The sequence below is a fragment of the Artibeus jamaicensis genome, unplaced genomic scaffold, assembly GCF_021234435.1.
Source record: "Artibeus jamaicensis isolate MK-2021 breed Jamaican fruit bat unplaced genomic scaffold, CSHL_Jam_final contig_2259, whole genome shotgun sequence".
In the NCBI taxonomy this organism is placed as follows: Eukaryota; Metazoa; Chordata; class Mammalia; order Chiroptera; family Phyllostomidae; genus Artibeus; species Artibeus jamaicensis.
In genome coordinates, this window is record NW_026521468.1 from 209463 (window position 1) to 279467 (window position 70005).

General features: G+C 43.1%; 5 protein-coding genes and 1 pseudogene across 6 annotated transcripts; all 6 read right to left on the bottom strand.

Moving 5' to 3' along the window:
• Positions 1–6266: 6266 nt before the first annotated feature.
• KRT25 (keratin 25) lies at positions 6267–12827 on the bottom strand. Its single transcript, XM_037129735.2, has 8 exons — positions 12399–12827; positions 11976–12058; positions 11428–11584; positions 9069–9230; positions 8859–8984; positions 8292–8509; positions 7868–7935; positions 6267–7040 (listed from the first exon to the last, which is right to left on the bottom strand). The coding sequence occupies exons 1-8, from the start codon at positions 12825–12827 to the stop codon at positions 6931–6933; spliced, it is 1353 nt and encodes a 450-aa protein (XP_036985630.2). The 3' UTR covers positions 6267–6930.
• A 2493-nt stretch (positions 12828–15320) lies between these two features.
• On the bottom strand, positions 15321–20560 carry LOC119037561 (keratin, type I cytoskeletal 26-like). Its single transcript, XM_053659108.1, is given in 8 exon segments — positions 15321–15549; positions 16448–16515; positions 17765–17982; positions 18539–18664; positions 18746–18907; positions 19033–19189; positions 19595–19677; positions 20120–20560. Coding segments are annotated over 8 exon segments (1425 nt in total). The 3' UTR covers positions 15321–15379.
• A 3849-nt stretch (positions 20561–24409) lies between these two features.
• LOC119037562 (keratin, type I cytoskeletal 27) lies at positions 24410–29388 on the bottom strand. Its single transcript, XM_037129792.2, has 8 exons — positions 28942–29388; positions 28122–28204; positions 27413–27569; positions 26980–27141; positions 26777–26902; positions 24974–25191; positions 24699–24748; positions 24410–24552 (listed from the first exon to the last, which is right to left on the bottom strand). Exons 1-8 carry the CDS (start codon positions 29383–29385, stop codon positions 24410–24412), a joined length of 1383 nt encoding a protein of 460 aa, XP_036985687.2. The 5' UTR covers positions 29386–29388.
• Positions 29389–33027: 3639 nt separating this feature from the next.
• LOC119037563 (60S ribosomal protein L21-like) lies at positions 33028–33753 on the bottom strand (annotated as a pseudogene).
• Positions 33754–35104: 1351 nt separating this feature from the next.
• Positions 35105–44134, bottom strand: KRT28 (keratin 28). The gene is made up of 8 exons (XM_053661063.1): positions 43562–44134; positions 43030–43112; positions 41811–41967; positions 39323–39484; positions 39103–39228; positions 36208–36425; positions 35514–35569; positions 35105–35247 (listed from the first exon to the last, which is right to left on the bottom strand). The coding sequence occupies exons 1-8, from the start codon at positions 44009–44011 to the stop codon at positions 35105–35107; spliced, it is 1395 nt and encodes a 464-aa protein (XP_053517038.1). The 5' UTR covers positions 44012–44134.
• A 4364-nt stretch (positions 44135–48498) lies between these two features.
• On the bottom strand, positions 48499–53024 carry KRT10 (keratin 10). 2 transcript variants are annotated; one of them, XM_037129739.2, is made up of 8 exons: positions 52234–53014; positions 51329–51411; positions 50803–50959; positions 50547–50708; positions 50332–50457; positions 49823–50040; positions 49130–49473; positions 48499–48857 (listed from the first exon to the last, which is right to left on the bottom strand). In XM_037129739.2, exons 1-8 carry the CDS (start codon positions 52864–52866, stop codon positions 48751–48753), a joined length of 1830 nt encoding a protein of 609 aa, XP_036985634.2. In that variant the 5' UTR covers positions 52867–53014; the 3' UTR covers positions 48499–48750. The 2 variants fall into 2 exon arrangements, with proteins under 2 accessions (XP_036985634.2, XP_036985635.2); XM_037129740.2 differs by having other exon boundaries at positions 48769–48857; positions 49150–49473; positions 52234–53024.
• Positions 53025–70005: the final 16981 nt, after the last annotated feature.

Here is a 70005-nt window from a genome sequence, read left to right on the forward strand (position 1 = left end):
TATTTCTACTTTACACTTGCTAATAAGTCAACTTTGATCAATTATTAATTAATCTTGCAAAAAACACTGCTAGATCTTGGGAATAAAACTGAAAGGTCACATTCCCTGATCTTAAAGAACCTGTGTATAATTTTTGTTGTATTTTCTATGATCACAGCAAGTTTTCTCTTCTGTAATTTTTACAATGTTGAGATAGTACCAGAAAAATGATGTATTTTTTTTCCTACTGAAAAACAATAGAGGTTTCTTATTGTCCAATGGTTGACCTCGCTGCAGACTCCTGGTTGCCTACGGCTGGTTTATCATCTCCTAGTGCTTAGCTGCCCTAGTTAGAGACCCAGTTTCCGTGTAACCGTGATCCTAGCGTCTCACTCTGCCGCCCGACTGCGTACTGCACACACCTCCTGTCACGGACTCGCAGCCGGTCCTGCCACCCAGGGGCAGAAACTCAGATGCTCTCCCCAGGTTTGTGCAGCTGCCCCGCTGCTATTGTCTGGACCCCGTTGGCCGTCTGCTTCCGAAGGCTTGTGCCCCCTACGAAGGGCCCGACCGCCCAAATTCCTTTCCGCCACGAAGCTGTCGGGACCAATGTGGGAGATGCAGGAGAAGAGAACATCTCTGTCGCTGCTGTTCGATGCTCCAAGTTGTTTTGGAGCGCGAATGTCACATGCGGGGTGTCTGTTCTATGTGACATTTGATATAAGCACCAGGGACAGTGTGTTGGTAGTTATGCAGGATTTCAGCTGAGCTACATGTAGTTGAAATGGGCTATTGTGGAATTTTATAATTATTTAGAACATTTTGTAGGAAAATGCATTCAAGTTCCAAAAGGTCGGCATGGCACGGTGCCTAAAGATGCCTGGAGCCATAGTTTTGCAATCTTAGCTCCCAAGCTATTACCAGCTGTGTGACATGGAGAAAGTTATTGAACATTTTTGTGCCTTGGTTTCCTCATCTGTAAAATGGAGACACTACTTCCTATTTCACAGGGTCATCATAGGATTAAACAAGTTATGTTTCTGAAGGACCAGGAGCAGTATTTGGCATATAGCAAGTATGAAACATGTTAGTTCAATAGAACAATTTTACAAAGACGTCTCGGAATACATCCACTCCCCTTTATCCAAATGGAAAACAAAGAAATCTCACTTCTTATTTACTGCTGACTTTTCTTCTCCCAAGGTAAAATGTTTAGCATACACACGTGTACAAGACTGGTGTCAACATCCTCAGGCCAAGTTGCACATTACCAAGTTACCCAGACAGGAGAGAGTAATGTTACTATAATGTTATAAATGACAGGTTCCCATGCACGGGTGTTACATGAAGACGAGACACCTCAGCAGAGAACCAGTGCATTAGGGCGAGAAGCCTCATCACAGACAGGATGTGTCCAATATGTTAGCTTTTCTTGGAAAGATCTTTAAATCTGGAATGATTTAAGTGATCGTAAGGATACTCTTGCTGTTCAGAGGTCCAAAGTCCGCATTAGGTGTGTCACTGCCTCTTCCAGCCTCCAGACGCCACCTGCACGCCCTGGCGGTGGCCCCTTCTCCTCCTTCAGAACCTCAAATCTCTCTCTGGCTCTGTCCCCTGCACCCCCTTCTGAACCGAAGACCAGTTTGTTTTTAATGACAAATTGATGTAATCGGTCAATAAGCCCTTGCCTTTCTAAAAATAGTTCTGGGATTTTAATCACTAGAAGCAGTTATCTAAAAAATAGAAAGCAAAGCATAGTAATGCATTATTTTTATTTTAAAATCCCAAGCCCACGACACTATGACCTGCGGGAAGGAGGCTGAGGACGGCGGGTCTCTTGGTTGACTCATCCGTTCTTCGATGACCGGATGATATTTGCTGTATTCTGGGCCTAAACCGAGTCTGTATTGACTTTGATTTTCAAATCAGTGTCTCGTTTATTCTGTATCCTGGTAACTGGGGTTCCAGATGGTAGGCTTTTCATGCAGAAAAAGCCCACCGTTGTGAATACCAGATTTCACATCATCTAGGAGAGTTCATCACCATGGAAACCTATATTTATATCTACCCTCGGCCTCTAATCTGCATCATGTCATTTTTCAAAAATTTGTTCTCATGCTTCATCGGATTCAAGACTTTTTGCTCCTTTAAATAACACATCCTTTTTTTGTTGTTTAATTCCTTCTGCTATTCATGCTTCTTGCATTCCTGCGTCACTTCTGTAGTCTTTAACCACACTCGTGCACATCAGTGTGATCAAATAATTACTAGAGTTGTGAGGGGCAGTCAGAAAATTTTACAAAGAAGGAAACTGAAGCTCAGAAGTTATGCTTTTCTTTAAAAAAAGATTTTATTTATCTTTAGAGGAGAAGAAAAGGAGAGAGGGAGAGAAATATCAGTGTATGGTTGCCTCTTGTGCGTCCCCTGCTGGGAACTGACCTGCAACCCAGGCATGTGCCCTGACTGGGAATTGAACCACGATTGTTTGGTTCTCAGACCAGTGCTCGATTCACTGAGCTACACCAGCCAGGGCTGCTGTACTTTAAATAATACATTTCATTGCTGTGAGGACCAGGGTTAGACCCTGAGTCTCCTGATCCCCCCACACACACACACACTCATTTCACCACACAAGAGTAAGTTCACTGTTGACACAGTCTTCCCACTGTGGGCCCCTGAGGGGCATCCCAGGCCCAAGGGGGTCACAGCTGAAGAGATGAGGGTGATGAGTAAAAAGCACAGATCTTCTAGTTTTTAGAATCCCTCACACAGGAAACTCAGCGCTCCCCCTTAAATGTGGTCCCTTGGTAGCAGTTTACGAATTATTATAGGATATTTCACATTTTGTACTATTTAATTTCTTTGGGAAAGAAAACCTCCTTGCACAACACGCAAGCATGACAGACTGTGTGGCAAATTTTTAAAAATTAAAGTTTTAATGATAGTATTGTCTTATTGCTTACTGTAATCCCACTGCCTTTGCTTTCAGATGGTTCAAGCTTGGTGAAAGTTATGAATAGGCAAACTTCCCATGAAATCTACCCATTGTCCCATGACTCTCCAGCAGACACACTGATCTCATTAACCTGGAAGTATTCGGCCTCTGTTTCAGCCACTTTCTTTTTTAATGAAGTGAATTTCATTTACCTTCTGTTCATTTAGCATTGATCAGTGGCATAAAATTAAAGATTTTAAATTTACATGAAAGAGAAGTTTACATCTATTAATTTCTATGTTTGTCCATGTTTTAAAAACATTTTATATAAAATCAGTTTTCATGGGATAAGTTACCAGGGATGGAGTGTTTTGAAATCCTCTCCAAACTCCTAAGGTCGTATGTTGGGTGGGAAGACCACTGGGCTGGCGGTTTGCAGACTGACAGGTGCTAATTGTCAAAAAAGGACTGTAAGACAGAACTCCCTCTGAAGATGGGCTTCACCGTGAGCTACACTTGACTGCGGAGCCTGGACATCAGGGTGTGTGGCGGTCCTGAGTGTGGAGTGCTCATGCACCCTCAGGTCTCGTTCTAAGAGACGAATGTGCAGAAGCAGAGCTCTCTCCCGTCTTGGGGCCCTGCCGTGAGATCCCTTGCCCGCTGCAGGGCTAACTCATTAGGTTGATGCACAGACCCGACCAGGGATGTCAAACTCATTTCCACCAGGGGCCACATCAGCCTGGAGGTTGCTTTCAAAGGTCATTTTGGGACTGTATAAATGTAACTACTCCTTAACAGTTAAGCGAGAGCTCAGTGCTGCTGCCGGGTAGAAACAAGGTGCCGGGCTGGGTAACGCAAGGTGGAGGGCTGGATTTGGCCCATGGGGCTTGTGTTTGCTACCTGTGCCCTATACGTTCCAAAGAAAGGGCCAGCCCTTGCCCAGCTCCTGGAGATCACCCACGAGCCTTGGAACATCCTGGCTGATAAGAGTGTAACCAGAAATATAAAGGTATCAGGGTGGCATTAACATTTATATGCTAATTTAATTTTTATAATTCTTTGGAGATGCAGAGACTTCATGCCCATGGCGTGATTTATGACCTGCTGTATCAGTTTGACCTCTGAAGGGTCTGGAGACTGAGAAACGAAGGTGAGTCACATGGGTGCCCCATGCCGGTGTGAGCGACCCCCAGTAAAAACCCTGGACACCAAGGTTTGCCTCCCTGGTTGACAATACTTCCTGTGTGTCTTCACACATAACTTCTGGGATGAATACGTGCTATTTAGTACGACTTTACTGCGCAAAAACAGTGGAGTCGTACTAAATAGTGCTTGGTGGCTTCTGTACTCAGCCCCTTTTGTCTTTGGCGATTTTAATCTAACCGTTCCTGGTAATAGACCATAGCTGTGAGTATAACCTAAGGACGGCCTGGGGCCCCCAGTCCACCTCTGCAGATGACAACTTCCAAATACAGTAGCATCGCGAGGCCTGGGAGGATCGATGGCCCGCTGAAAAGCATCAGATTATAGTGCAGAAGGCTAGTGCCCAAGGTTCTGCATGCGGTTTTATAGGTAGGGATTAAAGAATCATAAAAATTAAATCAGTATATAAATGTCAAGGCTACCCTAGACAATTTTGTTTATATTTGAAAGCGACTCAATCCTGTAGATAATTAAAAAATTATAGCTGTGTCCACTCCAGGTATAAATATACCCCTGTTTTCATCAAGCAGGTAGAAGACCCTGCTGAACCAAGGCAGTCCTGCTCCTCCTCCTTTTCTGGAAATCATGCAGCTACGTCTTGCCTCACTCACTAGTTCAAGCACAGTCACCCCCTGAGCAGGGACGTGATGGCCAGGCTGGCACCGAGTCCCCGCGTGCCTGTGCGCATCAGAGGGTGGGATCAGGAGCTGTGCTCTCCATTTTCTTTGTAGACTTGCCATTTCGGCAACACCTTCATTGGAATTAGGTCATTTTGCTCCTGAGTGCTTTTTGGTTTGCTGATTTATTCAGTTCGTCGCCTAAGGCTCATGGTAAAGTAGGGGAAATTATCATCCACCTTTTGAAGGATTGATAAGATGATCTCTCTCATTCTGAGTACTAGGCGTGACTCTGGCTCAGCCTCTCTATCCCTTGGGCCTCAGTGACGTGATGGGGAAACTTGGCCTGGACTCGATTGTCTCTATGCCTCCCATGCCTTTCAAATTCTGCGATATCATGATTTTAATTTTTATAATTTTTATTGAATGTATTGGGGTGACACTGGTTAACAAAACCATAAAAGTTTCAATTGTACAACTCTAATTTTTACATTTTTATTTCTTCATCATACCAGCGACATTTACTGAGGACTTAGTAAGAACCAGGCACTTTTCAAAGTACATAGGCTGGATATTTAATCCTCACAATAACTTCCTGGAGTAGATATTATTATATTCTCCATTTTACAGGTAGGGAAATCAGGTAAGAACAGTTAGATAACTTGCCCAAGAACATACAGCCAGAAAGAGGTAGAAATTATTTTGAGTCCTGGCAGTTCACGGCCCAATCCCTGAATCACTCACTCTTCAATGCTTCCTTCTCTAACAAATTAGGTTAGAGAATCAATTTGTCTTTGTTAGTTTGATTATTATTTTTCAAAGGTTTATTTTTTATTCTCATTTGAGAGCGAGGTGAAGGCAAGGAGAGAGAGAAACCTCGATCATTTGCCATATGCCCTGACTGGGATCAAACCCACAACCCAGGCATGTGCCCCAACCAGGAATCAAACCCATGACATTTTGGTTTATGGGACAGTGCTCCAACCAACTGAGCCACACTGGCCAAGGCTGTTAGTTTGATTTTTAATGAGACGAGCCCAAGGCAGATGTCTAAGGTTGCAACCTGGCTGCTGGCTAAGGTTGCATTAGAAATAGACAGTGAAAGTAATTCAAGGATAATCATAGTGCCCTTAACAAACCCCAATTATCTTTTCTGCTTGATATTTTCAGATGGAGCTTGAAATCAAATTTTCACAGATGGATTGTAATATGGGAAATCCATCCACAGAGGACCGAGGGTCAACTAAGTCTCTAGAGGTAATGTTTGATCTGAGGAAATTATGTTTTAGTTCATTTAATTTTTTCCCGTTATTAGAGATGAATCCATTAGTGATGAGAGTTATAAACATCAGGTGCACTTTGTAATACAAGTGAGTGACTCCATTAATAGAACTTGAATTCTAAAACAGAATTTTTGTTTTAAGTCCCTTATTTTGGGAATATTGTTTAAATATATTTTCAAAAGGGAAATGATATTTAAAAATTAATCATTATAAATATCAAGTATTAATAAGTTGGCATCTACTGAGTGCTTAGTCAATAAGTATACTTCACAGTCATTTGCTTAATCTTTATAATAACCATTTGAGAGAAGTATTCTTACAATCCCCATTTTACACATGAACCTGAAATGTATACATTTATCTACTATGAAGGGAGAATAGACTTGTTATTAAGTCAGAGTATGGCAAGTCAGGGATTCAAGTGAAAGTATTTTTATTCATTCTGTATTTGTCTCATTTTGAATTTTTGGGAAAACCTCTTGAAAATTTAGATGGAAATCTCTTAAAAATTTTAAAGCTTTCATATAAATTAAAAGCTGTTGGGTGTTCAGTTACCTGTACCACAGACACAAACATTTTAAGTGTAAGACGACACCATCAGTGATAACTTGCTGAAGAAAGAAAGTTTATTGAGCACAAAGAATTGACTTTCTATAAGGTAATTATTTTCTATAAGGTAATCAAAGAATTATTTTCTACAAGGTAGTCAAATAAGCCGTCACATTTGTATGTGACATTCTTCCAGGTGAATGGGGAGATACCACTATTGATAGCTAGAGATTATATTTCAGTAACAGAAAGATGAAGAGACGGATTCTGTGTTAGACTTGCTCATTTTCTCAGGACAGATCGATGACGCCATGCCTGCTCTTCTTGGAAAGTGTTCAGCATCCACTAGCTCTTGTGTCTCAGACTAATTGCTTTGGGACTTTTCTTCCAGGGAGTGCAGCCTGGTGCTCAGTATTTTGCTGCGTTGGTCTACCTCCTCGAGAACTTTCTTAACCACTATGGGTTTGGCTGGATCTAAAAATTAAAGTTTAAAGGGAGGTTTTAGATACCTGACAAAAGATGACTAAGGTCTCAATAGCTAAAATGTGGAAGCAACAAGTATCCATTAATGATGAATAGATACAAAATATGGTATAAACATACAAGGGAATATGATTAAGCTCTAAAAAGAAAGGACATTCTGACACATGCCTTCTTGAGGACATTATGCTAAGTGAAATAACCCAGTCACAGAAAGACAGATGCTAAATGGTTCCACTTATAGGAGCTACGCAGAGTAGGGAAATTCACACAGAAAGCAGAGTGGTGGTTGCCAGGGGTGGGGAGCAGGGAACGGGGAATGGTTGTTTAACGGATGCAGGGTTTCAGTGTTTGAAGATGAAGAGAGTTCTAGGGATGGATGGTTGGGATGGTTGCACAAGAATGTGAGGGCACATAAAGCCTCCGAACTGTATGCACAAAAATGGTTAAGATGGTAAGTTTTATGTTCTGCACATTTTACCATAATGAACTTTTTAAAAAAATGGTAAGAAATTATATCAATTACGGGGACAATAGGATTTTTATATAAACTATGCAATAAACACAAATACTTAGACTCATATTTAGTGAATTTTGATTGCATGATTTGCTAAAAACATAGTGACATGTTATTCTGTTTAAAATGAGCACACATTACTAAAGGTAGCCATCTAGCACACACTGACATCTACTACAAATCTTTATCGTACCTGTTCTTATATATAATATATGAAGTGTATATTCTGGCAGTATAAAAGCAATCAAGCCGAGCATTGAAAATGAAGTAGGAACGCATAGAAATAGATTTTACTTGGAATTACCTTTGGCTTGACTTCCTGTATTTCCAGGTCCATAATCTTTGGACTTGTGGCCTCCAGACTTGCAAGCCCTGTGAACACATGTTGTTGAAACGTTACAAAGGAGTGAGTTGGAGAGGGCCCTTCAGTTCTAGACCCACTGTTCTGTTTTCTTTAGATGTTTGGTGAGAACATTTTAGTGGGTTACGCCTGCTTTAGCATCAATAGGTGATTTTTAAATTTTCATCCCATACAAAATGCAACAGGGCTTGTTGCATTTTGGCTTTGTAGGATGTTGCTAATTCATATCTTAGTAGTAGGATATCATGTTTAATGCTTAGCGTCTATGCTAATAACTGTGTTCATATCAGTTTATGCACCCTTCCCGGAGACCTAAGTTTCATGCAGATTTCAGTATATTTACTTCCTGGAAAATTATTTTTCCTACCCATCATCTCCACCGATGAGGAGGCAGTAGGTCTCGATTTCCTTCTCCAGGTGGACCTTGATGTCCAGCAGCTGCTCATACTCCAGCTTCTGGCCCTCGGTCTCGGTTCTGACCTGGTGCAGCTGCTCCTCCAGGGCCCCGATCTGAGCCTGGATCTGGGCTAGCTGCGCACAGTAGTTGCCTTCCGTCTCGGTCAAGGAGCACTCCAGGGAGTGTTTCTGAAAGGGAACGATGAAGAAACCGAGATGGATATCCACATACACAAACTTGCTTTGGCATATGACTTTCTCCTCTTGTTAACTTTGCTTACAATTGTTTTAGATTTTGCATTGACAGATGGTTAGGAAGGCTGTGATACCCTTAACATGAGCAAGTCTTTTAGGTAGAATAAACATAATGACGTTGATGTTGCAATGTTGGCTGTTCCATATAAAATCTTATTCTTCATGCTTTAATTACATAAATTAATATATGGATGTATTCTCAACATAGTTAAGAGATTGAAAACCAACTGTCACATATTTGAAACGATAACCTAGGAGACAGTAAGCAGTTGCCGCTTCCTACCGTGGCTAGGAGAGACTGAAGTTCAATTTCCAGCGTTTGGAGATTGCGCTTCATCTCAGTCAGCTCATTCCGGGCAGAGGTCGTGGCTCCCACATCCTCAGAGATCTGCTGTTGCAGCGAGGCACTCTGAAAGGTCCAAGTGGGGGAGCAAGTCTTAGTTGTGGGAACAGCGCCAAGACGCAGCAGGCTTGTTTCCGGGACAAGACTCACCTTCTCATTGAACCAGGCCTCTGCGTCCCGGCGGTTCTGCTCTGCGAGGGCTTCATACTCGGCTCGCATGTTGTTCAGCAGGACCGTGAGGTCCACCCCGGGCGCCGCGTTCATCTCCACGTTCACATTGCCCCCCGCGGCGCACTGCAGAACTTGCATTTCCTACAGGCAGGAAGCATGCAGCTCAGCTATGCTGGGACCACGTACAGAGTCTAGAAGCTTAGCTTCATAAGGGTTCTCAGCGTCCCCCTGGTTTCACCTCCCAGGCTGTGTGGTGAGCTCCCTCTACTTTTTATATTTCCTGTCTAGTGGACATAACTTTCAAATGACAGTGAACTCACTGAAAGAGGCTGTTGCATTTTTGGAGCTTTAATTGCTCCAGAAGCCTGTCTCAGGGTGAACCCAATTGCCTCTCATAAACTCCAATTCTTCAGTTGGTTTTAGTTCTGCTGCACAGAAAAGGTCTTAACTCCTTTTCCAAATGAAAGTCCTTAAAATATTTAGAATGAGTGATCCATCATCTCTTACTCTCTTCCTTGACGGCTTAAATGTCTCCACCTTCGTGGAATGGCCATTATTCTACTTTGCCACAAGCTTTGACGGGCTCTCCACTCAGCTCTGTCCTGAACATGGCGTGGCTGTGGTGGATGGGCTGAGTTTGCATAATTCCAAACAGTTGCAGTAATTATGAGTAAATAAATATTTGTTTATATATTTATATTTATAATGACAAACTTATTTATTTATCATTAGTAAAGGAAGAACATCATCTTCTAAAGAATCCTGGCTACCTATTAAGCCATTACGCTCCCACAGGACATTTATTACGAAGTCCATCATTATAGTGTCTTGATGGACTTCAGTCAAACCAATCTCCGTGAATTTTGGCTCTGCCCTGTAGTAGCGAGGTGAACTTGGGAACATTGCTTAATTTCGAGTCTCAATTTTCTTATCTGAAAATTGAGGATAAAAAAATATCCTCCTCTGTGCCATTGAAAGATGTGAAATGGTAATAAGATCAACAAAACTCCCTGCCACACAAATACTGAATAAATGCTAGTTATTATGGTCATTATCATCATTACAGAGGCTGGAATGAGTTTGGTGTATTAGTTCATATTATTCCACCCGAGGTGTGTGCCGTTGGGATGCAGTGAGTCAGTTCTAAGATTGCGGATGGCGGCCGTCACTGCCGAGACCGCGTCCAACGGAAACAATGCAGAACAGCTGCCGGCTCTGCTGCAGGGCCCTCCTCCACCCCCTGCCCCATCCTGGGCCTGGATTCGTCCTAATGGCAATAATGAGGCTTTCTTCCTCCCGGCACCAAGTCCCTCTGGTGAGTCTAGCTTTTGTTCCTCCCTGGTGGTTCCCATGCCTTCTCTGTCTCCGGGTGGGGTTTTTACTTCTGAGATTTAGGGAAAACTTCCTTAGTTCAAACAGAAGAAGAAAAAGAAAAAGATGCATGGGAGTTGGCCTGTGAGTTATTAAAAAAATTAATTGCGTTCAATACATAAAAAAATTTGTTAACTCTACCAAGGGGTCGTAGCCAGAACCCGTATATCTGTATCATTGCAGTTCTTCAGATAGTTAGGGTTACAAGATAGCCTCACAACTAACCAAGCAGCACTTTTAGCTTGATCTTCTCCCTTAAGCATTTTGCTTGACTAAAGAAGTGTTTGGCTGTTTAAAAATATCAAATTCCTTTTTAAAGAATGGAGATGGTCTCAGGAAATAGTAGTTCTGAAAACAATCTCAAAGGTGTGTCTGGTTGTAATGGCCATGTTTTCCGATTTAGAATCTCACTTCCCACGCTGACGACTTTGGACGTATGCTGTTTGTTTGGAAGTGTGATTTTTGATGTAACAGTTTAATGTCAGTCTCATTATTTTTATAGCCATACCTATGAAGAATATGTATTAATGTTAAGTGTATGTGTACTTTTTGTGTGGATGGAGAAGATGTATGAGTGTTTCAAATCTGCCACTGTTATAAGGAATTTAGAGCTAGTTTCTCTAGGCTGTTCTTAAAGTATGTATCTTTTATCTAATTAGGTGTAATCTTTTAAGTGTGCCATTTTAACTTAGCTCTAATTATCTAGCCAAACACTGCTCCTGTCATCAAGATTGGACTGGAAAACATGATTCTTTTTTTTTTTTCCCGTGGGAAATGATGAGAGAGTGAAGGTAAATCTGTACAAATACTTCATCCCTTCTAAAGACAACTCAGGCCTCATGTCTGTCTGATAATGGATCGTTAGGACCACTTTCTTGTTTAAGAAGTCAAGTACATTACCACCCGTCAGGTAGATAGAATGTGCAGGCGGTGGGATGGGGGGAAAATGTAGATGTCCAGCTCTTACCTCTTTATGGTTCTTTTTGAGGTAGGTCATCTCCTCACTCAGGGTTTCATACTGAATCTCCAGGTCTGTCCTGCACAGGGTGATTTCATCCAGAACTCTGCGCAGTCCGTTGACATCGGACTCTACACTCTGGTGAAGTGCCAGCTCATTTTCGTACCTTAAAAAGTGTGAATGATTTTCCAGCTTGTCACACGGTTGGAGTCACCAATCCGTGATCGAATACTAGAGACCTGGAATTTTGAAGTGGCAGATTTGGCCACAGGAGACATTTTCAAAGTTTATTGCACGATAGTTATTATTTTCTTTACGGTATTTCGTTGACAGAAAAAGAACGAGGGCATTCAACACTACTATAATAGCTGTTCATACTTCATAATTCACGGCAAAAGCATAAGAAAGCAGTAACATTCTGTTTACTTTAAATCCAGTGTTTTACCCTGCTGCAATAGAAGTTGGTTAATATTTAATGGAGGGATCAAAAAATAAATTCCGTGTAATGCTTCCCATTAATCTCCATGGATTCTTTCACTCTGTAAGAGTCTACTCACTTGAGTCTGAAGTCATCAGCGGTCAGCCTGGCGTTATCGATCTGGAGAACGGCATTAGCGTTGCTGGTGGTGGAAGCAATGATCTAGAAAATGGGAGTTCGATTTTTTAAAGGCAATTCATCACAATCAATAAAAAAAAACCCAAGTGTTTTTTTTTAGATTAGGAAATGGAAATAATCAAAATTAATGTAGTTACTAGATAGTGACATTTGAAACCGTGAGGTTAACCAATGGAATCTACTTAATGCTTATTTTCCAGATGCTTACATTGCTTATTTGGCAATTTTTCAATTGCTAAATTGAAATTCCTTTCAAGCAATGACAAGTAGAGATGATAAATATTTTTTAGTATTCAGTGAGGAAAGGAAAAGAGGATTTAGTAATGTAAGTTCATAGAAATGATTTTGAACTGTAATTTCTTACCTGACTTTTGAGATCATCGATTATAGGGAGGTATCTACTGTAGTCATGATCCAGCCCCCGGCAAGATCCAGGCCCAAACTTCTCATACCAGCCCTTGATCTTCTGCTCTAGGTCCGCATTGGCCTCCTCCAGAGCACGCACGTTGTCCAGGTAGGAGGCCAGGCGGTCGTTGAGGTTCTGCATGGTCACCTTCTCATTGCCCGAAAGGAGGCCGTGCTCGTTCACAGTGAAGCCAGCGCAGGAATTGCTTGCTCCTGCATTTCCTCCCAGAGAGTTGCCCCCAAAGGCACAGGAGAAGCCGCTGCCGATTCCAGGCACCCCACAAGCATTTCCAGCCCCGAAGGCGGCTCCCCCACTGGAGAGCCGGAGGGATCCTGTGGTGGGGCGGGCACAGGCCCTCCTGGAGCTGCTGGAAAGTCGAAGGGACATGGTACCCGACTAGCGCCTGGCAGAGCTGTAAGCCGGAACGGAGTGCCTTCTCCTCTCGGCTGTTGGGTTTGCCTTTTTATAGATAGTTCTCAAGTGTGTTCTGGATGGTATTCTGCCTACACAGGGTGAAACACGGCTTGCCAGCCTCAGCAAGTTAGCATAATTGGATGATTTTTCCTAATTAGTAACTAACTTTGCTGGGCTCACTTCTGTAGGAAGGCAGTTGCCCTCAGGTTGGTGGTTATCTGAGAAATGGGTCTGGGTGGAACAATTTCAGGCTCCTTATTACATTTTAAAATCGTGAGTGAGTCATTCTTCACTTCCCTCCTTAGAAGATAAAACTCATCAGTCCACCACGCCAGAAAAATCTGGCGTCATGGTTTTGGGCTCTGTAGGCTGAGGCAGATTTTGATGTTTATGGGACTTTTTCTTGTTTTCTCGTCACAGTTCTTTCCACGTGAGTAGAGAACAGACTGGAATCACGGTTTCCCCAACCTGGTCTTTGAGTGACCAGTTCTGCCCCCACACACTCCCGCGGCTGCTTCCGATGGGCAGTAACTTCCATTTTGGCTGACGTGCCTCATCTTTTGTTGACACTTATGTCTAGGATAGCTGCCTTCTCTTATCCATTTTGGTAATTAGGAACACACCCCTAATTGCTGTTGTGGGTTGTGGGAGTTTGGAAGGACGTTAACTTACTTCCTGACCCAGCAAAAGTTGAAGCAAACCCAGAAGGAAACGTTTTATCTGTTTTTACTTTCCCGCGGTGTAGCTTAAGTGAAAGTCAGTAAATTAACTGTTTACTGGGTGAGGATCCCCATATATTTATTGAAAACCCTAGATATTATGGAAATTGTTGAAAAATCTGGGAATTGGCTTATGGACAAAATTCCCACATTTATGTGATACTGTTGTGAACATGTATGTTCATTCATTCACTTATTTAACAAGTATTTACAAAACACCTATGCCAGCCATTACTCTGGGCAGCTGAGATAAGTAACACTGTGCGTTATCTCTCTTTTTGTGACTGGCTTATTTCCCTGAGCGTAATGTCTTCAACGTTGTATCGTGTGTCAGAATTTCCTTTCTTTAAAGGCTGAATAATGTTCTACGGCATGTACATAGGTTCCATATTTTGTTTATCCATTCAACAGCGGGTGGACACTTGGGTTGCCTCCACCTTTTGGCTATTGTGAAAAATGCTGATATAGACATGGCACCCACCATTTTACTCTCCACATGGAAACATTCTTGATGTAAATGAATCACGCAGTATCTAAGAGTATGGAGTAAAATGCTGAAGTTCTTTCTCACCTTCCTCTCTCTTCTATTCTCCTTACGCCCTCAGGTAACCGCAGCTTACCTACCCTTCCAGATATCTGTGCCCTTCCAGACGGTTTTCCATGTGTTTGCTTATGTACACAGCATGTAAGCCCACATATACCACAGATGAGTCATCTGTGTTTTATGTGTTCTCTAACTTGCTTTGTTCACCTTACATGCCTTAGAGCATGAGTAGGTAGGTGCCTGATGTGGTCAAAACTGCTGGTTGGACCCCCCATTTTTAACTGGGTGATAGCTACCCACAGCAAAGACTACTTTCTCCAGGATTCTTTGCAGCTAATTGTAGTCGTGTGACTAAGCTAGCCAATGTGAAGTAAGCAGAATATATGCGGTGTGTTCTAGAAACTTTATCTAAGATGAAGCTGACACAAGTCATCGTCCACCTTCTCCCACCCTGCTGCACTGAGTGTGGTGGCTGGATGTGACGGTTGGGGCTTCGTCTGGGACCCCGAAGCAGGGCCCAATTCGGGGTGTAGCAGAGTGGAAGCTAAAAGGAACTCGGGTCTCTGAGGACTCTCTGGTGCAAAACTGCCATCCCAGCCCTGAATAGCCCGCCTCTGAATTTATGTGTGTGAAAGAGATAAACTTCTATCTGTGTAAAGTCCTGTTGTGTTACTGTTACTCAGGGCCAAACCTACTGTTAAGTAACTTGATTAACTGCTGTCTTACTAGGAAACTTTCAGACTGCTTCCAACATTTTGCATGTTATTAATAATGCTGAATATGTTCACATTTTTCTTTAGGATAGATGCCTTCAATTTTTTGTCAGCTTTTTTTCATTGGACTTATTGAGGTTTAGTATATGCATAGTAAAGTTCATCTTAAACATACGGTTCTCTGAGTTTTGACAGACGCATGGTCATGTGACCCCCACCATAATCAAGATGTAGGACAGTTCGTTACCCACCCCCAAACCCCTCATATCCTTTGTCATCGACCTCTCTCACAGTCCCAGCTCCAGGAAAGTGCTGGCCAGTTTTTTACATCTATACCTCCGTCTATGCCAGAACATCAGATACATAGAACTATACTGTATACACCCCTGAGAAAGGTTACATGCAAAGAACTTGAAAAAAAGGAAGAAGAGAAAAACAAATTGTAGCCTATTTATTTTTAAGAACAGAAGTGAATCATCTCCTTGGGTTATTTAGCCCGTGGGATTTGGCAAAGGCAGGTCTTTAAAGATAACAACCCCTCTTCCCCCATTACGGTGCTTTAGAAGGTACCCGTTGCTGCATTGTAATAGTGCTTATTTTGGAGGGCTTGTCTTCAAACGAGTGGACCCTCCGTGCAAGGACATTGCTGAGTTGATTTAGTTCCTCGACCACTGTTTTAATAAGTTTCTCCTTTTGAGTCTAAAATAAAACAAATGAGACTTTAGTGTCCATTATGAATGGGGTTGAAAGGTGTTTAGTTATAATGGGTAAGCTTTTTAAAAATGATGTTTGCAAGTGTGTAGTAAATGGAGATACTGAGATACTGTGTTTGAAGTCCCTGTTGAACAGGGCCTGGGCTGTCCTTCCTGTATTTACCGCTCTTTTCGGAGCAATGGGTGTTTGAGAGCATGAATGAAACATGGACTAAAACATGTGTCAGGCAAGCACAGACCTGAAGCAAAAATGTGTCTTCTTTTAAACACTGGCTTGCCCTAGTTTTGTGGTTTAAAATAAAGCAGCTCTAATATCAAAGCATTAACACTGTAAAATTAATAGGTTCTAAGTAAAAACAGATATTGGGGGATTGGTTCCCCATTTCAGTAATTTCATAATTGGACCAGATCTGTTTGCACAAGAATATGAAATACAAACATTAAGAACTGGCATGATGAGTTTCCCTTACCCCTTCCCTCACTAGACCTAAACTTAAAGATGACCTTATTATTGTGTTTCGCCAGGTACACAAAATGTGTACTTTTTGCCAAAATTTTTGAGGGAAAAACAAAGGTGCGCATTTTACATGGGTGGTACCTGAAATACCTTGCATTTGTTCTTGTGTTTTGTAATTATTTGTTACATAAAATTTCTTGTATCATTATAGTTCAAAAATACACACTAAAGTTCCTTTATAATATAAAAAACAAGTATCTAAATATAAATAAATACAAAACTGAATTAAAAAATTAGAACGAAAGATTTTTTTCCCCCTGAAAGTTGGGGCCCAAAACATGGGTGTGCATTATACACAGCAAAATACGGTAGCTTCCAAATAAGTGACTTATTGAAAACAATCGCTGAAGTTTGAAAGAGTTACAGCAAGGAAAAGCCCTTCTGTACCTTTGACTTGATTTTCGGAATTTATGGGCTCGCACCCTTTTGATTTGCCACATGTAGACTTGTTTTTTCTGTGAAGAGAAAATTAGTGCATGTTTTTCCATTAGGGAGCTCATAAATGACACTGAATTGGGAATAAAAGTTTTGAAGTTCTAGTTTCAATGAGGTTCAAATTCTTATGTTTAACAGATGTTAGTGAGCTTTTCATGACTTCAGTATAGTGACAGAAGAGATTAAATGGGTGTTTATCATAAAAAAATGATCTCTCATCTCAGCGTTACTGGGACTCCAGGTCCTCATGCTGACTTTTCAGTCCGTCCCCTGGCCAATGGGCATGTCTGACGTGCCAACTGTGCAGAAGGCTCTGGACGATGCGTTGCACAAAATACAGAGCCAATATGCAAGCAGTTTACACTGTTGAAAATAAAACCAAGCATCGGCTTGTTAAAAGTTTCCTTTACTGCAGCATGGAAGGTGTGTAAGAGAAGTGAAAAATGAATGGCGTGATGAGCACTTTGAGGGACGCAGCGGTCACTGCTGGGTTCCTATGAGAATCTGCTGTCGGGCTGACGCTAGTCTTAGAAGACGCATAAGATGCTATCAAGTCGTGGTGTGACCATGGACGAGCATTTGGTAACAGCCACTGATTACTGCGTGCCTTCTGCGTGCAAGCCACAGTGTCACAAGCCCTTTTCCTGCATAGTGAGGCACTGTTGCTAAAAGCATTTCAGAGTATGATTCCGGTGTTATCATAGTTTTCCCAATAAAAATACTGGGCTTTGAAGAGCTTAAGCAATGTGCTTAGATTCACTCAGCGGTGCCATCTGGACCCAGGTTTGCGATTTTAGGGTTGTTGCCGTTGGCTATCAAGCTACTGCTGCCTTTGCCAAAGAAATCTTCTGTGTCCTCATCGCTCACCTTTCAAGTGAAGATGTAACAGCCCACTCAATACGGGTGCATGTCGGGTGACTAACTGAGTAATAAAAAAATAGTGGGCCACTGTGAGACACGTGCTTCAACACTAAGTCACAGACAGCAACTTCCCCCCGGATTGGAGTAGAGGAATTGGTCAATGTTCTGTATGTAAACGTTCTACACATGACTGTAGATACAAATATTTTACATACTTAGACACTTTGTTTTGCTGCCTGTTTTTGTTTCACTTGGATGCAATAATAAATTTCCGAGGCCACAGGGTATGAGCTGCAGAGCAGGACATTCTAAGGTACAATACCAGGGTACACGCAGACTGAGAAAGCCTAGCTGGTGTGAGGTTAATTTTTTAACTACTAAATTAATTTTTCACAAGGTAATATTTACCTTCCTTCTCCATCTATTAATGTGCAGTAAGTTTCGATTTCTTTCTCTAAAATTATTTTGACATCTAGAAGCTGTTCATACTCCAGCTTTTGGCCTGCTGTTTCCATTCGGAGCTGTTGGAGCTGCTTCTCCATCGCCCCGATTTGATCCTGGATTTGCTGGAGCTGAAGGCAGTAAGAACCTTCGGTCTCTGCCCAGGAGCATTCGTAGGAATGTTTCTGAAAGAAGAAGGCAAGGCTTACCTGTGGAACCCATAAATAACACAGTTCCATTTTAAACCTTCTCAAGGTGGAAAGGGATTTGTATGCAATCAAAACCATCATTAACAAAGTAAAGCCCTGGCTGGTGTAGCTCAGTGGATTGAGCATGGGCCTGAGAACCAAAGGATCGCAGTTTGATTCCCAGTCAGGGCACGTGCCTGGGTTGCAGGCCAGTTCCCAGCAGGGGATGCATGAGAGGCAACCATACATTGCTATTTCTCTCCCTCTCTCCTTCCCTTCCTCTCTAAAGATAAATAAATAAAATCTTTAAAAAAAAAACCAAAGTAAAAAATTATTTTCTTTTCACTGAAAAAAATTTCTTTTTAAAAAATTTTGGGGGTTGATGAGTTAGAAATAATGTTTATGGACAAAATTCTTGATATTTAATATATCCATATATTAAATATATCTTACATTTTCAGTTATGTACTCTTTGTTGTCAAGTTGGTTACATATATGTATTTACTTGCCCGTACACACACAGATACTCAAATCACTGGTGATTCCTACACACCGTGGCCCTGAGGGACTGAAGTTCTATTTCCAAGGTCTGCAGGTCGCGTTTCAGTTCCGTCAGCTCATTTCTGGCCACTGTGGCTGCTCCCGCATCATCAGAAATTTGCTGTTGCAGCGAAGCGCTCTGCGGCATAATTGTCAGAAGAGTTAGTGACCAGTCTACCGAACAAACAAGCCCTTGGTGTGTGATTTGCCGCAGACGTACCTTCTCGTTAAACCAGGCCTCGGCCTCTTGGTGGTTCTGCTCGGCCAAGTCCTCATACTCGGCCCTCATGTTGTTCAACAGAACTGTTAGGTCCACTCCAGGGGCCGCGTTCATTTCCACATGCACGTTCCCCCCTGGCGAACACTGCAGGACTTCCATTTCCTGGAAAAGGGATCAGGGCTGATATTCAAACTAGACGTTTAAGAATCGTACTCTGCTGTGAAATGAACAGTGAACTTGAACAAGGAAATCTGATGCTATTCAAAGCCACCCTGCTGCATTCTTACCTCCTCGTGACTTTTTTTCAGGTATGTCAACTCCTCGCTGAGTGTCTCACACTGAATCTCCAGGTTGGTGGTACAAAGCGTCAGCTCATGCATCACTCTGTGCAGCCCACTGATGTCCGTCTCAATGCTCTGGTGCAGGGCAAGCTCGTTTTCATACCTGACAGGTAATTAAAGAGCTAGAGAATTGTAATCACAGGCAGCTGCAGGGACACCTCCTTCTGACATTTCATGTACCGGAAAACATGATGTCTGTACACGCTTCGGAAGCTGGTCGCGATGGCAAAGTGATGCATCCCTGTGGAAGACCTACTGGTCTATGAATATTATTTTGGAGGAGTTGTTTTGCAGACTTAATTTTTGTCATCCCAATATGTTTAACCATTGAATAAAAACATTCCCTAAAATGTATGATAGCTCTTCTTACAAGGACAGATTTAACTTCTTCAGTGATCTAGCCTGACTTTATAAAAACATGTCGGTTTTATAAGCACAAGATATGTTTTTTTACTCCAACTGTAGTATCTCTACCTTTATTATAATTAATGTCTTTATTTTTACCTACTTCAGCCTGAAGTCATCAGTGGTCAGTCTGGCATTTTCATTTTGTAGAACAATGCTGGCGTTATAGGTGATCACAGAAATAATCTAAATAGGGTAGATTGTGCAAAATGTTACGTTCCAAAAGTCAAGGAAGACTCCATATTTAAGTGTGACTTTTATTTTCTTATCAAGCATCTATTTTAGTATAATCTTTTCCTACATTAAAGGAATTTGGATTTTCTTCTGATGATAAATGTCTAGAACTTAAAAGCCAAAGTATAAGTTTTATAATCATGGATACTTTTGTTATTCTTTATTAAAAACTATGAGCTAAATATAAGATCAGCAAAGTGATTATATTTATTTTAAAACTATATGTTTCATTAATTCCATGAATTTTTATTATAAGGCACAGTCCCAAGCACTAAGCACACAGAGTGAGCAAGTTCTACATTATACACTTACTAAGCACATTTAATATTTTATCTTTTTTAAGTTATGGACACCCCAAATTTATAATAAACGTATGCACAGCCGTATTTCTTACCTGCCTCTTAAGCTCTTCAATGACTGAGGAGTATCTACTGTAGTCACAATCCAGGCCCGGGAAAGAACCAGGCCCGTATCTCTCACACCAGTCCCTGATTTTCTGCTCGAGGTCTGTGTTTGCTTCCTCCAGAGCTCGCACATGGTCCAGGTAGGAGGCCAGGCGGTCATTGAGGTTCTGCATGGTCACCTTTCCGTTCCCACAGAGGAGGCCATGCTCATCTGCAAGAAAACCAGCACAGATCCCACTTCCCAACCCTCCACCACCGCCATAGAAACCTCCTCCAGAGCAAGCGCTCCCGAGAGTACAGGAGAAGCTGCCTCCGGCCACCGACCCGCCGCACCCACTCCCAGCCCCGGGGCCTGCTCCGCCACCTGACCACCAACCGCAGCCAGCTCGAGGGCAGACCTGCCTGGACCCCCCAGAGAGGCGAAAGGACATGGCGACAGCACAGGTGAGCGACCCTTTCTCAGACAGGAGCCAAGCCAAAGTACCCTGCCCACAGTACTTAGTGCCATTGGCCTTTTATAGGATTCAGCAAGTCATTTCAGTCTTAACTATGCGATTTATAAGAAAACGTTACTCACCCCTAATTGTTGTTTTCCGGAACTGGGTGATTTTCAGTACTGTCTGGTCTAGGGTAGGGAAGCGCCCAAGGATATCTCTGCACGCGGGCCAGGCGGAGTAACGCTGAATCACAGTTTCAAAGGCTAAACTTAAATCTGAGTAAAAAAAATACAGCGTTTTGACCTCCGGAATAGATTCTAGTTTTTTTTTTCCCCTTTATAACAAAAAATTAGTAAGTCGAACAAGAAATGTCTACTGCTTTTGTCCTGCAAATGCTTATGGAGTATCTGTTATTGATGCTTTATTATTTTCTTTCTTATTAAAATCAGATATTCTCAATATATAGTGGTCTTTTGGGAGTGGGTTTTATTTTCATTGATTTTTTTTAAAAATCAAAAACGGAAATAATAGAAGTCCTACAGTACTTTGCTTATCAATTTAACTAAAATCAATGACTATGTGGCCTCCACAGAAAGTCACTTGCATTGAAGTTTCTCGGTTGAGTCCAAGAGCACAGTGTCCATTCAACTAACTTCTGAGTCTCCAAATTGTTCATTTCTCTGCCTTAACATGTTGTTTAGTGCCTTTTAGTTGAAATTTATGTATATAACGCATTAAGAACTATTCTGAGAAGTGATTATCAAGGTCCATATTGATGAATTAAACATTAAGACGGAGAGGGGTGTTTTCATGATGTACTTGAGTCTTCGGTCCTCTAAATAGGCTGGTGGTCATGGATAAGCAGACTTTTTATTCTCTGGCCTTGATGCCCACGGGAAGTCCACCTGCCTGCTTGGGCTCCATCTCCTTATTGGGCAAATGAGAAGCAATAATGTTGAACAGTGGCGAACGAATGTTGAACTGTTCCAATAATTAATGACTATAAAACAGTGTGAAGGGCACAAACATTTTACAAATGTTAATTACTTAAATTATTATAATGAAGTGGCCATGTCAGAAAGGTCAGGTCTCTGTTGTTTATAATGGTACAGACTGATTGCTTGGCTGATGATGGGTTTGGGTAGTTTTGAAAGGGTCATTTTTTTCCGAATGCAATTTTTCAAGGTGGTGGCTTTTGACTAGTTTGGAAAACCTCCAACATGATTACCCCTAAAATCTATGGGATATTGGGTGAGGTCCGGAGTGCATAGATTTTTTTTCCACCAAAATATTTTAAGATAATTAATATAAAACTGTAATTCAGACCACTCGCACAAGTTTAGAATAATGTGTGATGAGTTAGGAGATGTGGCTCAGATTCAGACACTTGTTACTGATTTTATTGTGACTTGGTCAACATTTTACTCTTTTGCTTGTTTCTCACAAATAAAACTATGAAGACAGACTATGTTGTTAGTGTCACAGTTTGTAACTCTTGAGTTTCTTGGAGAAGAGGTATTACAAGACTGCCAAGTATTATTAACATCAACAACTGATCTCTAGATATTTAAAAAATAATAATTAACTTGTAATCTTTTGTGAAATATTATTAGAACCATTCTGGAGATGAGTAGACTCTGAAGCTAAGTAGCAACACAGATCACAAAGTAGTTTTATATCGGGGCAGGACTGGCGTGCCTAATGCTTAATTCCTCGAAGTACTGTCATCTATTTTTCATAAGGGCAAGTCTCTTGAGTGTTTTAATCATAAATTTCCTCTAAACGAATAATTACTACAAAAGTTTAGCTTTAGTCCTCTCTGGAAGAGGGAGATAAACTTGACAAGTTTTCTAGGCTATTTCTACCCATATATTTTGTCTCTGAGAGTGGTTATTTTATTCATGATATAAGTATTCTGGCAATTGTCCGGGGAGGCCAGCAGAGTCTACCAGGCCCGAACAGACCAAGATTTGATCTTGTGAAGGGAGGGCTCTGTACTGGTCAGATGTGAGAGGGAAAAATGACCCTCGTCCCAGAGCCATGTAACTCAGTCTGTCCCAGCTTCTGCTGAGCCCAAACTCAGAAGGACGGGGCCTCCAGGAGTTAGGAGGGTGGGGCCAGTAGATTTTCTGTGAGGGGAAGCATCAGTCAGGGTTGGTAGAAGGAGGGGAGGAGTGGTCCCAGCCCCAGAGCCACGCAACTCGATCACTGACACCCAAGAGTCTTCCCCGACCTCTAAATCCCTGCCCCCAGGCAGCTGAATCCTCAGTAGGTATGAGCTCTGTAGGGTGGGGTGACAGGGCATCCAGAGTGTGGGGCCACTGCACTCCCCCAGGATGATGCCACAGGGGAGCGCTGCACCCGGGAAAGATGGCATCTTAGGTGTGGGAGAGGGACTCAGCACAGGGATAGCAGTGGCTGTCCCTTCAGCTTTCTCCCCAGAGCCACAAACCAGTCCCTCCTACCTTGACTCTAGTGCATGCCTCTGTCCCTCCACTTGGAGCCCAGGGTGAGTGGCTGTGAATGAGATTTTGTGTGTTGGCCCTTTAAGAGGGCGCCTGTGTCTTCTAGCAGACTCAGGCCTCTCCCTGTTGGACAGAATTCCTACTGATTTTCATAGCCAGATGTTATATAGGCATCTCTTCCCAGCTCTGGTGCTCTGGGCTGGGGAACCTAGCCTGGGGTTGAGACCCCACGCTCCTGAGGGGAGACCTTCGTAGCTGGGATATCCCTCTGGGATCTCAGTTGATGCCTGTGGGCGGGGCCAAGTCCTTTTTGTGTTTCTGCTCTTCCTACCAGTCTCGATGTGGCTTCTGCTGTAAATCCTTGCTTATAAGACTTCTGTTCAGCTAGCCTTTGGTCGGTTATTTAGGTTGATTGTTCCATATTTTAGTTGTCATTCCAGTTTTGTCCTAAGAGGAGGTGGGTGTAGCTACTCCACCACCATCTCGGATGTCCCAATCTTTCTTCTTTCTTAATGCAGACAGGTATCACCATAAAGTGCCCTTTTAATGCAGCTTTTGCTGCATCCCATAAGTCTTGGTATAGGGAATTCTCATTTACATTTGTCTCAGTATATTTTTCTACTTCCCTTTTGATTTCTTTGACCTATTAAGTTGTTCAGGAGTGTGTTGTTAAATTTCTACATATTTTTGAATCTTCCAACTTTTGTCCTATTATTGATTTCTAGTTTTATACTATTATGGTAAAAAAAAAGATACTTGTTATAATATCAGTCTTCTTAAATTTAAGACTTGTTTTGTGGCCTAATATTGTGGAATTGGTCACTTGCCCTATCTAGTCCCCACAGCTTTCTCTTTTCCTTTCTACCTTCAAATATCACCATTTATAGTTTTTTTTCTCTATTTGTAGGATGTTTCTGATTCTGCAATTCCTTATTTTCACTTCTATGAGCATGTTGCACTTAGGGATTAGATTTTACTAACTGTTCTATTCTCATTACCAGTACTTAGTGTGTGTGTAATAAGTATTTAGAGGAGGAGAAATTTAAAATTTCACAGAAATGTGAAAATGACTCCAGCTAGTTTGTCTGCTAAATTTACTCATAACTAGTGAAGGCCATGGAATTAAACAGAATATATTAAAAACAGAATTCAGCTCTAGTTTGGGTTGACAATGTAAAGATAGACCAAAACCAGTGAAGATGACTTGCAACAGGAAGAACTTTTATTGAAACACCACCACAGAGAGAGCCCCCCTCCCACAGTTACTATTCTAAAAATAGTTTGTCTTAATTCACTGGAAGAAAAGCAGAAAAATAAGAGGGCCCTTAGGAATCTAGCTTCAGTTTGGTATTTTAACTTAAGGCCATTCTTTGGGGGTTCAGGAAGGCATCCTCTGTTCGTTCTTCATGTTGTTGACCTTGGTGGATTTCTCTTCCACGGTCTGAACTCTGGATGAGAGAACTTTACCACGAGGATCTATTTCTTCAACGATTGTTTTAACCACAGCGCCTTTAGATGAATCTAAAGGGACACATATGAACTGTTAGATTTATCAAATTCATAAAGGGGAAATAATTAACTCATCATTTGAATCATACAAATATAATACTAACTCATAATTTGAAGCATGCAAACATTCAGTAATGCTCAACACTGGTTTTGTTTACCTTTTGTCTCATTTCCCGCTCCTTTGTATCCTTTTGATTTAACACAAGAGCTATAAAAATATAAAAATATGGAGAGCTTTTGTTAATTATTTCACTCTGTGTTGTGCTGAGGAAACTGAAAAATATTGATTTAAGGTGGGAGAGTCTTGGATTCTTAAATAACACTGGAAGGGGTTTAGGCACATGTGATGTAGGTCATACATACTTTGTACTTGATTTCAAAAAAATCTTAAATAAGCTTAAAAAATAGTTCCCTCAATGGAAGCAGTACTGACCCATCTTCTCCATCTATCAGGCGGCAGTAGGTCTCGATTTCCTTCTCCAGGTGGACCTTGATGTCCAGCAGCTGCTCGTACTCCAGCTTCTGGCCCTCGGTCTCGGTTCTGACCTGGTGCAGCTGCTCCTCCAGGGCCCCGATCTGAGCCTGGATCTGGGCCAGCTGCGCACAGTAGTTGCCTTCCGTCTCGGTCAAGGAGCACTCCAGGGAGTGTTTCTGAGGATCAGTAAGACAGTTGAGTAGAAAATATCAGTGTCATTTTAGCGTCAGGCAAAGCACATAGATATTTAAGAGAGTGATTTGTACAGAATACAAATAACACTTACCAAAAAGATTCTACTGGTCCAATATTAACTGTTGCCTTTATTATATGTCACAGTATTTTTTGAGAATAACACAGTTGGTGGAGAATGTTACTCATGTGCCCAGGAGTATTAGCAAAGATGACGTGGTTTCCTCATAGGGCACAGTGTGAGCATAGCTCCCGCCCCCTGTACAGCCTGTGCTTGTTGAGTCTGACACGGTTTGCCATTTCCCCCCAGAATAAAAGTCCCCCTCAACTTTGCTACTTTATTTCTAATCATGTGACGGCCTTGTCTCATGAGGAACGTAGCTCTTCTATTAAAATAATCCTGTGGTGAACTGCATATTTTGCAGAAGTAGAGTGACCCAAAGAAAAGAATGACCTTTTTCCACCTTCAATCATTTGATTCATTGTGAACCCACATGGAATGTAGGGTCTGCCCCACAGAGAGATGGTTGCTATGGTCTTACATGGAATGAAGGTAAAAGCATCTCACCCTTTCATCTGCAGTAATTTTTACATAAAGTCCTACTTTGATATACACCCATAACCTTTGTTCTGGTGCATAAATCTGGAGGTTTACTAGCAGCGTGAAACAAGTCTAGACTGGGGAGTTAGAAAATTTGGAGAGAAGTTATGGCTTTGTATCCAACTGTGGGACTCTGGGAAAACCGTCTTGTTTCTTTGAATCTCAGGTTCTCCTTTTGGAATTAAGGACCTGAATGGTAGAGTCTGCCCTGCCCAAGCCCCAGGGCTATGGCAGACTCGTGTGGGTGAAAATGTTGGGCAAACCCTTAATAAATAAGGTCATTACTATCATCATGCGTGTTCGGCTTTGTAGGCAACCTTCAGACCTCTGCTCTGCTTCCTGTGTATGCCACTTAAAAAGGACCTTCTAAATGACCTTAATGAAGTAGCCAGAAAGAGTGCACTAGGTGAAGAAGCTGGGAGGGGTACAAGCGTGTTTTTGCACTCCATGGGCTGCTTTCTGATCTTTTGACTTGGGAGAGAAGATTCAGGATAAAAACTTCCTTGTTGGACTATCTTAAAATAATTATATCTGGCCCTGGCTGGTGTAGCTCAGTGGATCGAGTGCTGGCCTGCGAACCAGAGGATTGTGGTTTGATTCCCAGTCAGGGCACATGCAGGGGGTGCAGGCTAGTTCCTGGCAGGGGACACACGAGAGGCAACCACACATTGATATTTCTCTCTTTTTCTCCTTCCTTTCCCCTCTAAAGATAAATAAATAAAAATTTAAAAATTTTAGAAAAAAAATTGTATTTGTTAATTTCTAATGTTTCACAATAATTGGCATCTAAGTGTAATTTTAAGGCAAAGAGAATTCTATTGTGCAAAATGCAAGTGTGTCTTATCTCAGACCTGGTAATTAATGGGTAAAAATGAAAGTGAGGACTATCCTATGGAAGAAAACTCTCTTCGAATTTTTTCTCAACTTCTAAAGCAATTTTTTAAGATTAAAATAAACCTTGTACTTACTGTTGCTAAGAGGGACTGAAGTTCAATCTCCAGGGTTTGCAGAGTACGTTTCATCTCAGTAAGTTCATTGCGAGCTGAGGTGTTGGCTCCAGCATCGTCGGAGATCTGCTGTTGCAGCGTGGCGCTCTGAAACGTCGGGGGTCGTGTTAGGGCCGCGCTTGGTCAGCACGCAGGGCCCAGGAAGCGCGCTAGCGCCGTCTCACCTTCTCGTTGAACCAGGCCTCCGCGTCCCGGCGGTTCTGCTCCGCCAGGGCTTCGTACTCCGCCCGCATGTTGTTCAGCAGGACCGTGAGGTCCACCCCAGGCGCCGCGTTCATCTCCACGTTCACGTTGCCCCCTGCAGCGCACTGCAGAGCCTTCATCTCCTGAAAAAGAAAAATGTGTTTATAGCCATGTTAGGATCTGAATATTTTTAAAGGAGCCGGACAGATGTGATCCATATGGTGGATCTTTTTAGAAACTTTTTCTTTTGAGGGAGGTGAGCAGAGACATTTAAAACAACCTAAGCCAGATGGAGAAATTGACAAGTTCCTTCTGGAAACTGATTTCAGACATCCCACGTGTCATCTGAAATTCATTTTTAAAAACTGGGGGGAAGGCAGACAGACTGTGAGGTCGGGGGAGGTCGGCACCCACCTCCTGGTGATTCTTCTTGAGGTAAGCCAGCTCCTCGCTCAGAGTTTCCAGCTGGATCTCCAGGTCGGTCCGGCACAGCGTCAGCTCATCCAGGACTCTGCGCAGACTGTTGATGTCTGCGTCCACGCTCTGATGAAGGGCCTGCTCATTTTCAAACCTTGGAAAAGATTTGAAAGTGTTAGCACATTAATCACATCACTTTTCAGTGATAAAACTCAAACCAAACTTTGAGGTCAAATTGTTTCAGGGGTGTCCAGCCTTTTTGAGTCTCTGGGCCACACATTAAATACACTGTGACATGTAATCACACACACACGAAAAATCTCACAATGTTTTAAGAAAATTTATTTTTTTGTGTTGGGTGGCATTCACAGCCATCCTGGGCTGTGTGCAGCCAGTGGGCCACGGGTTGGACACCCTTGGAAATATACTCAGAACTTCAGTTAGATTTCCCATCATGCAGTGACTTAATTTTTCTGAAGCAAGAGAGTGGAAACAGTCAAAATTCTCTTTCAAATGATCTTGCCATTCATTTGTGTCAGCCCCCAAATTTCCTGTGTAAAATATACAATTTAGCTAGTCATTCTAGTATACACTTTGTTTAAAACAAATAGAAATGCAGAATTGTGCCAACTTCAAATAGCTTAAATAAAAGAGTGAAATGCTTAGCTCTAACTTCTTTTTTTAGCTTCTCTTCAGCTCTACTTACTTGAGTCTGAAGTCATCAGCCGTTAGTTTCGCGTTGTCATTTTGCAGGACAACACTGGCATTGCTTGTAGTTGCAGAGATTATCTGATAAATGGAGGGCAGTGAAGCGTGAGGGAGTGGTTTTTGAAAGTTCAAATTTCCTTGCAAAAAAGTAACCTATGAAGTAATAGTAATATTTCTGGCATTCTGTCTCCAGTAATAAGGTAATTCTTTTGAAAATGGGAAATTAAAGTATGGCCTCTTCTATTCTCCACTCCATCCATTAAAAACAAACAAAACAAAACAAAACAAAACAAAACAAAACAAAACAAAACAAAAAAACCTTTTTCTATGGAAAAACTTACAGATAGCTGGAGACTGTTGGGCAGATTTTGATATTTTAATATTATTAAAAGCATAAACATGCATGCCTTGTACCAGGTGCCAGATGTGACGTGTTCAAAGATTAGAATTTTAATATGAACTATTTTTAGTATCAATAATGAAGGACCTAGCCCTGGCTGGTGTAGCTCAGTGGATTGAGTGTGGGCCTGCAAACCAAACAACCAAGGTTAGATTCCCAGTCAGGGCACATGCCTGGGTTGCAGGCCAGTTCCCAGCAGGACGCTCGAGAGGCAACTAACTGATGTTTCTCTTCCTCTCTCCTTCCCTTCCCCTCTAAAGATAAATAATAAAATCTTTTAAGAAAATAATGAAGGACTGAAAGTTAGAAGCTGAGAGCAAAGCCCTGCTTGCGGTGTGTGACCGCTTAGGCGTTTGCGTGTGTGCCTGTGGCTAAGTACGCTCGCTGGTCATGAACTTCAAGGCATCGTGTTTCTTACCTGGTTCTTCAGGTCGTCAATTATTGGGAAGTATCTGCTATAATCATGATCAAGACCGCGGCAAGAGCCAGGCCCAAATTTCTCATACCACCCTTTGATCTTCTGCTCCAAGTCCGCATTGGCCTCCTCTAGGGCCCGCACGTTGTCCAGGTAGGAGGCCAAACGGTCATTGAGGTTCTGCATGGTCACCTTCTCATTGCCGGAGAGGAGTCCGTGCTCATTCCCTGTGAAGGCCCCGCAGAAGGCACTCCCCCCGCCAAGCCCTGCCCCATAGCCCCCTGCAGAGGAGTTGCCCCCAAAGGCACAAGAAAAGCCACTTCCAGTGCCCGGCACACCGCATGTGTTTCCGGCCCCGAAGCCAGCCCCGGCCCCAGACAACCGCACAGAGCCCACGCCCCCGCAGGAGCTTAGGCGTCTGGATGCAGAAGAGAAGCGCAGAGACATGGTGTTCGGACAGGAGAGCCGGGGCCTGGAAGGAAGCTTTGATGGCGAATGTCTGGCTCAGACAGGCCAGCGTGTCTTTATATACACATTCTCCGGGTGTCTCTCTGTGAACCCTGCTACCCATAGCCAGCTCATCGTGAATTATTCATAATGGGGTGATGTTTTTCTAATGAATGACTTTACCCTGCCGTGTCCATTTCTGTAGGCGGATAGTTACCTCGGGGTTATCTGTTATCTCTGAAATGGGACAGGGAGGAGTATTATCAACATTATTATAGTGGTGCATTTCAAATGTGGTGTGAGTAAGGCTTCCTGTCTTCCAGGCGTCAGGAGTATAAACTTCTTGTAAGGATAAAAAAGCGTGATAGACAAACTTCTCTTTCTTTTGATTCCACCAACAACACTGCATTTTCCACCAGCAAGCGAGTATCATAGTTATGGTTCTCTCTGGATGATATGATTTCTCTTTCAGATCTGTTGAAAATAATTTTAAGATCATGGTCTCACAGTGCCAGGGGGAGGAGGCCAAGTCTTCAATGAGAATTAAAAAATTAAATGGACTCTTCTTTGGTCCCCATCCCCCCCCCCCCCAAGTTACCTTTTCATCTCTACTGGTTTTCTGTCTAAACTGTGCTGCTAACCCGGTTAAGTGAAGACATTGGTCAGCCCGTCTGGGCCTCAGTTTCTACTTCTGTGGCGTGAACTAGACCATGGCCTGTGTGTTCTCTTCTTTTCTAGATTTCTTGGATTTTTACATTTCTTCCTTGCATTATTTCTAGAAAAATTTCTGTGTTCACCTCCTCCATTTTTCACCCCTGACTCACTGCTGAATTTTGGTCCCTCCACTTTATGAAATTAATGTCTCCAAGATTGCTAATTACCCCACTTCTCTATCCGGTCATCATTTCTCACATTTGTTCTCCTATGCCCTCGTGGACACACTGACACTGACCATTCAGTTTTACTGAGTTTTGAACGATTGCTTTCTGAGAATACTTCTGTATCTCTCTTTGCTCCTCTTCCTTCCATTCATGGTTTCTTGCTCTAAAATTGCCATTCCTTACAGTTCTGCACCTGGTGCTCCTGCTTTGTACACACTCTCCTTGGGTGAGTAATCCCTCCTTGGCTCCATTCTGTGAACGTTCTAAATATACATCTTTCGCACTGGCCTCTTCCCCTGTTGGGGCCCACACTTTATTCCGCCCTCCAGACATTTCCACTTGGATGCTCTATTGTGACTTCCAGCTGAACACGCAATTACCTTGGCATCAAAATTTGATCTTTTGCATCTTTCTCCATTAGCTGCTGGTGGAATTACCTTGAGTCATGCTTAAGATTACTAAGAAATTACTAACTGCTGTTATTTTCTACCAGCTTCCATCCAGGAACTCAGTAGGTCCCCTTGAGTCTATTTCGGCAGTATCTCTAGAAGCATTTTTCTCTTCCATTTTCCTTGTCACTATCATTTTCTTTCAGCTCACTTAGTTGCCTCCTAAGGCAACTTCACTTGGTTGCCTCCTACATGCACCCAGACCAGGGGCTGAACTTGCAACTCAGGCATGTGCCCTGACTGGGAATCAAACCTGCTACCTTTCGGTTCACAGAATGATGCGCCAACCCAATGAGCCACACCACCGGGTGGTTTTTCATGTTTAAGATGGAGATATCAGTACTTGTATGTTGTGAGGCTATTGAAAAATAGTAGTTTACATATGTAAAGCAACTATACTTTTCAGTAATATGTAGTCACTGAGTATTTCTTCCCTTTCTCCACTCTCCTCCAGTTTAAGATCCATGATAGGTTAGATGAAGCTCCTTTGCCTGAAATTCAAGACTCTTCTTTTTTTAAAAAAACTTTGTTTATTTATTTTTAGAGAGAAGGGAAGAGAGGAGAAAGAGAAGGAGAGAAACATCAATGGGTGTTTGCCTCAGGCTGCAACCGAGGCATGTGTCCTGACTGGGAATTGAACCAGCGACCCTTTGGTTCACAGGCTGGCACCCAACCCACTGAGCCACACCAGCCAGAGCTTAGCACTCTTCTTGATGTAGTTTCTATTTAACCTACTTGTCCATTCTTTTATTTTAGTACTTTCCTTCCCTCCCTTCTGTCTTTGTTCATGTCTCCATTTGAGATTATTTAAAATCTTTGCCAAGAATGACTGACATCACTTTCAATTATATAGATTGAAAATGAAGTTCCTAAAAATAAAAATTTCATGACCTAATAAATGAATTTGCAGAAAATCCAGAAATATCTGTTGTTTAATCAAGACATCACATTAATAAAGCATTATTATTTATTGTGTAACATTAAATTACCACATAAAAATGGTATTTTTGCAATTTGTAAGTTAATGTTATTATATATGTATAGCTATTACATGTATTGTATGTTCTAAGTAATAAAATATATGTATATATATTTTAAAAGGTGCTCATTTTATTGTTGGTTTTTTTAAGTCCATAGGCTGAAGTCAAGAACGCAGCAAGCGGAAAAGGGTCAAAGACACAAGAGACCAGGAATAATCAATGAAGAGGGCAGAAACAAGGTGACCATCAGCACCAACTCTTAATACCTTATTTTGCCTTGATAATGGCCAGGAAAAAAATTCAGGAACCAGAATTTTAAAATGTGCAAAGTGAGACATGTGCGAGTTTAAAATGACTTCAACTGGACATAGTGTTGCCATCAACTAAAACTGGAAAACTTAGAACAGCAATGCCAGCTGAAGCAATTTGTAAGTTTTTTTCTGGTTGCTTTCTGTGATGATGAATTCTGTTGACCAATTAAGGATGACTGAACACAATTTTCTACCACAGTTTTCAGATGTGAACCCTTAATGGCAGCTGATATGCATCATTTGTTATGTGAGGCATACACTGAGGTTCAAAGCCAGGTTTACTAGATTCAAAGCAGACTTATTACTATCACATTTCACTGGAGAAAACTGAAAGCCACTAACATTGGGCTTACCTATTTGCGGCATTGACTGAAGTTACAAAAATGAATAGGTTCTTGTCCACTAGTGGGGAGAGAGCACTAAGTGTCAAGTCTTCCATTTGAAATGAACCGATGTTATGCTACCGGCATCACAGAACACTGAAAGCAGCTGGGATAGGATGTCATCAATCTGCCTCTGGATATGCCTGAGATGTTTTTGCCACATCCAAGTAAATGTCCAGGAAGCAACAGATTAACTCAAATGTGCTCCAACTATACAAAGTAGCTTTAAAAAAAATCCCATTAATATGAAGCAATATATAACACTAGTGACTAAGACCTGATGATCGAGCCAAACTGCCTGAGTTTGAATCTCCTTGGGCAAGTTCATTGTGCCTCAGCTTTCTTTTATGTAAAATGGGCTAAACATGTAAAGTGCTTAGAATGCAACACAACATATTAAATATAATACAGAGGTTTATCCTTAAGGGGAAAAGGTATTCTAGTTCCGAATTACCAAACACTATTCTAAGCCATGTTCCGTGACAGGTGGAAGCAACTCAGAACTATTATGTAGCTCACAAACAAAGGGTACTCGAAGCAATCTATTTTTAAGTACCAGACTTCAAAGGCAAGCTTCTGATCTTTAAACTACAGCTATTTATGATCTGATTGTAAGTAATCAACTTTCCCTGAGCTTAACTAGAATGCCACAGATGCCATTTCCTAATCAATGCAGTACAGTCTTTGTTGCAAATAAGCCACCTCACATCTTTCAGCCAGAAAAAAAACCCCCACTAAATTCCTTTAGTAAAGACATCACCCAATATATCCAACATTTTTATCAGTATAGAAGTCTTTTCTTTTTTCCACACTCATCATGCCAGGAATTCATAGGGAATGGGTTCCAGCAGCTCAGGACCCTTTCCACTAGTTCTCACAAAGTGCGCTTCTCTGGGTGGAGCAGGCTGACGCATCAGCTGAACCCAGGTGCCTTTCTCTTTGGCTTCCTTCTTTTTCTGAACATTTTCCTTCACATGTTTCAGGAAGCTACCATGATTCTTCAAGTGCTTAATATGCTCAATTGGTACATTATTTCTCTTGGCAAGAATTCCTGCCCTTAACTTGTTTGTTTACAACAATGCCCACTGCATGCTGGGTGACATTGTAGACTCTTCCAGTGTTGCCATGGTAACATTTGTGGGGCATCCTTTCTGCACAGTGCCCATTCCCTTGATATCTACAATACCGCCTTTCTTGTAGGTTCGCATGTATGTAGCCAAAGGAACAACTTCGTGTTTTCTAAAAGGCCTAGAGAACATGTGATGGGTGTCTCTCCTCTTTCCCTTTATGTTAGTCATTTTGGCGAATTACTGGAAGATGGCAGTTCTGGCTGACAAGCTAAGTAATAAAATATTTTTAAGGAAAAATGCAGAAGAGAAAAAAACTATATTTAAGTGCCTTTAATGGATATTTTTCTTGATTTTTTGAACAAAGAGACTCTACATTTTCATTTTTGCTTTGAGCCTTGCAAATTATATCACTGGCTCTGTGTGTTGTACATTTGGGAAGTTATTTCCCCATGAATTTCTAATGGTTGCTTCATTTGATGACTTTTGGCTCAAGACGTTGTAAATATCCCATCTGTTGCCACTTCTTTGAACTCCCATGAGACCGTTGGGCTGTTGGGTAGAATTCCTGCCCTCCCTGGAGCTTCCACTTAGACTCAGGCCATATACTAGGGAAATAAGGAGAGTTGCTCTCCTCTTGGTTAGGGAATTTCATATGTGTCGGATATCCCCAGTGTACATTTCGATCCTGAAACACGAAGACGCCAGAACCATAATATTCCTCAGTGTCACGAGATTCTAAGTTCTAGAGCAGGTGTTGGTGGTTTAAGTCTCGTTTGCCACCTGATTTTGCACAACCCATAAGCTAAAAATGGTTTTACATTTTCAAGTGGTTGGGAAAAATCAAAAGAAAAACAATATTTAATGACATGTCAAAATTACTTTCAGTTCAAACTTGTGTCCATAAATAAAGTTTTATTGGAACCCAGTCATGCTCACTTGTTTATCTGTGGTTCATGGCTGCTTCGGATATGATGGTTGAGTGGTTGAAATAGAGACATTATAGCCTCCAGAGCTTGAAATATTTACTGTCTGGGCCTTAACAACAACAAAAAAAGTTTGCCAATCTTTGCTCTAGAAAAGAATTCATTAACATGAGACTCAGTGCTGTGCATCTTTCTAGAGCTAATCCTGATGACAGGGGGAAGGAATGGTATCCTGGGCAGAATCTCCAGAAGAATTTGAGTAGGATCATTTGTAAAAACACCAGAAATGCGCCATCTAGAGGTAGACTTTTCAAGCACAGGAGAATTTCTGAAATTCTCCGGATTATTTGCCCAAACAAAAATGGTGAGACTTGAAGATTATGCCTATAGAATGTTTAATAGTTAAATGTCATGTGGCATTGAACTATCATTCAAAATTAAAATATATTTTACAAATGTTTCCCTGTGAATCATACATAAAAAATAAATCGCAAATAATTTTTTATTAGTCATGAGTGAATGGAAATAAGTATACATCAACTTTTTTATTTATTTGAAAATAAACACCCTTCTTCCTGTAAATGGTAACTAAGAAAAAAGGTTTTTTTTCCTAAGGAACTTATTTTTAAGAGTAGAAAATATTTTTATTATCTCCTTGATATTTAGAATAATGCAGTTGTGCAGGGTCCTTCCCCGAATTATTCTTGTCTCAGAAATGATGGCTAGAAAGAAAACCTTTGTTCTGATTTGCCACTGGTCACTTTAGATGCCTTTTCTTCAATGGATTGAATCCTTGAGGAAAGGACTTTACCACGTTGATCGATCTCTTCAACCACTGTCTTCACCAGTGTAGTTTTGGATAAATCTAGAAACAGAACGTATGTGAATACACATAGTTACCATAAACAATTACATAATAAAATATTCAGCTGCTGCTTGCAATATAGTACATTATGTATATTTTTGGAGAGGGAGTAAGTACAGATTTATAATAATAGCTTGGAACAGTTTTATTAAAATAATATTTTATGTTCCAAGCTAAGCACTTTAGTTAAAATTGTTTAAGTACTGTTTGTCGCTATAGTGTGGGACTTGCCATTTGCTGCAATAGAAATAACCAGGTTTTATTACCTTTAGATGAATTCCCTGAGCTTCCTGATCCAAAGCCTTTTGATTTAGAGCAGGAGCTGTAAAAAACAAACAAAAAAGCCCCAGTTTATTTTTAAAAATACTTTTGTTGATCATGTGAGAAATATAAATTGAATTGACAGGTGAACATGAACTCAAGTGAACTTTGTATGCCAAGGACTGATGTTAGTTTCTTTATAAAGGAAAATAGAATTTTGGGCAGAGGGTAGGAGCTGAAAGAAATTAAATGTCACCTAAAGAGAGGATACATCTTGTTTCCACTTGATTTTTAAACTCACAAATTTAAAACTCGGGGTGGGTCTATATCTTCTCTGCCCCCCCCCCCCCGGGGGTTTGTGCAGAGAACACATATTTCAGGGTAGCAGTGATATTACGAATAAGCTGAAAAATAAATAAAACCCGGAGGCAGGGGTTGGGAGAATCTGGAAACCCACAGTGATTTACATGGCTGATAAATGGGGGCGTCTGCAGGGATGACCGGGGTCATCGAAGGCAGGTGAGGAAGAGACTGTGGTGTACGAAAATAGGGAAGAGAGGGCTGCAGAAGCAAGAGATGAACATGCTATTCTGCTGTGGGAATAGAGAGGAAAAGGCTTGGAGGCGTGGAAGGTGAACGGACAATGCGTAGTTGTGGTTTCAGATAGATAAAACCAGACTTTCACACGGTGCTACTTACTTTCCATCTCCATCTATCAGGCGGCAGTAGGTCTCGATTTCCTTCTCCAGGTGGACCTTGATGTCCAGCAGCTGCTCGTACTCCAGCTTCTGGCCCTCGGTCTCGGTTCTGACCTGGTGCAGCTGCTCCTCCAGGGCCCGGATCTGAGCCTGGATCTGGGCCAGCTGCGCACAGTAGTTGCTTTCGGTCTCAGACAAGGAGCACTCCAGGGAGTGTTTCTGAGGACATAAAATATGTCAGAGCAAGGGATGAAGCCACTCTGAGGACTATGCAGACCAGTGTTTCCCAGCAAAAACCAGTACTGCTCCTTAGGTGAGTTTCGGAAAATGTGGGGGCTCGTCACAATGAAATGGGAGGTGGAGAGGCAGGGGAAGGGACTGTTTACTGGTGGGGGGAGGGGTAGGCGTGGTAGGTGACCCGGCCTGCGATACAGGACACTTTTGCCCTAAGACTTCGGACTGTGTCAATGAACATTCATGATATTTAGGTAATATTTCCTACAATGACCAACCATATAAAATGTATGTTAGAACACTTCTGAGGGTAGCCCAGTACAAAATCAATATTGGAAATCTTACATTTTGAAACTACATATTTATTTCGGGGTCGCCTATTGTTTTTCGATGTTATTCTGCTGCTGCCCTCAGAGATCGCCCCCACCACCGTTCCAAGGCCTCTCTCCTGTGTTTTTTTTTCTAATCAGTCCGCGATTTCCTATGGCCCATCAAAGGCCTTTTCTGAGATTGAAATAATGCCTTCACAGGGGTGGGATTTCAAGACAAGAGGTATATTTAACAACACAGTGCAGGTCATTATTTCAACACTACTCTTACGAATATTATACCCTCCTCATTTCTAATTCCATCGCCTGTAATTTGCCCTGTCATGTGATCCCCACTTCAATTAAAGTAATTTTCCTCTTTCCCTTATCATCTATAAATACATCTGGGTGCTTATTATTTCTTCTGACATTAGTTATTATCCAAGTGTCCACCCCCCCTTTCCACTCTTTTATTTTCCTTTTCATCTTGTATGGAGCAATTCATTTCTTCTTCTTTTTTTTTTGGAGCAATTTATGACTGTTTAAAATAAAACTTACTTATCAAAGAAATGTGTAAGCCTCTGTCTCTTTCATCACATATTCTCAGGTGTTGGGCCCAAGTATTTACATGTTACATTCATTTTATTTTAAAATATATTTATTTCTCCTCCTTATCACAGTTACAGCATCATACTGGTTTAAAGTAATTTTTGTGTATATTGCTAAGTGTATTACCTGTTGACTTCATTCTAAGACTGTAAAGAGGGAGTTGTGAAGTGTGTGTCATAAGTGACGGATGTTGGGTCTAACAGGCTGATGGTGCATCACATGGGTGGTACTGGGCTCTCTAGGGACGAAGATGTGGAAGGTGACCAGGGTGGTAATGGGGAGGGTGAGGCAAGAAGTGGCAAAGTGTCTGTGAGGTGTGTGCTCGGCTGTTCAAAACTTAATTCCCTTGATGATGTGTCCTCATATGATATGCCTTTTCAAGGTGGTTAATACTCCCTGTAATAAGAGGGCAGAGCATCTCTATCCCAAAGCCTTCTACTGCAAAGTTTGGCTTGAAGATGAGGAAGGAGGACAGGATGAACTTGGGAGTTGGTATACTGTAGAAAGCATATGAGACCTTTATCCATTTAGACAACTGCCAACTTCCACAGGACTGGTGTGCGAATCTATGACAGAAGGATCTCAGGTATGGAAGTTAGGTTCTGTGCCACCATTATTCTAGAATCATGTATGTTGTATGTTAGAAAAGGGTTTTTATTGTGGATTCTCTCATGGGCCCAAACTGCGTACTGTACTGGCTGCATAGACCCTAACTACTTTCTACATCGATGTTTCTGTGTGAAAATGCTCCAGTTCTGATCTGGGAACTCGGGAATTCCTTTTCTTACACATAGCTCAGACGTGAGGGGTGGGGATTGGTACGCAGGGCACAGCCGTGGGAAGAGGCCCTCAGGGTTCCAGTTGTAGGAAAGATGGGAATGGGCAAGAGAGGAGGAGGGTTTCGGGGGCTCAAAGTGGCCCAGAGGGTCCCGCGTACCCACCGTCAGTGGTGACCAGGGTGAAAAGAGGGGCATTCTGGCTAAGTTGGGGTTGTTCAGAGGTAAAATAAGTCTCCAGTCTAAATACTGTAAGCACTGCACCTTTTGAGGGTGGCTAAATTAAAACCATCTCATTGTTTTGGGTCTTTCTTTCTTAGCTTACTGTCCTCATTTGTATATAATAGTGCCTCCTCTTTGTGTTACAGCCTCTGACCCCTGGGCCACACATGCACCATAATTCTCAAGATCAAGGCTTTTGGGTGCTGCCAGCTGACACTTTGGAAAGGGGGCTGGTTTTAGTGCTGGGTTGTCTCCAGGGTAACTTCTAAAGCGTTGGCCTGCTTTCTGTCCTGGATCCTGTGATGATGCAAAAGCTAGCCGGGTTCGTGCAGAATCAGAGAGGTACCCTCTTCTCCTCCGCCTGGTGAAAAGCTCACTGTGGCTTTTAATAGGCCTTCGTCAGCACTAGGGGCTGCGGGGGGTGCTGCCTCTGCCTGGCGACCTGCCCAGTGGAAGCCTGCCACCCAGTTTTCGGGTGGAGCCAAATGGTCCGGGGCTGAGATGAACTACGGGAGGCAGGGGCTCTCCCACGACATGCGCACTGGGCACCCTCCAGGGAAGAAGTCCTCGGTGGCCTCAGGCAGGAAGAAAGCCCTGCCTGTCTCTCTCTCTGCTTCAGGGTAGTGTCTGCCTTTCCTGCTCTTCCCGTGACATCTTTGTGGGTAAAGCTATTAACGGGGAGAACGGATGGGTTTCGGCGAGGCTTGTTCGAACCCCCAAGTGCAGGCTGACTGGCGCGTCACCTACCATTGCCAGGAGGGACTGCAGCTCTATCTCCACGGTCTGCAGACTGCGTTTCATGTCGGTCAGCTCGGTCCTGGCCGAGGTGGCTGCGCCTTCGTCGTCAGAGATCTGTTGCTGCAGCGTGGCGCTCTGGAAGGCCGGGCGCAAAGGGGTTAACCGAGTGCCTAGGCTCTGGGGAGGGGGTGCAGGGGGGCGTGGGCAGGGCTGCTTGGGGGGCCCTCACCTTCTCGTTGAACCAGGCCTCCGCGTCCCGGCGGTTCTGCTCCGCGAGGGCTTCGTACTCCGCCCGCATGTTGTTCAGCAGGACAGTGAGGTCCACCCCGGGCGCCGCGTTCATCTCCACGTTCACGTGGCCCCCCGCGGCGCACTGCAGAGCCTTCATCTCCTGGAGGGAAGGGCGAGCTTGGCTTCAGGGCCATTTGCGGTCGCCTGCGGCCTGCAGTTCAAGAACACTTTCCCTACGTGCCGCTTTGTGTCTCACAGGTTGTGGTTTACATTGTACAGTTAAAGGCATGATGTCTTTAAAATGGACTCATCCGATCCATCATCAGGCCGATTGTCTACTGAATTCACAATACGTTCATTAAAACAATTGCAGCCAGACACACAACAAAGGGTCCGCAACTCCAGGGACGTGTTGTATTCTTTTAAATGAGAAGGAGGTACAAGGACCAGAGAAGTATTAGGCACATGACTATGAATTAAATGTCAGGGAGTTTTTTCATGGATGTGAGAAAGCACTGGAAAAAAACAAACAGAAAAAAAAAGCCTAAAAAAAAAATACCCTATCCTCATGAAACTCTCATACAAGAGCTATTATTTATTAGTGCTAGTGAATGCCAGGCACTATTTTAAGCAGTTTACATGCCTGAACCCATTCAGGTATTTTCACCCCTTTCCGTGGTACATGCTAGCATCAGACAATCACCCAAGATTCTTAGTACTGAAAGTGCTGGGATTTGAGCACTCGCGATGTGAATGCGGCGTGTCTTCCGGCTCCAGAAGCGTGTCTTTCCGACTGCACGCTGTGGCTTCCCCGGTCCTGGGATGCATCCTAGTCTGAACACGAAACAGTCTGACCCACTCCAAGAACAGACTTCGACGAATCAGCCTATCAGTGACCTGAACTTGGTTCTTTAGGGAGCTGACCTTTCTCATTAGTCACAGCATTTGACTCATGGCCTTGGCCATCTTCCCTTTCTTATGCCATCTTGGTACGACCTAGGACCATGGTTTGCCAGGGTCTAACAGGGACAGAAGGTTTGTGTTGCCCAAGGACACCACTGATGGCAGTACATTCTTTTCATGTTTTTTTTTGGGGGGGGTGGTGGTTTATGTAGGATTCCCGTAAAGAAACATTTTCATTGCTATCAAAGTTTTGAAAATTGAAGTGCTTGAAGTTATCGTAGGGACACTGGTCACTGGTGAGGGTGGTAGATGGGACATTCTCAGGGGATGTGGAGATGTGAGTGGCTCTTTGTCCCCACCCTCAGTGTGTTCAGAGGCACCTTCTTTCGGTGTGTATGTCTTCAAGGGGGGCAATGAACCCTGCTGTGAACCTGCGCCTGTTCCAGTGCCCACCCCGGCTGCACTGCTGTGGTCGCCCCGTGTGTTCCTGGTGTCTCACTCTTGGCGATGCTGCGATGGCCCGGCTCTTCCACCTCCTGCTCTGAAACACGCTGCTCTCCCTGCTTCTCTTCTGTTTACTTTCCCTTTTGAATTTTTCCTCCTTCCCCCAGTCCCATAATGTCCTCTTTTGGGGCAAGCAGTGTGGGCGCCACTAGCCCCCCATGGCAAAGCCAGGGGGTCAGGCCGGCATAGCTACTGCTCGTGGAGACGTGACCGTAAGCCCCCCTTGGCAAAGCCGGGGGGCCGGGGTCAGCTGGCAAGGCCGCTGCCCGTGGCACAGTTTCTCTCCACCTTGCTTGGCTCCCTGCCTGGAACCTGCTGTGGCTAGACAATAGGTCTCCCAAGAAAGCTGGAGAGCCTGTTTCCCTGTAGAAGGGTAGGTCATGCACCGGTGCTTGATAAACAGAGAAGTTTTGATAGCACCCTGTGTTCCCCTGTTGTTCCGTGGAGTAGCTTTGCAGAAAGGACAAAGAAACTGGCTTGGGTACAGCCCCCTCCTGCTTATTCCCCATAATTGTAATAAAAGCCTTGAATAAATGGAGTTCGGGGCTCAGCGGGATGCTGAGACCTCTCCAACCTGACTCCCTGCGTCCTTGACTCATTTCCGCCCCCTCCCCTCTCCTGACGAGGCTGGTCCGCGGCAAAGCAGATTTGGTATTTTAGCCTTTTTTTCTAACTAATGGTGGGGCACATCCCGTCAGAGGTTGTTTTCTGAAAATTTCTCATCTCTGGTTTTGGAGATTTTGTAATTACTTTTGGGATGATAGTTTTTTTTGGAGGGTTCAAAGTTGCCTGGTGTTACGTGTTAAATAATGGAGCTATTATTGCACAGGGTCCAATAGTAAAGCAAACCCAGGCTCATTAGGGAGAGAAAACACTGACGGATCAAACGGTTAACATTTATTACCTCGGAGGACGAAATTAGGAAGGCAGAGTGGCAGAAATGAGATTCTTTCTTTACATGCCTTGGTGTTGTTTGAATTATCCTAATGAGCAGGAATTGCTAGTGTGACTTAATCGTCCCCCCTCAAGTATTTACAAAGTGCAGGATGGCGATGGGACCGGAGGCGAGCTTCTCCTACCTGCTCATGGTTCTTCTTGAGATACGTCATCTCTTCGCTCAGGGACTCGTACTGCAGCTCCTGGTCGGTCCTGCAGAGCGTCAGCTCGTCCAGCACTCGCCGCAGCCCGTGGATGTCGGCCTCCGCGTTCTGGTGGAGCGCGAGCTCGTTTTCATACCTGGAGAGGCATTGAGGGAACGTCAGCTGAAGCGAGACTGCCTCACGGGGTAGAGAGAGGAGAGACGGAGCCTCCGCTGCTTGCAGTCGGAAGTTAGAAACTGAATGAAGACTCTGAATATTGTAGCCCTGGCTGGTGTAGCTCAGTGGATTGAGCTCAGGCCTGTGAACCAAAGGATCGAGGTTCGATTCCCAGTCAGGGCACATGCCTGGGTTGCAGGCCAGTTCCCAGCAGGGGATGCATGAGAGGCAACCATACATTGATGTTTCGCTCCCTCTCTTTCCCTTCCCCTCTAAAGATAACTAAATAAAAAACCTTTAAAAAAGACTCTGAATATTGTAAAAGTACACAGAGAAAGCCATTCTTCCCTCCTCTCACCCAATTCTGTGAAGGATAATCCCCAGATATTTAATCACACAAGTTCCAATGGCATATCCCAATGAAATAAAGTGTACCATTTTAGAATTTTATCTTAGTTAATATTTTTACTTAGTCAGCAGATGTTTATAAACATCTTTGTTCTTGGCACTATTCTAGACAGGCATAGCAATACAGTGCTATTTTTGTCCCAACAACATAATAAATATGTAAATTATGAGTATACCCGATTGAAGTATTATAACATGCTTTATATCATATTATAGTTTCATAACATGCACTACTTCCCTTAATCTCTTAGGTCGTACTTTAGATTTTTATTTATTTGTTTATTTTGCCCATTGTGGGGGTAGATTTCTTTTTGTACTTTATATTCTGAAATTGATCTTTAGAGAGATAACTGGGGGGGGGAGGGAGAGAGGAAGGAAACAGAGATCTGTTGTCCCACTTATTGATGCATTCATTGGTTGATTCTTTGACTCTCCTGGGTGCCCTGGCCGGGGATCCAACCTGCAACCTTAGCATATTGGGACAACGCCGGAACTAACTGAGCTGCCTGGCCAGGGCTGATCTCTTGGGTTGTGCTTTATTCTGCTTGGGAAGAAATTGAAATAGACATTTTTATCGAACAGAGTAAATAGATAAGAAGCTTCTTCTAGAGTGTGATTGTTTTGTATTGCTTACTTTAGCCGGAAGTCATCAGCGGCCAGCCTGGCGTTATCGATCTGCAGAATGACATTGGCATTGGCAGCTGTGGAAGAGATAACCTGGAAGAAATCAGACGGAAGAGTGCAACAAATGCATCGCCTTTATACTTTATTATTTTTAGGACATAAGAAATGTTAGTTAAGCTTTTGCATAAAAATCTGACTTTCATAAGTAACAACCAACATGTTTAAAATTTACTTTAAAGTTACAGGGATGGTTTATTTTTTTCTCATAGACTCATATAACTTTAGAACATAATACTTTCTTATCAATAAATAACATCAAAATAAACAATGATGGCATTATTAACATTTTGCTACACTGAAATTCACAGACTCACAGTGCCTATATTTGACTAACAGGAAGAATTATTAGCAAAATAAATAATAAATAAATACAATACAAATGACAGCAGTTACGAGGCGTTTCCTGTTGTGGTTCTATGTGTTTGGTGAGGTAATTCTTAGTTTCAAACACTTTAAATAGTTTCAGATTTGTGACTTCTCACCTGATTCTTAAGATCTTCGATCGTTAGGTGGTATCTGCTATAGTCATGGTCAAGTCCACGGCAAGATCCAGGGCCGTATTTTTCATACCAACCCTTGATTTTTCTCTCGAGGTCAGCATTGGCCTCCTCCAGAGCACGCACATTGTCCAGGTAGGACGCCAAGCGGTCGTTAAGATTCTGCATGGTCACCTTCTCATTCCCCGAGAGGAGGCCCGCTTCGCTTCCGGCAAAGCCGGCACCAGCTGCATGTCCAAAGGCACCGCCAGCGTGGCTTCCACCGGGAACACTGCCCAGGCCCCCTCCCACGGCACAGGGAAATCCACTTCCAGCGACGGAGCTGCCGCATGCGTTGCTGCCGGCCAAGCCTGCACCTGCGCTGGATGGTCTGACAGACCCGCTTCCAGAGCGCAGGCAGACAAGCCTGGATCCGCCAGAAAACCGGAGAGACATGGTGGTGTGGGAAACGTCCACCCTGTCTGTGATAGTTGCAACTTCAACGAAGAACAGAATATTGTACACTGATTGTTTCTTTGCGCTTTTATATGCGATGATTGGGATGTTTCCGTTTGAGTTATGCAGGCCAAAAGAAAAACAGCATCATTCAGATTAGCATGGAATTATGGATAATTGGATGATTTAAAAAGATTGATGTCTGCCATCCCTGGCTGTTGCTTTGGGGTGTTTGTTATCTTGAATATAATAGGGTTCATTCTATATTAAGTTCATTACTTTAATTTTAACTTCTAATTTTGAGTGAGTAATCCTTTACTTTCATCTAGACCCTAGGACGATCCCATCATTGTCTGGCACAGGATATTACAAAGTTTTCAAAGTTAAGTGAGGCTGTAATAAGGTATTACCCACTCCAGCAGAGTCTTAATGACTAGAAAGGTATACGAGGAACCATTACCAATAGAAACACGTATTTTATCCCATTGGAGCAAAAAAACATGTTATTTAAAAAATATGATCTTGGTAACCTCTTTGGTCTTACCAGGAGTATAAAATCTATTGACTACCTTGAACAATAACGTGAACATTGACTGATTCTTTTATTTAACATGTACAGCTACTGTGTCGGATGTTTAATGCTAAGTTCGCGAGTAAAGACATGATGCTAAATAAGTGCAGAGGTGAAGAAGATATGGTTACAATGTTTAAGGGTTGTGTGGGTAGAACCAGAAAGGGGCTCGGAGGCCGTATGTTAGGTATGTGGATGTGGAGTGGGGGGTGGAGATGAGGGAAACAGGAGAGGGGTAAGAAGAAGTGGCGGGGGGCAGTGAAAGATGGAGGTAGAAAAGGCAGAGGAGATAGGAGAGGGAAGGGTGTAGGAGGAGGTACAGGGGTGGGGAGGAAGATGGCAATGGGAGAGCGGACGAATGGTCAGTTTCCTGCAGAAAAGTTGCTGGGCCAATTCCGGAGAAAGGTACATTAAGTGCTTCATGATATTAAAAATATCTTTTAAATTGAACCGAGAGAGGCTTACAGAAAGGGTTCAGATAATAGTTGTGAAAATGGGGATAAAAAAGTTTCCACCAGGCGGGTTTGTCGAGGCACTAAGGGAGATCACACTTAGCAGAGTGTCTCGCAAATGAAACACTGTCCACGAAGGGCTGACATTACTATTATTTTGTTGTTATTGTGTTACAAACTGGGTGTGTGTGTAGGGGCTCTGGGTGGGTGTGTAAGCCGATAAGGAAGGTGAGGAGAGCAAGGAGAAGTGACCTGAGAAATCTTCTCTTGAAGCAGAGGTTGGGGGAGGCGTGAAGCGGGGGCGGGGCAGGAGGGACTGCTTTCAGGCTTGGTGGTGAGGTCAGGAGTAAAGTCTTTCTGTCCCCAGCACAGTCTGGGTGTCTCCTGGAACTGTGCTGGCACAAGCAGCCTGAAGCCTGGTCAGCTGCTACTTGTCTGTCACCGGCAGCAGCGTGGCCTTTAAATGCTGCTTCTGGGCAAAGTTGTGAGACCTTTCTGCGCTGCAAAGAGCCTAAGATATTGCCTAGTTTTACCCCTTTATTTGGTAGGTGAGGCAACAGGGACGCAGAAACCTTAAACGAGTTGCTCAGTCACCAGGCACATGCCAGGCAAAGACTTGGCAGGATGTCAGAAGATGGATGACCTTGAGATCCTGGCACCACGAGCACATTTTGGATGCACTCTGAATGGGCCACGCTGATGCAAATGCCTCCTTTCAGTGTTGTCGTCAATAGTATTAACATGTTGCATGAAGTGTAAAATCATTCTTTTAATTGTTACTGAATTATTGAATCAAAATATTAAAGAACTGGAATATTATAAAAGGAATGATAAATCTCTTCAGGACCTGATGATTAACTGTAAATAATAAGTAGACAAGTTATGGGTGTAACGTGTCTACACCCTGCACATGTGAAGAAAATATTTCCAAAAGAACATTTGTGTAAAAAAAGGAAAGAAGCCTAAGTTAAGGTGAGCGGTTTCTCCTCAATCAGCACCACAGCCTGCAATCGCACATGAACTGCTCTTGCCCCTGTCCTCCTATTCCCACCAGGGGGCAGTGCTCACCTTCAAATGGATGTGGCTTAGGTTCGGAACCTCCGCTTTGAAGCCGGGGAATCGCGATGTTGAAATGCACGCTTATAACCACAAAATCAGCTCTTTCCCTAATCCTCACTCTCAACATGCAATCTAAATGGTCAGTACTGGGTGGGCCTTGGTTAGCTAACCTCACTGTAGCTATTTCCCCTATTAAGCTGACTATTACAAAGTTCCTTTTCCACCCCAAAGTATCAAATGATCATGAACATCCAAGTCAGGGCAAAGCTTGAAGGCCTGTAACAGCTTTAGGCAGAGTCTTTGGAGAAATAAGCTTTTGTTGTTTAGTAGGATTCCACACGAGCGCCAAAAATCGGCTCTGCTAGTCCCATTGGACACTGTCTTGCTTAAATAGCAGGACTCTGTAACGGGTTTAGAATCTGTATGGGTATGTACAGGATTTTTAAAAATATTCTATTTGTTTTTAGAAAGAGGGGAAGGGAGGGAGAAAGAGAGACACTGACGTGGAGAGAAACAATCTGTTGCCTCCTGTGCCCCCAACTGGGAACCTGGCCTGCAACCCAGCCATGTGCCCTGACTGGGCATTGAACCAGTGACCTTTCACTTCACAGGCCAGCACTCAATCCACTGAGCCACACCCACCAGGGTGACAGGATCTTTTTTATTAATAACTACATGATAAATCTAAGTAACAGAAATAGTGACCTGTAAAGATTTTTTTTACTGATACTAATGTTCTTGTTAAATCAAATTGTTTAGACTGACTGCCTTTATTAAACTGTACTTTTGGAGTCCAGTAAAAAAAGTTCTTTCAAAAAGTAGTTTTTATCAGTTTTATTGAGATATAATTGACATACAGCACTATGTAAATATAAGGTATACAGCAGAATTAGTTGACATACACATACTGCAATACAATTACCAGAATAAGTTTAGTCAACATCAACCAAGAAAGCAGTGCCTTATCAGAGAGAAGTGAATATAAATCGTTGTTTAAGGAGATACTGGAAAGTTGGAAACCTGAGACAACAGGACCACCACATTCAGACCTCTCAGGAATGGAGGTTTGGCTCCCCCACCCAGTCAGACAGAGGACTCTGACCAGCTGAGATGCTGGTTTGTGAATGAATGGGGAGAAGAGAAAAGGCTCCCTAATACTGAGCTCTTCAGAACAAGGAGAAGGGTCATCTCAGATTATGGACAATACCCTAGGCCTCAAGGACTTGGTTAACTTTGTTAGATAATAAATATTTTAAAAGACAGTGTTTTTGAACAGCAATTGGCATATACACAGCCGGTGTTCAAAGCCCAGTGATATGTTTCAGAGCTTCACAGGCTGGCATGGTGGGGCTTCAATAGTGAGCCTTGGAAGACTGCTCCCACCACCCCTGCAAAGAGTGGCTGGCACATACATGATAGGGCATCTGGACTAAAGCGGAGAATCTCTGAACTATGGTTAACATTTGGTGCCAGGCAGGTCATGGAGAAACTTGACTCTTGGGAAATGTATTCACATGGAAACAGGGCTTCAGTCATCAATTTGGGGTAGAGAGAGTAGGGTTTAACCTAGCAGGAGTTCCAAGCAAATGGCTTGGGGACTAGGGCTCAGGTCCTTGGGAAAACTGGAGCTCAAATCAGGCTGTTGAAGAATGCTACTTGGTAGACACAGGGCACATCAGGGAACATACAGTAGTCTTAGGGGCAGAGAGTAACTCCAGCCCTTACCTACCCCATATACTAGCAGAGTATAAAGTAGTTTCATTTGGGTTCTTACCACTGAAGGAGGTGGAGATGGGACTGACCCTACCAGTACCAGATTTTTAGTACTGATCACTGGGCATGGTTGCAAACGCTAAAACCTAGAGATGTCCCTTTGGTTAAACTGGCATCACCAGGGCTTGCCAGTGCTTCTCCCATTCATCTGAGGGACACCATATGATTTTGTTTGACATGATTTCACTGTGCTAGAAAACACTGGAAAATCTCTCTTAAGCTGTATAGCAAATGGGCAGAAGTAACATAGTAACGGGAAGGAAATATGGGCAGGTAAATGGGAGAAGTCAAGTAATCGGAAAATGTGAATTTTCTAATTAACTTTATTTGGGGGGTCTTAGTTGAGATATTTCAGAATTTCCAGGCTTGAAATTATTTGAAAGACAGAGCTTTCTACATATTGTGTGTCTTTAAGAAAGGATAAGGCTGGTGACTTAGGGACTTTTTACTCAGTGAGATTGCAGGTACTTGTCCAACACACCCAAAAGATTAAACAGTGTATTCAGACAAATCATAACGACAATAATTCTCTCTTCGGAATGTCTGTAAAAACCCATCTTCAAATGCTACAGTTTATTAATGTTTCAAGTTAAAAGATCTAATTTAAATAAAGACAGTTCTGACCAAATAAGATAGTTTGCATCAGTAAGAAAGTTTATTGATTCATTAGTAAATGAGAACAGAAATTTCTCTTTTTTTTTCCCCCATTAAAGAACACTTTCTGGTAAAGTGAAAAGAAGAAATACAGAAACCACAAAACACCTTTTAGACACCTTATTTTCAAAGAGGGAACCTATTGCCAGAGACCATTAAGACCAGAGTGTTTTCTTGGAGACCTTGTTTTTCGGGCATCTGTACAACATGGCCTTTCCCCTTGATGTGGCTCAATAGTAGTGTTTCTTGGTTTCCGACTCAACCACAGATGAAAGGACTCTACCATCAGGTGCCACTTCTTCAATAATTGTCTTGATCACTCTGGCTTTACTAGTATCTGTATGTGAATCACACACAAAAAAGACTTTAGATTAAGCAACTTGTGGGGGTCCCCACTAATTAACAAGCAAAATTTGTACAAGAAAAATACACTAAGTTGAAAAAGAAAATTTAACTTTTTAACGTTGCTTAACCCCCCCCCCCAGCCATGTTTAAAATACAGCATTTTAGATCATGCCACTTGCCCTTCAGTATAACTTATTTTTTAAAAATGCACGTGGGAACCCTAAAGTTTTAATTTTTTAGAAAGTTAAAACTAATTCTAATTACCCCAGCTAGTTTCTGCTGACCTTGGTCCCTTAGTTGAGGACTCGCCGGTGGACCCGGAACCGGACTTGTGGCCGCCGCCGGAGCTTCCGCCGCCGTAGCCGCCGCCACCGCCGCCAGAACCGCCGCCAGAACCGCCGCCGTAGCCGCCGCCGCCGGAACTGCCGCCGCCGTAGCCGCCGCTGCCGCCGCTGCCGCCGAGGCCGCTGGAACTGCTGCCGCCGTAGCCGCCGCCTCCGCCGCCGGAACCGCCGCCGCCGTAGCCGCCACCGCCGCCGGAACCGCCACCGTAGCCGCCGCCGGAACTTCCGCCGCCGCGCCCGCCGCGGTAGGGACCGCCGCCGGAACTACAGGGAGTAGACGTGACTTTGAGTTAACTGTAAGCTGGGAGTTGGAGCGTTGCTTTCCCGCTTATTGTTTCTTTAGAAAAATAATGCGTTTTCAGGGGGGACACCCCTGCCAAGTATGTATTTGAAAACTCATTCATTAAAAACAACTTTATATACAAACAGCCCTAGGAATCAGGTTCGTGAGACACTGAGGCTGGTCGCATACGTCTTTTTCTGTTCTCTGCTTCCCCCCTTTGCTCCCATTTCTCCCAGTCTCTGGCACTTCCCTCGGTCATGGGAGAGCCTTGTGATTTGGAATATTGAATAAAATCAGTTAAGATAATTTTTTAAAAAGTGCATAATTTACCCTCCTTCTCCTTCTAGCAGGCTGCGATAGGTTTGAATTTCAGTCTCCAGGCGAATCTTAATATCCAGGAGTTGTTGGTATTCAGAGTTCTGGCATTCGGTTTCACCTCGGATCTGTTGCAGTTGTTCCTCCAGAGAGGAGATCTGGCCCTGGATCTGGGAGAGCTGAGCACAGTAGCGACCTTCCGTTTCTGCCAAGGAGGCTTCCAGGGATTGTTTCTGAAAAGAGGAAAGAATACATTGTGGCTTAACGAGCCTTTAGCTCGACTGAGATCAGTGAATCTTAGCGATTTAAGACATCATATAGAAGCATAAAGAAAGTAGAATTTGTGTTTTACACTTAATAACAAAGTTCAGTTTCAGCACTTTTGGATCAATGCCAATAATGCTTTTTTCCCCATTAACAAAGAGCTCCGATTTTAGTTCTGCTTTCTTACCCTAACTGCATTTTCTGTTGTTGCGTATTCTTACTTGAGCACGAAACTTTGTGTGAGAGAGTTATGAACGTACCAGGGCTAGTTGGGACTGTAGTTCGATCTCCAGACCTTGAACATTGCGTCTCAATTCAGTAATCTCATTTTTCTGGCTGGATATTTGTTCAATGTTACTGTCGATTTCTGTAGTCAGTTCCTTGCTCTAGAGTATTAGAAAAAAAGGGGAAGGTGAGAAAACTCTGCAACGATAACGGAATCTTCATTGGCCGCACCTGATGGAAGGTGGCTCACCTTTTCATTGAACCAGGCTTCAGCGTCTTTGCGGTTTTGTTCAGCAAGTTGTTCATACTGGTTTCTCATGTTATTCAGAAGCTTGGTCAGATCAACACCTGGGGCAGCATTCATTTCCACATTCACATCGCCAGTGGACACATTTTGAAGGTCTTTCATTTCCTGTTTGAGGAACAGAGAAAATCAGTGACTGCTCTGTGACCAAAATGAGCAGTGTTTGGGCTGGGGAAAGTACATGTTAACTTTTTTGCATCACCTCGTCATGATTCTTCTTCAGGTAGGCCAGCTCTTCAGTCAGACTCTCGATCTGCATCTCCAGGTCGGCCTTGGTCAGGGTCAGCTCGTCCAGCACCCTGCGCAGGCCGTTGATGTCGGCGTCCACGCTCTGGCGCAGGGCCACCTCATTCTCGTACCTGAAACAAGCATGGTGCAGTTACTGGCTGTAACCTTTAAGGGAGGTGCACCAGATGAAGGCGGAGACTATTTAAAAAGCAAATATAAGTTGACTTTATATCATGGCAACATTTATCAAATATTAATTCACAAAGGGCTATTAGTGGTTTAATGCACAGAAGCTTGGCAGTTACTTTAAAATGCATTTTCTTCTTTTAACATTGCCCAGAAAGGTATATTGAAATGGAAAATTGTTCTGACAGCTCCAGTACTGTTTCATTTTAAATGAATTCAGAAAACTGTAATTGCTGTTGTGGACATCCAAAGTCATTGTTAAAAACAACTCATGTATTTGTTGTGACCATGTTGTGCCCATTGACTTAGCTTACTTCAGCCTGAAGTCATCAGCGGCCAGCCTGGCGTTGTCGATCTGAAGCAGGACATTGGCATTGTCAGTTGTTAGATTCAGGATCTGCAGGAAGAGGTAAAGAAATCAGATATAAATATGGCTTTTATACTGGAATAGGTGAACTGCACTTTTATGTCATTCTCTTACACAATTTGGGGGAAATTTTTTATTTTAAATGTGAAATATTGCAGGCTTACCTGTACACTTAAATGGGATCATTTGTTCTCTTGAAGGGTTTATACTCTTCTATTTCTACTTCATTCCTTTCTGAAAACTAACTGGAATTATATAGCTTGTGTCCCTGCATGCATGCCCTGCTCTTATACTAGGTGATTTTCATGTAGGTCAGCCAAGTTTTGACTAACGCATACCTTATTTGGTTTGATGTGTTATAAATATTTACTCTAAATGAATACACACATAAGCTGGCACACAGTAGGTACAATTCACAAATCCCTAGAGGCCAGCGATACCTCATTTCATACTGGAGCATCAATGTTTCTTGCATTTTTGGTAATGAGTGCTTTTTTGGTTATCAATCTGAAAAGTATTTTGTTCTGACTCATTTAACAATTCTTTCAGTTTTTCTATTTGTAAATGATCTAGTGTATTTTAATTATGGACTCATTATACACTAATTAAAACCAACACAATTTTCAATAGTCCACCATCCTATAAGACACTTAACACATGCATCAGATGAAGATTGAAATGACTATACCATCACAAATATTTACTTTGGATGAGACTGGATTATTTTTGGATTCGAGAAAGTAACACAGGCAAACATAGTAAATGGCTATGTCATGGTTAATTTTAAATTGATTGATCTGGAATACATGGTTGAAAAATAGACTTCAAGTTGGACTTTAAGATGCCCCTTACCTGATTTTTAAGGTCTTCAATAGTCTGGTAGTATTTGTCATAGTTGCGAGGCTGGCGCTGGGTTGCGTTGCCATTCTTTTCGTACCACTCCTTGATTTTGCCTTCTAGCTCGTAGTTCGAATCTTCAAGAGCCCGGACTTTGTCCAAGTAGGAGGCCAGGCGGTCGTTCAGGTTTTGCATGGTTACTTTTTCATTTCCAGAGAGAAGGCCACCATCTCCTCCGAATCCACCACCACCACCACCAAAGCCTCCAAAGCTGCCTCCGCCGAAGCCCCCACCTCCAAAGCTGGCCCCTCCATAACCGCCTCCTCCAAAACCACCTCCTCCATAGCCCCCACCAAAGCTGCTGCTTCCATAGCTTCCACCAAAGCTACCTCCACCAAAACCACCTCCTAGTCCTCCACCTCCTCCTCCTCCTCCTCCATAGCCACCTGATGAGCACAGAAAGCCTCCACCAGAGCTCCCACGGCTAAAAGAGCCACCACTGAAACCACCCCCTGAGCTGTACCCTCCACCATGGGAGCTTCTGCTGCTCGAGACTCTGAGGGATCCGCCTCCACCCCCTCCGCCTCCACCCCCTCCTCCACTGCGAGAGGAAGAGTACTGTTTGCTTGAGCTGTATCGAACAGACATGGTGATGCTGCTTAGCCCAGGGAGTGCCTGCTGCTACCAAGGACAGTGACAAAGCCTTTATATACGGAGAAGGTGTGGCCCACATGTGGTAGAGTTTGCTTACTTGCATAGTTTTCATTTTGCCAGTTTAGCATCTTTGGCTCATGATTGCATAAATTATCTTCAGTTAATAACCAATCCCAATAGGTATGGTTTTAAAGTTGTCTTGAGAACAAACGAGAGGTGTGCTGTGTTGAAACTGAAAATGGGTGTAGATCAGATAAACATGCTTTTTAACCTTTTGAAGGACATTGAGCAACTGTTAAAATCCAGTTTGATCTCACCACTAATTTAGGTTGTATAGAGTGTTTGCAAAGTTTGGAAAAAGAATTTTAACTGCAAAATTATGGTAGTATGCAGTTTTTAAAACTCATGTTTTAAACAGTTTTAATTAATTGGAACAACAAATAGCATAAAGCCTGCCAGAATCATGCTATAATTTAAGAGATCTTGTAGAAAACTGTAAGCAACTAAAAGGAAAATAAAACACCTATGCTAAACAATTTTACTAGTATTTAAAAGTTGCCACATATAAAAAGTTAAAACCATAAAAGCACAATGGAGGAAATAGGAAATATGTGTGTGTGTACATAGGGAATCTTTTATTTGGGTTAATGAAAACATCAATATTTTACCTAGGAAATTGGAAGTGAATAATGATTTAGGAATTTTTTAATTGAATGGTGTTGCTCTTTTTAACATCAAAAAACTAAAACCATGAAATTATCCTTTTTAACTGTTAAGACCATAAGGTAGACATTCTTAGCACAAGATATGAAGAACTATCCTCCAATACTTTCTTATACTGTTTGATTGATTGAAAGGGAAAATTGAGATATGTTATGATTGTCAGTAAAAAATTTGCTTACAAGAATATTATGTAGATTAGAGAATGATACTCACTCCAAAGATTATGAACTAGACTGAACACGTTTCCAAGCTAGATTCTATTTCTCAAAAAAAAAAAAATTCTATTGGTATACTGTGTGTAGAATTTGGTATAACAATTTGTCTCGTGAAGTATTTAATTGGGACTTTAACACATGGTATAAAGTTATTTTATATTTATCCATAGACAATGACATTGCTATGTATATATATATATGCATTCACACACACTGTGTAATTATACAGTGCTATTTGTGATGCTGTGTTTTTATAATCTCTGAAAGAAGCTGCTGTGATAGGGATGGTGGTTATTATTTCTAGTTCATGGACAAGGAAGTTGAAGCTGAGAGAGGTTATGATTTTGCCCAAAGATCTGTAATAGGTGGTTGGACTGAGATTAGAAACCTGGTCTTCCGATGCCTGGCTTTTGGCTCTTTCCTATTATCCCTCTGTGTGTGTGTGTGTGTGTGTGTGTGTGTGTGTGTGTGTTCGCGTGCTGTGCTCTAGTGGATGGATCTGATAGAACTGATGCCTCTATTCCTTACCGCGACCTTCTCCACATGGGAAAACAACACAGCACAACACCACACAACACAGCACAACACAACACAGCGAGCTTGGAAGCATGACAATTTTGAAAGGATGGTATTTGGCACACGCTCTTCTATTTCTAATTGCTTTTACAAATTAAATTTATAGCTGCACATTCCAGTTTATGAAAGCTCCAGAGATAGTTTCTGCGGAGAAAGGGACCGTGGTTGGCAGTGGAATGAGGTGTTGATCGTCAGAGCGGAGGTTCCTACCCAACAAATTGCAGCTCCTCTGACCTGTTCCCGCACGCAAGTGGGGCAGGCGTGAGAGGAAAGAACGAAACCCGGCCGTGGGAACCGATCCGTGACGGAGATAGTCCGCGCTCCAGGGAAGCCGTGATAAGTCAGGACGGGGAGAAAAAACACTCCAGTAAGTTCACGGAGGATGTTGGAGGCTCGGTATTAATGAGAGCAATTTGGACAGAAAGCATTTTACTTCGAGTTTTTGAAAGATTTTTCCCTGTAATTATCACAAGTTTTGAATCTTGAACTTACCAGTTTTTTTTTTTTTTTTTTTTTTGGTATTAGCCTTTAATTCCTTTCCCCTGGTGGGAAAATATAAAAATCTCAATCTCGTTTCAGTGAGTTGACAAGTGGTGTGGAGAGATCTGTCACGATTATATTAAAACTGAAGAATATATGAAAGGAAACCATTGTATAACAGCACATGGGAACAAAAATCATGTATAGATTCTTCTAAGAACCGATTGTAACATTTAATTTAAGCCATCTTTAATGTTATCAAAGATTACTTATTTGTACACTCTACAGATTAATTTGTCTTTATTTGCACCGTCGTTTGTTGAAATCAGCCTTTGCCATGAGTGGAAGTGGAGGTGCCACACAGTAATTCAGCTCAGTGGGGTGAATGTTTATGCCTGGCAGTTCCAATCCTGGCACAACGTACACTTGAGTGCCGTAATCCATTGTGACTGTAATTTTGTTACTCTCAATTTTTATTATGTTTCCGTGTGAGACCCATAGACAGGTGGGTGCTGAGCAGACAGAAAAATGTCTAAGACTCAGCTCCTGCTCTTAAGGATGGTACGAGTTGTTGTGACCTGAGGAGAGATGACATGCGTTGTCAACTTGGGTGCCATGACAGTGACAAATGAAGTGGGCGGGGGGTGGGGTGGGGGAGGATTTAACACTTTCTGAACATCTACTGTGTTTTAGATGGTTTACTCTCCTTTACCGCTCTCCCAAATCCTCTATGATAGGTATTACTGACCTCATTTTATAGCTTTAAAAAACTTCAGGAATTTGCCCATAGGGGCACGGCTAGTTTATGCTGGAGTCTGGTTTGGAATCAGGCCTGTGTAGCTTCAAAGGCGGTACTGGTTCCTGACACTGAACTACCACTGTAAGACTGATGAGTGAGGAGTCTCGGAATGGGTCACCTGACAGAGTTCCGTGAAGCAGGTGAAATTTAGGCTGACTCTTGTGAAGGATGGGTAGGGTTTTTCTGAATGAGGCAGGACTGTTCTTGGAAGTGGGATCCGTGAAAATGCCAATCATGTGGACACCAGATGGACCAGTTTGGCTGGGATGGATGGTCCATGTTCATTGCTCTCTTTTTAAGATTATATTATGCACCTTCAACAGTTCTTGGGACTACATAGGCAACTAAGTGCAATTCCTGTTCCTCAAGGAGTTTCATGATCTGTTGTACTTGAAGAGGCAAACAAACATACCCACGGGCCAGAGATTATGATAGGGTAATCTGGGCTTTTTGAGGTGTGGACAAGGTGTTGAGGGGGTGCAGAGGGGAGCTCCAACCATCTGTGGTTGTGGTGTGTGCGTGCGTGCGTGTGTGTGCGTGTGTGCGTGTGGGCACAATTGAAAGAATAATGAAGTCAAGTTTGGAGGAGAAGGTGAATTTGGTTTCAGATCTGAATTTGAAGTACTAGTAGCAGGCTATTCTTGTAAAAATAAAAATGTCTTTCAGCAGTTAGAGTCATAGCATTGTATAGTTCAGGAGAGAGATTAGAGCAGACTTCAGGATAGCGAGGGTCCCTAAGGGAAGGAATTTAAAAAGAAATGAACGGGAGAGCCAAGCCTGAACTTTGAGGACAGTCTCATCAGGAGCTGGGAAGAAGAGGTGGAGAGTAATACTGAGTCGAGCACTAGGACTGGGGCAAGGGGGAAGAAATAGGGAAGCTGAGGGAGGAGAGAACCCAGGTGTGGCGGGCTGGACTCTGGAGGGACTGGTCAAGGGGAAGGGGGGCTGAAGGAAGACTGTTGGTTTGTCAAGTACAAACCATTGGCATCCTTTCAAGGGCAGGTTTAGTAGAGCATGGCGGGGCAGTTCACGAGGTGTTCAATATCGGAACTGATGGCTTTGCTTGTGACATGTGCTCCATTCTGTCTCATTTCTTCTTCGACTGCTTCTGGATCCTGGGTCCTGGTTAGGATGGGTGTCAGTGCTATCCCCATGCGGTTAATTCGGCTGGGGCTCTTGAAGCGTGTCATTGAGTCAACCTTCTTACCAGCTTCGCTTGCCTTGCTGTTGGGATTTGGATTGTTCCAATTTCATCCTTACTTTGCTTCTAGTAAAGTTCTCTTTTAAAGTTTTTAGTTGAAAATTCTACTTGCAATTTTCTTTTCTCTGATTGAGTAACCGAGGCGTCATGAATAATTTAGGAAGTTGCAGAAAGATGAGTCTGGCAGTGCAGGTTATGTCTCGAGATGACAAGGTAGATAAGCTGAATGTTTAGCATTTTCTATTGTTTATCAAATAAAGTTTGAGCATTAGACATTTCGTACTTGAATGTTGTGTGACTCGGTGTGAATTGCTGGCTGCGCCTTTCTGATCACCACCCAGGGAGCAGAAGCCAAGTGGAGAGTTGTAGAACTGTCAGGTGGATTTAGTATCCAGCCCCCTTGCAGGGAGCTGAGTAATCAGAACAGCTAAGATAAGGCCCCTAGCTTCTCATTGGCAGCCTTATACAGTGGAAGGCTTTAAAATCAGATGGCACTCCCTTGTTACATAATTTTTCTAAAACTTCTGACGATGCACTGATGGGAGCCGCAAAGACACAGCCATGGCACGAAGGCGTTTCGGTGTGGGGTGGCAGGGTGCTTCGGTGGCTGGGCTCTGGACTCAGGTGGCTTGGGCAGCAGTCCGGGCCCCGCCACTGCTGGGTGGCTTCATGTCATCTCTAAAGTAGGGGTAATAATTTTTCCTTCCTATAGTTACATGTGCTAGTAAATATACAGCCTTTGGAACAGTGCCTGGCATATGTAGAATACATGTTTAATAAGTGTCTTTTGTTAATCTTACTACTATCACTGTGATCCGTGTCTCGGAGACCGGCCCACTGTCTAGCCCACAGTAGGCAGCAAACCCTGAACGAACGAAAGGGAAAGATCGGGAGGCGGAAATGGCTCGTGGGGAGGAGAGCGGGGCGGATGAGTTGGTGACAGACCGAGCCGCCTGTTTCACTCTGACTGACGCTGGCTTTCCCTCTTCACTGTGTCCTCTCGTGTGGCTCCTACGCCCACCAAGTCACCAGCTTTGTCACTGTCTCTTTCACTGTATCTGATGTATTTGTGTCTTTTGTCTCGTCCCTCTTCAACTGCCCCTCCACGCTTTACCTGCTCTCTCCTGGGGTTACTCACCAGCTTCTGAAGCGGGGATCTTGGCTCCCTGCCTCCTTGTCACTCGGAGTCTTTTCCATTCGCTGGTGCAAGACTGATGTTCCTGAAAACGCATTGTTACCACCTCACCAACACACGCAGTGGATGTCTCTTGTGGCTGTGCCAAATCGTCTCAGTGACCTTGCCCTGCCCCGCCTCCTGCCCCTGCAGGGCAGTGGTGGTGGGGGGGTGCTGGGCTCTCCCCGCAAAGGACTTCTGTGGCCTTGGGCAAGGCTCACAGCCGTTCTGGGCCTCACTTTACTGCCCTGGAAAAGGGGGATAATAATAATAGTGAATATTAAAACATGAATAGTAATAATAATAATTACTATCCAGTGGAAAAATGTTAGCATTTCCCATAAAAATTCTTTAATTAGGAGCAAACCTTTCTTTTATACCGTGGCTAAAACACTATGATTTATCCTATTTTAAGGCCCTGGTTGCTCCTGGTTTGGAGCAGCCTGCTCCCACTTGGCTGCGCATTCACATCATTCCGCATCGGCTCCAGCTCCGGCTTAAGCGCCGTCACCTCCTTCATGGGCTTTCTCGCCAGCAGCCTCGTCTGGCCGTCGCGTTCCTTTCACTTCCTGTGTGCAGCCTGGTACTTTACAATGTGCCGTATTATTCCTGTTCCTAGTGAGGGAACTTAAGTTCCTGTAGAGAAGGGAGGGTGACTTGCACTCTTTTAAAAATCAGTATTTATTTATTTATTTTTAGAGAGAGGGGGAGGGAGGAATAAAGAAGAGGAGGGAAATATTGGATTGGTTGCCTCTCAGACATGCCCCAACCAGGGACCGAACCCCCCAACCTACGCATGCGCCCTGACTGGGATGACACCCAGCCGACTGAGCCCCACCAGTCAGGGCAGGTGACTTAGACTGCTGCTGTGCCTGGTAGATACTTACTGTTCTCTGAATGCTTTCCTGTCACCTTTTCCCACTTTCTTTTCTTTGTCTTTGTTTGCTGGTCACAGGCCTGGGTTGCTGGCTGGGTCCCCAGTTGGGGGTGTGCAAGAGGCAATTGACGTATCTCTCATATGTCGATGTTTCTCTCCCTCCCTTCCCTTCTCTCTAAAAAGTGAATAAATAAAATCTTTAAAAATAAGTAGTAGAGCTGATAGTACCAAATTAACCAACCAGCCAGCCGCTACAGACTCCAATCAAAACTTTAGCGGCTGTGTTCCCCCCCCCCCCATTCATAAAGCCATGCAAACTACTTCAGGTCCACCTGTGGCTGTCTGTCTGTCAAAACTGACATCTCCAAGATGGCTGCTAATGAGAGAAAATAACTTTGTCAATTTACTTAGGGAGTCTGGGCAGATCAAAGAAGAACAGAGAGAATCTGGGGTTACAAACGGGAATCACGCACAGGGGTTGAAGACTGTGATGAAAGCAGCGGTCCCGCCACTCTGGTGACCTCCGTGAATATAGGTACTGTGCTTAAATTCGAAAGAATCATTGTCTCTTGAAGTTAATCAATTAATCTTATTGCTCAGAGATTTTAAAAATACTTAAATGCTTTGTTGTATCTGTGCCGCAACAAATCGAGAACAGCTGTTTGTATTGTCACCTTTTTTGGGGGGTGGTAGGAATGATACAGAGTAGGTTTAAATAGCTATGTCACTGTAACACACGGGGACAGTGGGGACAATTATCATGACTGTTTTGTGGCCTCCTTCCCCAAGGCCGACAGCAATGCCCAAAGAACTTGTGATTCCTTAAACCCATTACATCGACCTGTAAGTAAGGTTTGCAATGGCAGTTCTCCGATAATTAGAGCTCGTGGAGGTTATTGCGACTTCTCTCTGTTCCAGGGCCGTTTCTGTCTCATCACATCCTGACAGCAAGTACAAAGGCTTTTATTTTAACTAAAAAGGGGCCCGACGTTATTCAATAAAGGGGCTCACGTGGGGTTTAAACACAGACCTGTTTGTCGTCAGAGCTTTTGCTTTAACGTAATAAGAAACTATGACCCAGAATTGTATTTTCTAGTCTTGTAACTTAGAAAATTAACGAGAACATTTAATTTTCTTTCTCAGACTGGACAAACCTTTTCTAGTATCGTTGCATTTGCAATAAAAATAAACAGACCAACTTGAAAAGAGCGGGAATGGGTCAAGAGTCCCTGCTCCTGAAGAGGTCTGACTTCTGGGTCTCATCTTTGCCCAGCCCAGACTCTGGCCTTGGGCTTCTGGAATTTCCTAACTCTTTGGCAGGCTTGTTCAACTCCAGATTAGTCCTTAAAATAACTAATCAGATCAATTAGCCACCTTACGTAACTGCAGTGCTAATCCTTTTAAAATGCTGGCTTTTCCAGAGGGAGCTAACACCCATTATGGAGATTAACTGCTTTTTATCAGGTTTATACTCTGAGTCTTGAACACATGGTTTATATCCTAATTAATTCCACAGTAAACTATGACATTAGCTAGGGTTCTGGTGCTTGGCATTTTTCATTTTCCATATAATTCAAAAGCTATCAAACATTTTGGTGTCTCTTAAAAATATTTTCCATACTGATCATTTTAGTTAAAATGGGATGCTAAGGTTAGAAATTTGTAGTCCTAAAGCTAGAAATGTTGTGGATATTTACAGAAGTATGAAATGTTGTCTGGTTTTTTTTCTTAACATCTAGAATATAAATGCTACAATCTAATCTAGTAGCATTGCTTTTTCTTTCTTTAAATTAACTATCTCAAGGGTGAGGCCCCCACAGCCTATACTGGGATAGTTGCTGAGACATCCGTCACACAGCCATCAAGTTGCTCTGAGTAGAATATTAAGAATAACAACTTTGGGTCAGGTCCCAGATTAAGGGCTATATGTACATTTTCTCATGCAACTCACTGAACAAACCTATAAGGTAGATACTATTGTTAGACCGTTTTTACAAAGGAGGAAACTGAAGCTTAAAGTGGTTATATATCGTGTACGGAGCAATACAGCTAATAAATTAACAGCGGAGCCGAAATTGAAACCAGGTCTGTCTTCCCTGGATCCCACACTCTTAACCACTGCTTCTCACTGCCGATGTTTGGTTTGTGGTTTCCCAGACAGTCCCAGACATTCCAGGGGGGAGGATGGAACCTTTTAATTATAGCAGGTCGATTTTAGGATAAGCTTCCATTTCCTACTGTAAATGAATTAAGTGGAATTTTTAAGGTAAGCGTACCTGATTTTAAAATGTTTTCAAAGATGGTCTGCAAACACTCTGTTATGTGGCGGTGTTTTGTGGTGGATTTGACCAGGTTAGGGACGGGTCAGTCACGGTGGTAAGTTATTTTGTGGCAGGCGCTGCTCGGCCTGCTCGTCTAGGTTTGAGTGAGTGGACACAGTCAGTGTGAGGACGGAGCAACAGAAGGTCAGGCCTTCGGTGGGTTATTTATTTTATCACTGACCCAGATTTTCCATTAATTACTTTACGGGACTTTTCAATCTCGTTCTCCAGTGGTTTCTTTACACCAGGACTTGTTCCTCTACACTGTTCGACCTTAAGTGCACTTGGTTTTAATTGTAGCAGTGCAGAAATTATTCTGTGGACATGTGAAGTTGGGGAATTTGTGACCAGACGTGTCACTGTCGTATGTGGATAGTCATTTGGACTTTCAGAACAACACGTTGCTGCCTCCTGCCAGAGGTCGCGGGGCCCGAAGCTTCAATTCCAGTACCTGCCGCAGCTCCGTGTTTCACTCCTATTGGTACTTGTCAGCAGAAGCTGGTGGTTGCTCATTCAGTTCTTTATGTGGAAATATTAGAGTGAAGTAAAGATGAAAGCACTGTGTACCAACTTTCATAAGTTCTGCTTAACATTGGATTTTTTTTGGTAGCGATAGGTTTATCTTTTCATTAAATTAGGCCTCAGCTGTTCCGTGGCTTCGTTCTGCCAAAATCTTATATCACCCCCTCATCTGGGGAGTGAGTCCCGCTCCTGGCCACCTTGATTTCTACATTAACTTCAGTATGAGGTACCTTATCATTGTCACCTGTCATTTCCTGATCTAAAATAAAGTGTCACAGGTTCCTTTGTTTTTGCATCTGGAATATGATAATTTAAAAAGATTTAAAAAGCTGAAACTGGAAATGTTGATTTTAGGAATCATTGTAAAGGTTTTAAAACATTTCTAGGAGATTGCAAAATAGTGTTATTAGACTTAGCAAATAAAAATACAATCCCCAAGTAAATTTGAGTTTCAGATGAACAGTACTCTTTTAGTATGTCCTGTGCAATATTTGGGGGATATTTGTACTAACATATTATTCATTGCTTATCTGAAATTCCAGTTTCAGTAGATTTCATAGGCATTTCCAATCTCTTTTTTCTTTATGCTTACTTTTTTAGGTTGAAATCTCTTTCCGCCCTTCATATGAAGCCATGGACTTTTTTAATATTTTAACCCCTTTTTTTCTGTCTCAGGAACAGATATGATATTGTTCATTTATGCTAATAAAAATATAGCCTTATTTAATGTATGTTGTTCCAGGCACCCAAATACTTGCATTTTGACTTTCTTATTCAGTTATGAAGTGAAAGATTGTTCCTTGTGATAGAAATTTCAGTTTGGGGTAAGGAGAAGAGGGGTTATTTTAGGGAGAAGCCCATTGAAATCCAGTTGCCCACTTACAAGAGCATTCTTAAGCAAAAACCTGATTTAATTTTTTTAGAATGCATATGTGGGGGAAGCCCAAAGAGAAGGCACAGGTTTTCTTCCTTTTCATGTATTGACTTGAGAGGGAGGGAGGGAGGGAGAGAAACATTGAAACATTGATTTGTTGTTCCATTTACTTATGCATTCATTAGTTGCTTCCTGTATGTGCCCTGACTGGGGACTGAACATGTAGCCTTGGCACACTGGACGACGCTCTAATCAACTGAACGACCAGGCCAGGGTTACAAGTTTTCTTATTCTTTACTGTTCACGCAGATACCTTCCTGCTCCCAGGCACCGTTCTCAGAGTTCTGCCCTTGGAGCCTGCTCTGAATGTCAGAAGTTGCTTCTTCTTCGGATGCTTTCTCTGCCAATTCTCCTTTTTTTTTTATCTGCCAGTCTATTCTAAGAATCCAAAATGCCTGCCAGGTGGAAGCTCTGTGCCGCCCCACTCGCTGGTGCTGTGATTACCACCTCAGCCAACTGCACGCCATCCCCACGGCGTGGGGGTTGCTCGGCCTCTTCTGTGTTGGCCTTCCATGCCTCCGAAGACTCATTTCTTAGGGGGACGGGGTGGGCGGGGTCAACGTGCATGGGAACAGAGCAGAGTCTCAGCTTTCATCAGAGTCACTGATGATTAGTGTCTGCACTGATTATAGTAAGATTCAGGACAGTTGTTTTTTTCAATGACATGTATAAAACTCTGCCTGAATCAGGAGAGCTGTCAGTGAAGACACTAATATAGCTCCTTGACAGCTAATGAAATGAGAAAGGAGAAACTGGAAATCCGTTCTCCACATACTTGCATGTCATAGTAATCTAATTCAACACACCTGTGCTGCATGCTGACCCTACCAAGCCCTTTGCCCCTCTGGATCCACTTTCTGCCTTTCTCCACTCTGCTTTCTGCTCTGGGAGGATAACCTTGCCCTCTGGCTTTCATTATGTTTGCTCAGTGGGGATCCAATTGGGAGATTGGAGGGAGGGGAAGGATGTTGGGGTGTTGATTCCGCCCCCAACCCCCACTCCCACCTGCTCTCCAAATTGGCTGTGGTCTTTCATTAAAAGCCACAGCTCCCCTTACTCTGGCCCTCTATGTGACTGTCCCTTTCTTAGTCACCTTTCTATGTCTCTCTGGGCATGGGGGTAATAACAGCTACCTGGTGGTTCCCTACACTGTGCCCCCTCTTCGTACATAGTCCTTTTATTAAACTCTCCTTGATTTTTTTCTAATTTGAATGTGCCAGTCATTTCCTGCTCAAGCTGTATTGTATGGCAGGCTTGTGTAAAGTCCTTACTCTCCAAGAGTAAACAGGAAAACGAATAATTGCATTGCCATGAAATAAAGGTTGATGAATGTTTATTAAAGTGTAGGATCTTTGAGGGCAGGGTGACACTCAGAGCTAGGTGCAGAGCGGGCATCTGTCAGTGTGGAGTGGTGGAGGGTGTATGGAGGGTGGGGAGATGAAGGATGGAGTTGAGCAGCTGTTTCTGGAAGGTCCAGGCAGCTTCCACAGGGTAGCTAGTTAGGCAGTCAGAAACAGACCCCTTGCTTTAAGTAAACAAATTTACTGGAAGAATATCAATGGCTTCTAGAATCAAAGGAAGGCGGGAGAACAGGACTTTGGGAGGTAGGAACGGGGGTGCTTTGGGAGGTAGGAACGGGGTGCTCGGGAGGGCTGGTGTGCAGAAGCCACAGCTCAAGTCATGCATTTGGCACCAGTGGGGCATCCTTATGAACAACTGCCCTTGGCTTCAGTTTCTTCAAGGTGTGTCGATACGGGTTTCACAGGACAGAAAACATCTCTGGATACAAGAAAACCAGTGTATGGAAACTTCTGGCCTTCTTCCTTCCAGTTTTCCTCTCAGAAATCCTGCTTAACACTGTAGGTAAGGCAGGAAGAAACAAAGTCTCAGGTGGCATCTAATCCTCCGTGGCAGTTCCAGCCTTGGCACTGCAGCCTGGTCACTGCTGTCTTCCTCACCTCCTCACTACTGAAAGGCAGGACAGTGCGGGCGGGGCTGGGGAGGACTCCGGTCAGGTTACCAGGTAGCAGGAGGTTACCAGGCAACAATGCAAAGTGAGCTTCTCCACCGAAGAGCCCAGCCCTGTGCGGAGGTGGGGCTGCTCCTGGTGAGCAGGACAGAGGGGTGTTTCCCCAGCTCTGGGGCGAGCGGAAGAGCCAGCACCTGCCTCAGTCTCTGCTGGAGAATGGGGGTCCCCGCTCTGCTGCCCTCTTCTCTCCGTAGCTTTCTCCCCTCCCCACCATCCCGTGCTCTGAAGTTGCCCCCCGGTGCCCTAAAGCCACCTCTCAGATTAGTTTGGTCTCCCCTGGGGGCTCCATTTCCCCGGTTTCACCTTCCCTTCTGCAACTTTTCCGCCTGTGTGGGAACAGGTGTTGGGAAGATAACCATCTGGTTAGACTCACTCAGTCTAAGGTGTGACTTACTGATACAGGCGGGTGGAAAGGTATTCACTGAAACTATTTACATAAAAAAAAAATGTACCTCTTACCTAAGTGGAATTTCAGGCACTGTGATAATAAAAAAAAAATTGGAGAAAGGATTTTTAATAAATGTGCCTTCAGTTAATACACCTTGACTACTAGATTAGCTGAGTTACGAAAGAGGGTAATGAAAGTTCCCCTTCATCTCTAGGCCTCCCCACCCCACCCCTGCCACAGTCTGGAGGGGAGGGGCAGTACCAGCGCTTTGATTTCCCCATTTTTCTGTACAGTAGTTACTCACTGGATGTATGTTATGCAGCACAAATTTTACGGGGCTCTGAAGATGCAAAAATGAGTAAGATGTGGTCCTTGCTTTCAAACAAGCCATATCTTGTGGGGCAGAAGGTAGGGACTAAGACATAAATAATTACAAAATAAGGTAAAGAATTTAATACTAAGGATTTATATGAAACGTATGAAGCACCAAAGAGAGAGAGAGAGAGAGAGAGAGAGAGAGAGAGAGAGGAGACCAGTCTCTAGAGGATTTAGGGAGATGCCATCTGAATAGTGTCTTAAAAAATGGGTTGGGAAGAAATTGCAGGCAGAGGGACAAGTGTGTGTAAAGAAGGTGTAGACGTGCGTGACACATTTTAGGAATTGTGAAAAGTTTGATTTGGTGGGGATATAATGTCTGTACGAGTGAACGTAATAAATGAGTGAGTACCGAGATACAAGATTGGAAAAACAGGTTGAAGCCAGATGGGGAGAGATCTTTAATTCCATCATAAGGAATTTGGACTTGGTCCCATAGTCAGGGGTTGGACCATTCAAGGTTGCTAAGCAGGGGATGACCATGACCTTAATTGTTAGAAAGATAACATTGTTGGCAGAGGACTAGATGGCTAAGAGGGGAACTGGAGGCCGAGGGTGAGAGGAGGATTTGCAAGGGTCCAGGGGGAGGGGAAGAGACAATGAGAACTTCAAGAAAGTAGCCGTTAGATGGTCAGGAGGGGAGGGTAGGAGACAAATGGTGGCATTTGACTGTTGGCTAGTTATGGGGTAGTGAGGGAGGGCGTCTTAAATGACAGGCGGTTTCCAGTTTTGCACTTGGGGAGTGCCACTAACTAATATGGGAATGCAGAGAAGGTGTTGAGGGAAAGAGAATGAGTTCAGGGTCAGGAAGATGGGGACGAAGCACCCGTCAGCGTTTAGGCAGAGACATATTCATAGGCAGCTGCAGTGTAGGTCTGTGATTCAGACACTGTGCCTAGATTTGGAAGTCACTGGCAAAAAGCCACCACGAAACCAGATGAGATTTCCCGGGGGAGATGGATAGAGATGAGGACCAAGTATAAAACCTCAAAGAACTGTAACTTTCGTTTCTAAGGAGAAACGAAAGAGTTTGAAAGTTAATACTCAAAGAAAAAGAGAGACTGGGAGACAGAAGTTTCAGGAAAGCTAAAGGAGCGGAGAGTTTCAAGATGGAACGGTCAGCAGCCTCCAAGATGTCAGTCAACAGTGCAGAGGTGGCACGTGGGCTGACTTTCAGGTTGGCTCTTTGGGGTTCTGAAAAGATCATTAAGTATGGGAGAGTGAACTTCCTTAAAGCTACTAACTAAAACAATACATAATCTCAGTCTTTGTAGTTTGGGGATCATATGACCATTGGCACAAGTTAAAGGAAAACTTTAATTTTCCTTTACTTGTAATGTCCTTTAAAATGGAAATTGATGTAAGGGTTTAGGAGAGAGCTTAAGGGTAAGGATTATCCATATTGAGGTGATAGATGAAGCCTTAAGAAAAGGAGTTTTTCTAAGGGAGAGAAGGGTAGGAGGTTAGGACTGAATGGTGAGGAAACCCTCAAAGTCAGGCTTAACATGGAGGGACAGTAAGTACCCAGTTAAGGGAGTGAACAAGGAATGACCTGAAAGCTGCAAAAGTCTTGGGAAATCACAGCATGGGTTTAAGCATGGGTGATTCACCTGGTGGAATTTCCAGAACCTCCCAGAGGTCCTTCCAGGTCTTGAGTTTTCACTTCTGCAGAGAGATCAGGGGAAATAGGGCTAGAAAAATGTCCATATTTGCACACAATCCTTAAAGAACTGAAAGCAAGACTCTTCTGGACAATTTAGGGCACAGAAGCCAGACCATCTGTCGTGAGGAAGGAGAGGATGGAGACGGAACGAGGCCAGCTGTGTCCTGTCCTGCAGCAGCGTGTGGAGTGGGTGTGAAGGGGAATGTGAGGAGGGAGGCCAGGGTGGGGTGGAGGCGCCAGGTGGCTGGGTGCAGAAGCAAGCTCCTCAGAGCGTCTGGGAAACAGACGAAAGGAGGACACACTGGGAGCCAGGCAGGGAAGCGGCACTTAGTTACCCGGAAGGAGGGAGTGGTCAGAAATGGCAGTGGTCCAAGGATCAGGGAAGCCTCAGGGAGGGAGGGAAGCACTCCCTGAATGATGACCTAATTTAAACTTCACCGTGGGGATTTACCATAAAGTACGGATGTGGTATCATTAAAAACGATGGAAAATTTCTGTGTTTTAGAGGACTCGCTGTGGCGAATGTGCATTGAGTCTGGAAGGTGTGTAGTATTCTCACTTGGACTTTTAAAATAGTAGACTTTATTCTTGTGTACAGTGAACCTAGGGGGCTGTCCTCTGATACTTGAAAGAGGTGGTTATGGCTGGAAATATGGATGCGACCGTGAGGTATCCCCGTGAGCGTGGGAGAAAGAAGTTTGTTGCCTTCCTAACTGAACCAGTAAAATCAAAATATGATCCATCTCCTGGGGCCGACGACTGGGTGAGGAGTATGGTCAGCAGGGAATATCAGGAGGGAGTCAGGGAAGCTGCTTTGGCTTCATCTCAGGGAGAGAGGGGCTGGATTTGGACAGTCTAGCCACCACAAAGGAGTGGCCCAGTGTGGGGCAGAGGCGTTTCGCTTGGCCTCCGTAGGATCTGGAGGAAATGTCTCTCGACTCTACCTATTAACCTCTGCTCAAATTCTGCAGCTTTTGGATTCCTACGGACAAGTGAGTGGTTAGGAGAGAGGTCTCGAACATCTGGGAAGATGTGCCCCTTGTTGTGAACAGACTGACCTAGCCGGTCTATTAGTATTGTGTGAGTGCAATTCCTTTAAGTCTGCCATCGGCGGCAGGTCCCCTGGGCATGCTGGGAAAGTCCCGCTTCTGGGCAGGGTTGGGGGGGGGAGGCTGAGAGGGACCTATTAGAGTACGTTTTTAAAAGTAATTCTGATTTACATTAAAAATAGTATCCGTTTATTGATAGTTGGTCTTGTGAGCTGCCCTCTGTCTGACTCATTTTGTATTTCCACACCTTCTATTAGTGGTTTTAGCAATAACAGCAGCAAGCATTACTTTAACAGTCGGTTGGTAAACGAAAAACCATGGCGCTTGTATGCATGTAAGAAATGACAATGAGAAAGAGAGAACTAGTTCTACCGAGTGTGTGAGAGAAGACGAACACAGAACATTCTTGCCGCCACTGTTTTGTGTTGTATTCACAGCAGACATTACTAATTGATCATGACACTCTTTCTTGCTGAACCTAGACTGACTGCACAACTCTTACTAATGACATTCGTCCAGGAGACCATAACCCATGGCCTGCAGCGGCTTCGTGTGAGCAGGAACTCTCTGCCCTTTCTAGTGCAGATGGGTTGTTGGGGATTCTGGGCATCAAAATGACGGAATTCGTCTGGCAAGGGCCTACCGGATGGTTTATCTTTTGAGTTTGATATCATGGGGAAAGCTAATGTGCTCTTTTACTGGAAGTCCCTGGATATTGTGACAGAAGTAATACAAGACTAGAGAAATTGATGGAAATCAGAATGAAATTATCTAGACCACCAACATATTCCGTGTCACGGTGTCAACCAGGACAAGAATTTGCAAGGGTGTGATAACCTCTGAACTAATTCTGTGAGCCTTAGTATCTTCACATGATAAATAATATCCCGTTCATGAATTCGATACCACCAATTTATATAACTCACACAAAGTGTTTGCAATGGTAGGCGCTCATAAATGGTAGTTCTCTTTTATCTTGTTAAAAATATTCAAAACTCCCCTGGCTGGTGTGGCTCAGTGGATTGAGCACTGGTCTGCAAACCCGAAGGTCATTGGTTTGATTCCCATTCAGGACACATGCCTGGGTTGCAGGCCAGGTCTCCAGCTGGGGGCGCGCAAGAGGCAACCGATCGATGTATTTCTCACACATTGGTGTTTCTCTCCCACTCTTTCTCCCTCCCTTCCCCACTCTCTAAATAAATAAGTAAAATCTTAAAAAAGTATTCAAAACCAAGCAGAACTCTATTATCAAATATCTCCAGTGTTTACTTGAATATTCCTAGTCAAGGGAAACCCATTGTCTTTCAGGATGTTCTATTTTTGAGCTGTTCTAATTATAAAAAAGTTTGTCTTTATATCAAACTAGAATCTGCCACACAGAATATAACTTGCATTTTGCCACATAGAACTCATAGGTTTTTGGATATTGGAAGAGGGCTTCTCTGCCCTCCTAAATCTTTTGTTTCTTAGCTAAGCGGTCACCATTTCATTCAATTTTTCCTGAGATGACATGGTTTTTTTTCTTCTTTTATCTAGGTCACCATTACTTGGATCACTTCTAAATCTGTAGGACTGACCTAGTTTCTTTTTTCTTTCTCCCTGTCTTTAGCTTTAGTTCAGATAACATATTTTTTGTAGGAGTGCATGCTAACAGTGTTCTGTTTAGTTGCGTCAATCTCCAGCATAATATTGCTGGTACTTCCAGAGATGTGATATAGCACACAATTTCTTGTTTTCCTGTTAAATTAATAGGAATTATTTATTTATTCATATATATTTTAAAAAGAAAGAATTTATTTAACTGTGG

Bases quoted from the DNA above. Each gene is read 5' to 3' on its own strand.
- KRT25 (XM_037129735.2), bottom strand. From the start codon at position 12,827: ATGTCCCTTCGACTTTCCAGCAGCTCCAGGAGGGCCTGTGCCCGCCCC. The intron at 8,985-9,068 runs GTGAGTCTTGTC...TGGACCTTTCAG, and splicing joins AGGCCTGGTTCAATGAGAAG to AGTGCCTCGCTGCAACAGCA. The intron at 7,041-7,867 runs GTAATTCCAAGT...TTTAATTTTTAG, and splicing joins TACAGGAAGTCAAGCCAAAG to ATCCAGCCAAACCCATAGTG.
- LOC119037562 (XM_037129792.2), bottom strand. From the start codon at position 29,385: ATGTCTCTGCGCTTCTCTTCTGCATCCAGACGCCTAAGCTCCTGCGGG. The intron at 27,570-28,121 runs GTAAGTAGAGCT...ATCTTTTCCAAG, and splicing joins GCTGATGACTTCAGACTCAA to GTTTGAAAATGAGCAGGCCC. The intron at 25,192-26,776 runs GTAAGTACAAGG...ACTGATCCTCAG, and splicing joins TTCAGTCCCTCTTAGCAACA to AAACACTCCCTGGAGTGCTC.
- KRT28 (XM_053661063.1), bottom strand. From the start codon at position 44,011: ATGTCTCTCCGGTTTTCTGGCGGATCCAGGCTTGTCTGCCTGCGCTCT. The intron at 41,968-43,029 runs GTAAGCAATACA...ATGCCTCTCCAG, and splicing joins GCTGATGACTTCCGGCTAAA to GTATGAAAACGAGCTCGCGC. The intron at 35,248-35,513 runs GTAATAAAACCT...TTCTGTTTCTAG, and splicing joins CTCAGGGAATTCATCTAAAG to ATTTATCCAAAACTACACTG.
- KRT10 (XM_037129739.2), bottom strand. From the start codon at position 52,866: ATGTCTGTTCGATACAGCTCAAGCAAACAGTACTCTTCCTCTCGCAGT. The intron at 50,458-50,546 runs GTGAGCCACCTT...CTAATACTCTAG, and splicing joins AAGCCTGGTTCAATGAAAAG to AGCAAGGAACTGACTACAGA. The intron at 48,858-49,129 runs GTAATTAGAATT...ATTCACATACAG, and splicing joins GTCAGCAGAAACTAGCTGGG to ATACTAGTAAAGCCAGAGTG.